The sequence below is a fragment of the Sesamum indicum genome, linkage group LG10 (genome assembly GCF_026168435.1).
Source record: "Sesamum indicum cultivar Baizhima isolate 11 linkage group LG10, ASM2616843v1, whole genome shotgun sequence".
NCBI classification, from domain to species: domain Eukaryota; kingdom Viridiplantae; phylum Streptophyta; class Magnoliopsida; order Lamiales; family Pedaliaceae; genus Sesamum; species Sesamum indicum.
In genome coordinates, this window is record NC_142666.1 from 14,746,665 (window position 1) to 14,812,970 (window position 66,306).

The 66,306-nt window shown below is 33.9% G+C and overlaps 6 protein-coding genes and 1 long non-coding RNA gene across 9 annotated transcripts; 4 read left to right on the top strand and 3 right to left on the bottom strand.

The window, feature by feature from the left end:
- Positions 1 to 5,426: 5,426 nt before the first annotated feature.
- On the bottom strand, positions 5,427 to 20,356 carry LOC105172137 (protein transport protein SEC31 homolog B). 2 transcript variants are annotated; one of them, XM_011093478.3, is made up of 22 exons: positions 19,799 to 20,356; positions 17,711 to 17,780; positions 17,484 to 17,606; positions 15,212 to 15,308; positions 15,094 to 15,130; positions 14,878 to 14,983; positions 14,718 to 14,775; positions 13,304 to 13,401; positions 13,068 to 13,187; positions 12,515 to 12,557; positions 11,632 to 11,741; positions 11,435 to 11,562; positions 10,797 to 11,343; positions 10,585 to 10,677; positions 9,618 to 9,803; positions 9,318 to 9,531; positions 8,193 to 8,311; positions 7,924 to 8,100; positions 7,696 to 7,821; positions 7,333 to 7,615; positions 5,986 to 6,224; positions 5,427 to 5,897 (listed from the first exon to the last, which is right to left on the bottom strand). In XM_011093478.3, exons 1-22 carry the CDS (start codon positions 20,116 to 20,118, stop codon positions 5,808 to 5,810), a joined length of 3,384 nt encoding a protein of 1,127 aa, XP_011091780.3. In that variant the 5' UTR covers positions 20,119 to 20,356; the 3' UTR covers positions 5,427 to 5,807. The 2 variants fall into 2 exon arrangements, with proteins under 2 accessions (XP_011091780.3, XP_088741987.1); XM_088885861.1 differs by lacking the exon at positions 19,799 to 20,356 and adding an exon at positions 16,041 to 16,108.
- A 2,083-nt stretch (positions 20,357 to 22,439) lies between these two features.
- Positions 22,440 to 23,639, top strand: LOC105172136 (uncharacterized). The gene has a single exon (XM_011093476.3). The coding sequence runs from the start codon at positions 22,523 to 22,525 to the stop codon at positions 23,429 to 23,431; it is 909 nt and encodes a 302-aa protein (XP_011091778.3). The 5' UTR covers positions 22,440 to 22,522; the 3' UTR covers positions 23,432 to 23,639.
- A 12,057-nt stretch (positions 23,640 to 35,696) lies between these two features.
- On the bottom strand, positions 35,697 to 36,584 carry GLYI8 (Lactoylglutathione lyase / glyoxalase I family protein). Its single transcript, XM_011093475.3, has 2 exons — positions 36,236 to 36,584; positions 35,697 to 36,127 (listed from the first exon to the last, which is right to left on the bottom strand). The coding sequence occupies exons 1-2, from the start codon at positions 36,518 to 36,520 to the stop codon at positions 35,855 to 35,857; spliced, it is 558 nt and encodes a 185-aa protein (XP_011091777.1). The 5' UTR covers positions 36,521 to 36,584; the 3' UTR covers positions 35,697 to 35,854.
- LOC148786711 (uncharacterized) lies at positions 36,582 to 40,283 on the top strand. The gene is made up of 3 exons (XM_088886117.1): positions 36,582 to 36,723; positions 37,577 to 37,687; positions 38,431 to 40,283. Exon 3 carries the CDS (start codon positions 38,690 to 38,692, stop codon positions 39,488 to 39,490), a length of 801 nt encoding a protein of 266 aa, XP_088742243.1. The 5' UTR covers positions 36,582 to 36,723; positions 37,577 to 37,687; positions 38,431 to 38,689; the 3' UTR covers positions 39,491 to 40,283.
- Positions 40,284 to 40,784: 501 nt separating this feature from the next.
- LOC148786712 (uncharacterized) lies at positions 40,785 to 41,765 on the bottom strand. Its single transcript, XR_016067955.1, has 2 exons — positions 41,508 to 41,765; positions 40,785 to 41,416 (listed from the first exon to the last, which is right to left on the bottom strand). It is a non-coding gene; the product is annotated as an uncharacterized LOC148786712 (long non-coding RNA).
- A 2,569-nt stretch (positions 41,766 to 44,334) lies between these two features.
- Positions 44,335 to 50,372, top strand: LOC105172133 (S-adenosyl-L-methionine-dependent methyltransferases superfamily protein). 2 transcript variants are annotated; one of them, XM_011093474.3, is made up of 9 exons: positions 44,335 to 44,777; positions 45,699 to 45,746; positions 45,967 to 46,035; positions 46,151 to 46,170; positions 46,273 to 46,325; positions 46,457 to 46,487; positions 46,576 to 46,657; positions 49,666 to 49,897; positions 49,992 to 50,372. In XM_011093474.3, the coding sequence occupies exons 1-8, from the start codon at positions 44,588 to 44,590 to the stop codon at positions 49,875 to 49,877; spliced, it is 705 nt and encodes a 234-aa protein (XP_011091776.1). In that variant the 5' UTR covers positions 44,335 to 44,587; the 3' UTR covers positions 49,878 to 49,897; positions 49,992 to 50,372. The 2 variants fall into 2 exon arrangements, with proteins under 2 accessions (XP_011091776.1, XP_011091775.1); XM_011093473.3 differs by having other exon boundaries at positions 44,352 to 44,777; positions 45,633 to 45,746.
- A 2,590-nt stretch (positions 50,373 to 52,962) lies between these two features.
- On the top strand, positions 52,963 to 56,906 carry AGL15 (AGAMOUS-like 15). The gene is made up of 8 exons (XM_011093472.3): positions 52,963 to 53,534; positions 55,089 to 55,164; positions 55,479 to 55,543; positions 55,629 to 55,728; positions 55,872 to 55,913; positions 56,091 to 56,132; positions 56,219 to 56,394; positions 56,573 to 56,906. Exons 1-8 carry the CDS (start codon positions 53,353 to 53,355, stop codon positions 56,637 to 56,639), a joined length of 750 nt encoding a protein of 249 aa, XP_011091774.1. The 5' UTR covers positions 52,963 to 53,352; the 3' UTR covers positions 56,640 to 56,906.
- Positions 56,907 to 66,306: the final 9,400 nt, after the last annotated feature.

Sequence of the window (66,306 nt, forward strand, 5' to 3'; positions counted from 1 at the left end):
ATCTAATATAAAAATATTAGGTACAGATAGGGGTCATAACTATCAAAATAGGTTTGGATCTGGGTCCAGATATTACGCACTAATTGACAGGCCTAATATGTTGGACATAAAGTTAGGTCAAAGGGTGAAATAGAGTTATTACAAAGAAAGACAAAAAAAAAAAATTAAAAATTACCTCATTAACTCCCGAATTACCTCACTTGACATTTGGATCCAAAACAATAGGCTCGACGATTACTTGCAATATTTTGTCTTTAAAATTATATTTAGTGTAATGCACAAATACAAGTTTATAAAATTATTTTAATTTAAAAGTATTAATATTGATCTTATCAATATGTGACTAATCCAATATTAATTCGATGGATTGTTTGATCTTAAAAGAGATCTTCTATATTTCCGCACGTGAGTCTCACTCATCTGGAGTCACTGCAAGATAGGCTAACGCTCATGTTATTAACATCATAAATGAATAAAAAATTGAAGTCAAATTGATTAATATATTTAACTATAGAAGGCACTAAGTGAATATAGCATATTATTAATAGTCAATGGCATTTTTGTCCTTTTTCATTTAATTTAAAGGATTATCACAAAGGTAGGAGGGTAATTGAAGGTTTCTTTAATTTAGGGGGTAATTGATGAAGGTAGTATACTTTAGGGATGCACAATATATATAATCATATATTATATAATCTTAACTATTATTTTTTATAGTTATGATTTTTCTGTGATTTAATTTATTATTTATTTTATTTCATAATACAACCATAAGTTTAAGTAATTGTTCAAAAGAAAACCTCTATTGCATAAAAAATAAAAAGAAAATAGATATATTCAGGCCTATTCGGGCATCAATTGAGCAGGTTCATGAATTGGGCATGAGTTTATAAATGGACCAAATTGGAGCTCATTTAAAGCCACAGGACCACATCAGGACCCGTCATGAACAGTAGTGGGCTGGTATTGGGTCGGGCTTCCTTGGGCTGGTCCGTGCTAGTCTTGAGCCAACCCGATCTGGCCCATTGTGCACCTTGAGCCCTACATATGGGCATCTGAGTTGCAATTAGTTTGTATCCAAGTTCGAGAGTTGAGATGTCTTCCACATTACTCGAATAATGTATGGATCCTGAGAAAAGAAAATTCGTTAGACTTCTTGGGGGGTCCTTAACTAAAATTTTTCAATATTTAAGTTCTATGATCCATGTACACGGATACAGAGACATGATACGACAACACAAAAAATATAAAAGAATTAGGACACGACAAGGATATTTTTTTTTATTATATATATTCTGAACTTTTCATAAAATTAAAATATGCAATATGAAAAATATTTAAGATAAAATATAAAATAAGCATGCCGTACATCTAAATTTTTAACCAAATGTGGCTTAAAAAATATACATAATTAGTTTATTTTAAAAATTACGCAATGAGAAATTTCTAATAATTCAAATTAGTTAGATCATCATGACTGATGTGCACAAAAATAAGCTAGTCCAAAGAGGCCAAAGCGATCCAAAAAGAAGAAAGGGACAAGAGACCGTAACATCCTAGGAGGCCCAAGAACACTAGATAGACGGCCTTGCAGGGGGGGTCCCCAAAAAAAAGATTGGCAAAGGTAGGAGGCTGAAGGCATCCCCTTGCTCGGACCATGATCAAAGTTCGACAAATATTCGGCCCAAAAGACCCACTCACGTGGCAGTCCACTATCCCACGTGACATCTCATCAACCTCGAGGTCAGCATCCACATTGGACCACATCAGCCCTAGGAGGCCCCCCCTAACAACTAGAATAGCCCAAGAGAAGGGAGACGCCCCCAAGACCCAGGACTCTTAAACCTAGAAAGGACTTCTCATAAAATAGGAGTCCTCACATGAAAGGAGTCATCCCCCAAGCAAAGACATGTTGTTGTTAGCTAATCAATTGAAGATAAGATTAAACCTGGTTATCCCCACATATTTCGCCCTCTTTTTCGAGGATAAAGGTAGTATGCACAGTCCTAGTAGAGGGGGACGTCCCCTCTATATATACAGGTCCAATCCCTCAATGGGAACACCCTTCACAATCTGGAAAACCACTCTTTATTCTTACTTTAGCATTCGAATTGCATTCTAATCACCATTTTTCCTACTAATTTCTTCTCGATTTCTCATCATGATTTATATTTATGATTACTTATTCTTAAATTTGAGACTAACTTGGGTGTCGGAGTACTAATGCCTCTTTTATAGGTCCCTCCTTCAGGATTTGCATTCGCTTCGACCCAAACTTTGAGCATAGTCCGTATCAATTGGACCCGTGCGTCTTTTAACGCATCATTGCCACCATCTGTGGGAACACAGAGTTGAAAACGTGAGTAACAACGGACATTCCTAGCAACTCCGCAAACAAGCAAAAGGTTGTAGAGGCACCTGGCAATGCTCAGGTTTTGCAAGTTGCTGCAGAAACATCCTTAAGTCTCGTTAGAAGGGCGGCCACCGCCAGTGGGGCGATGGTCCCAAGACCCCCCAGATCTGTTGATCCGCTGACTGAGCCTCCACACCATACTCCCTCCTTAGACACCTCCTCGGGGGGCTCCCCCAAGAACTCCTGTGGACCATACAACAGATGACCACGACGGCTATACGGGAGCAAATGGTGACACTAGTCCCAGGCCACGCAGTAGCTCGATTCGACGTGGATGCCCCTAAGGAAGAGAGTCAAAAGGTATCCCCTGCCCCTGCACCGCCGATTGCAAGAGACCAAGGACCCCCTTCGCAAGTTCAGCAGGACGTCCCTCCTCAGTGGCTCACACGTCTAGAATGCCTGTAAAAAGGCCTCCAAGACGTCCAGTACCAAATTGTGGGGATGCCCTCAGAGAAGCAACAGGGTATCCTCTTCAGTGTGGAAATCATGGCAGAAGAACTCCCCTAACTGAAAGGAGCTCGGCCTGCCGGAATACGATGGAACCACGGATCTATAGGAACACCTCTCATGCTTTGAGAATATTGCCCTTCTCCATCGTTACACTACCAAGGTCAAGTGCCGTGTGTTCGTAACCACCTTCACACGGTCGGTCCGTAACATCCTAGGTGGCCAAAGTCATGAGAGGCCCAAGAACACTTAATAGGCAGCCTTAGGAGGACCCCTCTAGCAACTAGGACAGCCCAGGAGAAGGGAGGCGCCCCCAAAACCCAAGATTCTTAAACCTAGAAAGGACTCCCCGCGAAATAGGAGTCCTCCCCAGGCAAAGACGTGTTGCTGTGAGCTAATCAGTTGAAAATAAGATCGAATCCTGTCTTATTGCCACATATCTCGCCCTTTTTTTTCGAGGATAAAGGTAATGTCAGAGTCCCAGCAGAGGGGGATGCCCCCTCTATATATACAAGTTCAGTCCCTCAATGGGGACACCCTCTACAATCTGGAAAACCATTCTCTATTCTTGTTTTTGCATTCGAATTGCACTCTGATTATAATTTCTCCTACGAATTTCATCTTGATTTCTCATCATAATTTGTATTTACATTATTTATTTCTAAATTCGAGATTGACTTGAGCGTCAGAGTGCTAATGCCTTTTTTGCAGGTCTCCCCTTCAGGATTTGCATTCGTTTTAGCCCAAACTTTGAGCATAGTCCATATCCGTTGAACTCGTGTATTTTTTGAACGCATCAATGACGTTCTCTCGAATTTTTAGCAATTTCATCATTAAACTTTTAGTTCAAGTGGAGCAAATTAATTCTTTTCTTAAACACAAAACTCGTTTTTTCCCCCTAAAAATCCACCTAAAACCTTTTGAAATTATATATATATATATATATATATATAAACTAAACATGTCGGGCACGCCAATAGGTGTGGTCGTGGAGTGGTCGATGCCATGTTCTTTTCTTTATATTTTTGAACACACTATGTCGTGTTTGACATGTGTCTGGCACAACATCGAATAATTTTTTGGAGTGTTTGTGCATTATAATTTTAGATAGCTTGAGATTGAGATAGAATAATTCAAATTGGAATATTTAATGTCAGTGAACTATAGTAAATGTTCCTTATAATAAGTGAAGTAACATAAATTTATTTTTAAGGCCAAATCATCTATTTGCTATTTACCTAGACCACGTGGCACAATTTGAGGATAGAAGTTACTAGGAGATCTACAACTCATACACCCAAAGGTGAAAGGCATGAATCCTTAGGTGCGTTCAGGATTTTTCTCATTTTTTAAGGACAAATTCGTCCTTTAGAGTTAGTATGGTTGTGTTTTCCCTATCAGTAACTATCTAAAATAATAAGCAAGATTATCATTCTATATGGGTTAAATTACTTTGAAGTGAGCATCCAGCTTTTTTTTCTTTCTTTTTGGTTTTGGATGATTAAATTGATCATATATCTTTTTTATAATTTGAACAAGCTTATACCCTCTCTCTCCCCAAAAAAAAAAAAAAAAAAAAAAAAGCTTATACGTACAGTTGTTATTTATAAAGAGGGCCGTATCTCAATAGTGCATGTTCTGTACACTACTCTTGTTTCCAGTGCACCAATGAGATCCTTACATTACAGGGAAAAAACAAATCATATACATTCCTATAATTTTGCGTGAACAAACATTAATAAACTGAATTTCTTCAAACGCCTTTAATAATAAGAATAAATGCTAATGATTTAATTTATTTGTTAGTATATCCTCTGGGCCTTTGGAATTGCAGGTCGAGCCTTGTTATTCGTTAGTGTTTATATGAAGGGCCTAATAAGTAGAGCTTTTGAGTGTGTAATGTATACGAAATAAAAATATTATTGATAATAAGTGGGCTTGCGTAAAAGACGACTAGCATTAAACTAATTAAATCCTCAAAACAGTTGAAGATCCATATGGAATCATTGCAGATGCATTACGGTATTTTCCATTTGAGAGAATAGTCTCTAGACATGTTTACATGTCATTAGATGTCAAATGCCAATTCCTTTTGGGTTTCAGTGTTGCATTCTTGAGACTTTCTGAAATGTTAAGAGGTTTGCTGTGATTAATCTCGAAAGCATGAACAGAGTGTACCCTTAGTTTTGTGCTGCCTGTAAGTCAGAGGAAAGGGGCAGAAATTAAAAGGGAACAACAACAAACGGAAATTCCAAAATGCAATGCCCTCAGATTTAGCAGCATCAAAAGTATTTACAACCAACAGATTTTACAAAGATCATGTCATCGACTCACACTTTAAAGGGGTCTGCGACGGACATTTCCGTAGTGAAAGGTTCTTGATCCTGAAAGAACAGTTTAAGTTTCAACCATAGACCTATTCAACAAGCATAGAAGGCAACAACTCTAGCGAATGTAACTATACCAGGTTATACACAGTCTAATAGAAGACAGAACCACAATCCAACTATCGGACACCATGTGTAACTTCGGATATTACAATGTTGTTGTAGCAAAATCACCAAGATAAACATAAAAGAAGGGAAGTTTTTATTGATCTAATCAACAGTACAATCTAACGGCCTCACTCAAATTGATACGTGAAGTTCTGAAAGCCGGACTTTTGGGAGACATTACAACAGTGCATGCTAAAGATAAAGATGTATACATATCTTAACCCAACCATCACATGACTGTCCTCGCTACTACCTTTCTCAAACTGCTCTCAAGAAATTGGATGAAGTTAAAGCATGGGGTAAAAGAGAAGGATAAAGGTAAAACCAAAACCTGCATGCCCTATGGGAATGGCTGTCAGTTCTTGTGTACAAATGTTTGGTTAAACATGATTCCGCAACTAAAAGTTGGCGCTAACGAGAAGTTTTGCAAGTTGAGGAGTTGATCTAATAATTTATCTTAAATTCTGTCTGGTCTTGATCATTCTTTTGAGTGTTGCCAACCAAAAATTGCATTCATCCCAATCACTTGTCGTGAGAAGCACCTATACCACATCATAACACAAAGTTTCATATCAATCAATTGATCGTATATGAAAAAGGTAGAACTATTGGGCATTTCTTGGCTGCTACCTGAATTTGAAGGGCAGTACCGAAATCACCATTGTCTAGTGCCTGACAGAGTTGTACAAGCTTTTCTGCTGCATTTTTAGATATGTCTCCACTATTGAGTTTCGCAAACAAGGCACCTAGCTTCTTTGAGTTGTCCTCTATTTCCCGCTTCTTAGCTGGATTTGCTCGTGATCCTCCTAATGCCTCACTTGTCTCGTTAAATAGTCTTGTTAAAGTTGCAATTACAGGCTTCTGTTGTGCTGTAGCAGATTTAAAAAATAAATAATATTCATCAGGAATTTTCGACACTGTCATTCCAGAGAGAAAATGATGTATACAAATTTTCGTGCTGCTGTTGAGCCAAGCAAATAGAATATTTTGTGCCTCAACTTAAAGATAAAGCATATGTGTCTTCCAATGAGCATAAGAAAATCTAATTACAGAAACCTGTTTGGCAAGAGAAAGCATAATCTGGGAACAAATATATAAACATGAGGGAGGTAATTAAGCATAATGAAAGACGAAAGATAATAAAGTTTTGCTTAATCTGGCTCTCTTCAACAGGTTGTTGTATGAAATAAGCTGTCTCAATCCTCAAGACCAGAGAACCAGAATAGACTTGAGTCACTTGACTGACCTAATTGGCATGACCAACCTAGGTAAGAAACCATCCAAGTAAATCAAGTCAATTTAGAAAGAATACACCAAACCAACCATAGCTCAAGGCACACATGAAACGAGTAGTATGATGTTTCATAATTCTTAAATTGGACTCTAGAAAGTTATGGGACTTGGTCTCGTTACAAATCATAGTTCAGTCGTGGTTCCTTATCTATCCTTTGGGATGGACATCAATTGGAAATGGATCAAAGATTGCGGACCCAAATGCTAATACTGGGACCTGTAAAGAGCAAGCAAGGGATGCTCGCTGTAGTATAGCATTCTTCCTGTGAATTTATCTCAACCCCAGACACGTAGTTGTCATTTTCTCCATGAAGAAACACTGTCAGGTTTTTCTAAATCCTTTACCAAGTGGGGATCTAAACGTTGTCTATTGGCCAACATTTGGTCATGCCTTATTAAGTAGTCTGCAGCAGTGAGCAACATAGTGGTCATCCAACATGAAACAGAAAGAGGAATAAAATTCCCAAATTGAATAATTCTGCTCTCCCCATTTCTAACCCAAAGACAAAAAGAATTAAGAGAGAACTGCCAATCATCTTCAAACTGTTGTTTGCTTTTTCTAGAAATAGACCTCTTCTACCAAAATAACAAAAACGATGCAAAGCACGCTACTGCAGAAATTCCGTAAGGAAGTAATCCCTAACACAGATCAAATGGAGGAGCATCTGAGAAAAGAATTGGTACCAGGTACTTTTGAAGTATCAACTGTCTGCACAGTTGGTGGGGGAGCAGCAGGAGTAAAAGGTGGTTGCACTGGAGCAGGCTGAGTAGGACTAGGAGGTTGCATTGGGTTCATCCCTGGTCTTTGAACCCCTGAACTATTGACTGGCATGAAACCTCTTGGTGTTGGAGTAGGAGCCAAGACCTGGGGCATCATTTGCCTGGGAGTTGGACCAACTTGAGATGAGGTAGCACCGTATGCAGCAACCCCCGGAGGACCAGCTTGATAGTTAGAGTTAGCAGCACCCTGTGTAATTCACACGAGGCAAGCTCAGGATGATGGTCAAATGTACAAGACGAAACCAAGTAATAGGTGCAGCAGCATACTGGATATAACTGAGAACCCAAAGATGATGGCTGCTGATATTGCTCCAAGTTCTTCAACATAGGAGGGTTTGCAGGAACAAATTTCGCAGGAGGCTGGGAATGAACAGGAGGTGGAGGAAAGTTTCCCTGTAAAGTACACATACATATCCATTCAAAAACAACCGAACTAGTCCGAGCAAACACTTGGAATCAACTTCATTCACAAAATAAATCAAATCAGACTATCACCATTGGAGGTGGAACTGCCGGAGAAGGAACAAATAGGGAAGGCTGTGTACTAGCTTGTGGAAATGTGGGAGGAGCATTGTAACCCCTGCCAAACGGAACAGCAGATGGCTGCTGATAATTTTCAGTATAGGGACTGCTTGGGACAGTCGGTTGTGTCTGGGATGGTGGTGCCGCATCCTGACGGCGACGAAATGAAAGCAATGTTTCAAAGTAAGAATCAGAAATCGACCAGAAAAGCATTTCGGACATTGAGAAGCAGGAAGACATACTGGATAATAACCACGCTGAGAGGCATCAGTAACACCATAACCTGATTGATCAGCACTATATGGAGATCCACTTCGTAGGTGAGTATTGTCATAAGCAATAGTCTTCTCAATCTCTTTATCTGCAGAACATTTTTAAACAGCAGCGCTTGGATACATTAAGCCTAGCAGATAGAGGTTTAAAGCTATACCATTTAAACCATTGTAGCAGAGGCATTCACAAGATGCTGTTACTTATAGTCATAGACAGAGCTAAATGAGATGCACATTTGTTTCAGTAAACCAACAATGACATCAAATAAATAAGAAGTCTGATAGTGATGCGTTGATAAGACAGCATCACATATTCATAATCCCATATAGAGACACACATTGTTTATATTGATTGCAGTAAAAACAAAAAACAATATCAAACAAATAAAAGACCAAGTTAGTATTTGGTAGCAATATTTGTATTTGTTGGTAATTTGAAAGTACAAAAGAGTAATAAAGATTGACCATTTCATGCTAATTGAAGCCAGAAAGTAAGTTCAGCAAAATGTTCCCTACCTGTCCTACTAGGATTTTGAGGGAAATTTATAAACAAAGTTGAGACAAGAATAAAAAATATGGACGAAAAATATGTGCAAGTATTCAGGAGGGAAAGTATACAAGTAAGACTCAGTAACGACCTAATACTCGAGCAAAAATGCCCTTTCCACCACATCCATTTCTGTATTGCTAGAGACAGGAAATACCTCTATGCTCAAGTTATTTTAACTTTTATTTTAAAAAATCAAACCAAAGAAACAACTCTGAGATAGTTCTATTAGAACTTTAATGATGCGTGTATGATGCTGAAGTATTTGACCCTCCTGCTCCACACGTGGGGAAAGATAAACATTCTTTCATCCCGTAAATGAGGATTGAAGCCTGTTAGCTGCAGCTGAAAAGAAAATGTATATGTTCAATATGCCTACATGATTCTTTCAGATGGCCATACTGAATTATGAAAGCCACGTGATAACTCTCTGGCAGCACAATCTGGTTTGAGGTGGTTTGTTTTTGTGGGGAACTTTTCACCAGAAAACAAAAGTTGCAAACACTAATAAGGAGAATAGTAGAGCAAAAGAGAGCATACACACACACCTGCCTGAGTTGAAAGAGCTATACGATCACGTAAGATCATAAGTTCAGTAGACAATTCTTCGGTTCCCAGAAGATTTAAGTACTCCATCGCTGTAGTTAAAAGCCCTTGACTTGCTAATATTTCAGCATATTTCTCAACTAACTTACATAATGAAGTGCTAAATCGCTTCTGCCCAGTAGCCAAAGCAAAGACAATAGTCTTCTCCATTAAATCCTTCAAAATAGATTTATAGCGTACAAGTCATATACACTGTCTGCCATAAAGTGTCATCTAATGACGTTTAACCAATGTATTCTTACCTGGAGGCGGTCTACATAGGGTTTTCTGTCATGCTCTGTTGTAAGATTCTTTGACCACATTTCCACTGCTTTATCAATATTTCCAGCACATATATAACACAGTGTTGCCGCAGCCGTATCATTAGCGGCCATGAGTCTTGTAGCAAGAGTGTCACATAATAGAGTCCACTCATCTGACTGTGCAAACTGAATGACCGAATGTGCAAAACAACGTTAAAGAGAAAATCATCAGGCGCTAAAGCTTGTGCCAAATACACAGAGATACAGAATCACATGTTCAGGTTCTATCTATACTACAACTCTGCTCCAGTAAGACATGCGAACTCAGAAGAGATACATTTAAAAATATGATAATACAATTTATACCATGGAAGGCCAATTCGCTCTTTTCCAACATTAAAAGCCAAGTCTATTGTAACCACAAAATGGCGTATCAGGAAAGTAGGATAGTACTTCAGTCACTATAAATGTGATAGCTGACATGGCATCCAAAGATGTAAGCTGTAAATTTATTCCCATACATTTGATATTGTTTCAGTTTCAGTTCATGACACACTGACCACAATTTTAGCTTGTGCTTGACTAGAAAATTGTTCATCAGATGCACAAATACATATACTTATCCATCTATTTCCTACATGCCTATCCATCTGCATTTCTTTATTGATATCTCTGACAACACACTTTATTAGTTTTATTGACATTGAAGAAAATGCTCAAAGCTGACAAGTTGGATTTCTTAAAAAAGAAATGAGTAGAATATGGATTTAAGTGATGGGATGATATGGCACATGCCAAATTGACTCATAAAATATATATAGAGGTCATTACAGGGCCAGAAACTAAAAATAGTTAGTATTTTCACCATTAGAATATGAAGTTTCACTGATCAAAGTTTGCATAGGATGCAACTAGACTTAGAAGCATCATATGCACAGCTTGCATTGCTAGGAGCAAAAAGACTTACAGTGCAAAAGAGAGCAAGTGTTTCCTTCCATGATTTTAGGGGCCTTGTGTTCGCTAAACTCATGAGGTCATTGTTTACCATGGCAGAAACAACCTGAGGTACAACATATTAGATAAAGCCATATAAACAACCAGCAAAAAGATATGAACCCACAATTACAAACACAGAAAGAATTTCAGCGAATTGACATCCAAGCAGCACTATTTTACCACCTTTAGGTATGGAGAATGACTTGTCTTGAGGAACTGATCACGTGTGCGCTCCCACAAGGCAGCACTACCAACATGGGCAATGACCAGAGCATCTGCCCATCTATTTGCTGAAATGCATTGTGCAACTGTGCCCTTGTAGTCCCCAACAACCAAAGCACGTTGTACAGCATCATCAAATGAAGGATCAGAAGCCTCCTCTTGGTCATTTATTTCTTGTTTGGACTCCTTTACCGAGTCGGGAACAGTAAATTCATTCTTGGAAGTTGAAGAGGGGGTATCTGCCCTGGGACTGGGAAGGTTGTTGAAGAAATCTTCTCCATTGTCAGTTGCATATAAGGTAGATTCTTTGTTTCCAGAAGATCCTTCTTTATCAGTCAGTCTCTCATCAAGACCAAGAGCATTCAATTGCTCCGAGACTTCTTTATTTATGCCATTTTCTTCAGCAGGCAGAACGAAACCAAGATGAGAGAGAAGCTTGGACCTTGCAGTCCCATCCTCGGTAAACATAACTTTCATGAAGCCCCATGTTTCCCTCTCCTCATCAGATCTGATTAGGATAATAAGTTTTAGGGGGAAAGAAAAGATATTGCCAAACTCACACCTAATAATAGCCTAAGCCCGGGAAAAAGAAGACGTACTCAGATTCTTGAGATTTCCTTTCACACAAAAGTTTTAGCGCCAATTTGTCACCATTTTTTAGTGCAGCTTCAAATTCAGAAGATCGACTTGCCAAACCATGTTCCGCAGCTAAGTTGTGCACATAGACCTGAAAAGGAGTTCTTGTTACTGTAAAGTATGTGGAGAGAAATTAACAATTTAAAACTCCTCGGCGTACCTCCGAAGATCCAGCTCGAGATTCAGTAGAGTGAAAAGAAACAAGTTTGCCTCCGAAACCAAATGTTACTCCGGCTTTACAACTGTACCACTTTGGGGCCCTGAATGATGCTGCATAGACATAAAATGTATAATAATAACAACCTAAATTTAACACATTGAAAGGAGAAAATAATACCACATGACACAATAGCTAATTAGAAATTGAACTACAGGAAGAATAACAGAAAAAAGTAAATATTAGAACAAGACATGATGATCTAAAGGAACTACTGATTAGTAAATGCCCAACTTGGCCATGCATAACTAGACAACTTTACTATGACAATCATCTCATCACTATGATGTGAAAATAGTGAAACAATAAAGGAAAAACTCTCCAGAAATATCACACCTATTAAGTTTTTCAGTAAAAATGGATAACCAGAGAAATCATCCTCACTATTACTACTCTCCCCAAGTGGACATCAAACTCCACTTTGCTGATATTGTTGCAAGAACATGCAAAATGACATCACTTTAACCAACAGCAAACTAGATAATATACAAAAAATAATTCATAGAGAAACTAGGCAATTAAGGAACAAATTTGGAAGGATTTAAAAATAACTTAATGCTGTTGCTTCTTAAAACTTAAAGTGAGCGATACCATGTTATTAAAATGTTCTTAAAGCTGGGAACATCAAGTATCTCCTGCCACAAGTCTTAGGGGCAAAAGCTGAAAGTTTTGGTGGAATACTATACATGGAGAAAATATTCATGACCTAATTAATGCATTTCGTGGATGCTAGGAGCTTTTTGCTGGAACAATAACTCATTCTCACATTTCTCCATGTAGATGGGGCAGCCAACACAAACTTTCTACAGTCTAAGAAATGTGATACCTGAACCAAATTGACTCTCTCCAAGACCATAACGACCACAACCCTGCATTTTGAAAAGGTATCACAGTCACAAGGAAGAAAGAAAATTCATAAATGTTGGAAAAATGAATAAGCAAGTCCAAGAAAAGTAAATAGAGAAGATATTCTGGTACTCTGAATTATTGTCATAACTAGTTCATGCTCTATTTATCACAGAACATAAGCACAAATTCAATCAAGCAGGTAATCAAATTTTGATTCTTGCCTGCCTTATGTGAAAAGATAACTTCCATCTTGGAGAGGCCAAAAAAGCCAAAAAATGCCTGTAGTTAACTAGTCAGGTCTCTCTAAGACTACTTCTATTCTGATGCATAATAAGAAAGATATAATGAAATTATAATGAAAAAGATACTTGTTCCATCTGTTATTAAATGCTAACCCAAGAGGCTACCTAAAAAGATCTGTAAGATTAATCAAAGTCCACCTTTCTGTCATTCACTGCATCATCTAAACCAACAATCTATATGAAAGATCAGACGACATATCGAACGAGTTGCAGGGGATAGGAAATAACCTCTACATTATAAATGCCAATTTTCCCATCAAATGAAGATGCTGATATGACTCCGGGAACTTTAGAATACCAATGCACATCGAAATTCCAGTTCGTTCCAGCAGGTAATTCAGCAACAATCTACAGAAAACATCATATAGAACCGCCACGTGGCAACGGCAGCTCAAAGAATGAAGAAAAACGAAATTACGATAAAATGTACAAGCATAAGAAACTTAGGCAATAAAAAAGTTCACCTCTCCAGATGATGTGTCCCAGCAAATAGTACGGTTATCTTTGGCACAGGTAAGCAGATAAGAGCTGTCAATAGGGCACCATGACATCGCAATGACACCTGAATGCAAGAGATGCATAAATATAAACCAAAATGAATGCCTACACAGGTATAACTTAACGAATTATTAATGAATCAAAGGCATGGTCATCAGAATAACAAAGATGTGATTAAGAGCTAAAAGTAACTTAAGCAAATAAAGGGAAAAAAAAAAAAAGGTAACAGATGCTGGCAGCAACAAGAACCTCGCCCTATCAGTTACCCCAAGTATGCAGTGAAAATAATATAAGAAAGTAGGGAGAGAGAGGATGGCAGTAAAAACAACATTTCTACATTAATCCAGGATATGTAATGTTGTAACAAGTTACTAATGGCAGGTAGTAATCACACTCTTAAAATCAACATTTGATTTCCAACAAGTGGCCCACAAATACAAGAAATTACATGTCCCTATTTCCAGAAATGCATTAGGATACAAATTTGCTACAGTATCTCATGTGTTTATAGGATCATGCTGATATGAAATGGTCCTGCCATTACCAATTCTCTGGTAGTAAACGAACTTAAGAGTGTTCAACTACGCTAGCACGGATCAGCCAGCATAAAAATTTTGTCAAGCCTCAGTCAATGTAACGCAACGACACATTTCAATTGCAGTGACTAATCTCAAGTTCATTGTGAGTTTCCTCCACTTAACAGAAGTTTCACAAAGAATTATGGCGAGCAGTGGTCTCTCCTTTATGTGATCGGTAACAGAAGGGTATTTGGCAGAACTTGCACTAGACAACACCATACACCAAACGATGTAAATGATAACCTATTTATATAGTCAAGCCTAGATCTTATGAGTCAATGGGTGTGCTCCTATTAAGCTCGACTGTTTTGACAGGAGCAGATGAAATTTAGTTGGGATAAAAATCTGTTTCCAACATAATGTGACTTTAGGAAAACTTTAGTGCTATTACTCCCACTTCCATGATCAGTAAGAAGAAACAATAAAATTATGTTATCAATTGAAGAGAAACCGATTTACATCGATGCTAGATTTTCCATGTTTGCTTTTCTGTAGAAGATCTATATGACAGTTAAACAACTTAGCTCCAAAATATTTATGGTTCTTGCATAGCTATCTTTCCAAAAGAAGGAACTTGAGTAGTAGAGATGAATGACCAAAGAGTGGAAGGATGAGAATATAAGAATAAATAATCAACAAAGTGAACTGCAAACAATAAAAACTTGACCACTTCCACCTTCAAACCATGAAGCCATAAAAAGATACAATCTACTTGAGAAATCAGAAATAAATGATCAACAAACAATAGTGAATTCAGAACTTTCTAAAATGTTGGAAGTGAAACTCCAGAGAGATGCCATACCTTTGGTGTGCCCTACAAACTCTTTCACTGGAGACATTATATTCCGCATATCCCACAGCTGAATATGACATCAGTCAATTGCAATGATAGTAAGTTTAAGCAGAATCGATATATAGCATTTATACCAAGAAGCTCAACTAAGAGCTAATGCATTCATTACCCTGAGAGAAGGTGAATTGTCTTCATCTGAAGCAACAATGAGTTGAGTAGCAACATCTGGGTTCCACTGCAAAACAGAGCATCTCCTTCTAACTGAATCAGAGAAACTGCAATGTGGCCATATCAAAGATCAGAACATGGGGATGGAACCCCGTACATATCAATGGTTGAAATATTAACAACCCAGCATCTACATTTCATAGGAAGTTATTTTTACCTTATTACTGGCTTTTGCTTCTTCAGATCCCACACCACTGAAATTACAGATATGCCTATTATTCAAATGCAATGCAAGAGTCAAGGGCATAATTCATACTGAACAGCATCCTTCTTACCAGTTGTCCCATTATATGAAGTGGAGGCCAGTATATGCTGAACCTTGCTATTCCACGACAAAAAGGAAATTTCACCTTGTGTTGCAGAACCAGTAGCCTGTGGAACAGTTAAATAAGTCTGAGTTGCCATTAAAGAGTCTTGGATATGAAATGACGGACAAATAGACCTAAAATTTAGGGATATTAGATTGAAATTCAGGAGCAAGAAGATGAGGGGAAAAAATGAGCTAAAGCACTTCAGGGTTCTAAATGAATAGTTTAAAGAATTTATTTGGCTTTTTGAAATTAATGAGATGTTTAATGGCCAGAATGCTGCAATGGTACCATTCCATTAAATATGCCACTTGGAAATTATATTGTCCAATTTCTTTCAAGAATTTCTATTCCTTCTCTTTAGAGAGTGAGTCTCCCTCTGGTCAAAAAGAAAAGGAAAAAATAAGGAAGAAAAGGGAAGGAAAAGAAAATTTCTTTCCCTGCCACCCTGCTGGTTTCCTCTTTCTTTCTTCTATTTCTGTTCTTGTTGTTGCCTTTAACATATCTTCAACTGTCCATTTAATCCAACAACTATATCCAGTTCAGAACTTACAATTTGTTAGATTTATTTTAAATCATTGTCATAATCTTAGCCATTTTCTGAAAATGTTTACCAAAGCCAAAGCTCAAAATATGTTTTCCTCATGGAATTAGTTCTCCTGCTCCGAATGAACGATTATAGGGGTGTTGCAAAATTCTCCAGCCTTCATGTGATGGATTTCACATACTATTTCATAGTAGATATGCTCTACCAAATACTCCAACTAGATAGGTCCAGCAAATTTCAGAAACATACGCTAAAGTTTGAGGTCCAGTGACGTTGAAAGAGGACCACAGAAGCTGCTGAAGCTGTAATCCTATTGCCTGGAACAAGTGGTTCCAAAGGAATAATAAAGGAAAGATCGAAGATCTTGTAAGCACAGGAAAATCAGTTCCTTTAAGAACTCTTTAGAATGGAGAAGGCAACCCATTGTATTCTTAGATTCATATCTTTACTGCAAGTACATAAAACTCCTTTGTATTTTCCCATGTATAGCTTGCTATGGGTTATTCCTTTTCTTTAAATTGGAGTGGGAACTTCAGTAGGAGACACAAATGCAAGGTTATTATGCTAAAATGTTTGATCAGGCAAAATTCAAGCCCACAATGCCATAAAATATTTGACATGAGAAAGAACATATTAAGATACTAAAGTTTGGCCAGCTATTTAATTTAAACATAATATCTTTCATCCATAATGAACTAAAACCTTAAAAAGGCACATGCTTTTGTACTGTGCTCAATCTATCAAGTCTATGGGTACGGTTGGATGGATGGTTGGAGAACGAATTGGAGGAGCTCAGGGTTTCGGGGAAGATCAGATATTTGACTTTCTGTTTGGTAAGAAGAAAGAGGAGGGGAGGATGATGAGTATAGGTTAGGCAAACTCAACTAATATGGACTGGAGGAAATATTGCATTTGAAGTACAAATAGGTTTCCTCTCTTTCTTATCCAATATCCAATACAAAATCAAAACAATGTAGATGTTAGGAATATATATTAGTCAAAACACAATTTGTAACATCACAGACACATAAATAAGACGGGGAAAAAATTCCGAGGAAAAGTTTTAAGGGGTAAAGTTTGACTTTGAAGGCAAGAACATCATGGTTCCTTTGCCAAATATATCATATAAAAGTCCTCCTCAGACAACTAAAAATACTTTCCAGGGAACGCTAACAAGAAAAGGAACCTAACTGCGTTCCAAGGTGGGTGGAAAGACCTTCATCTCCTTAAGGAATAAATAAAATCAAAACTATGTCAATTTCAGGAACATATATTAGCGACAAGACATCACAGACACAACAACAAGACGGTTCAAGATATCTGGAGAAACTTTTTAGGAGGCAAATGACTCCTTGCTCCATATATCATATAGAAATCCTCCTCATACCAGTAAGAAAGCTCTCAGGAATACTGACTGAGAAATGAACCCAGAGTACCAAGGTAGGTTTAAGAGACCTCCATCCTTTGAGCTTTCAAATCCTCTAAGCTAGGAATTTTCACTCCTATAGCCATAACAAAAATTCACCTCTCAAACTGACCAGAGTCACCTCTAAATTCAGTTATATATATTCCCGGCATCTGTTTCTAAGAAATATATGGAAACTGGCAAACAAAGTTCCTGCTTAATAGTTCTATGCAAAGTTAACTTTGAAAGTCTTAAGATAAATCCAGAGAAATTAATCAATTGCACACCTTGAGCGGCGGAAAATGACTTGGCTCTGATGGTTTGGATACATCCCATATACAAATATCACCTTCATCAGCCCCAGAGGCAAGAAGATTTGGAGAAAGAGAATTGAACTCTAAGCCACGAACCTGAGCAGTGTATTATAAACCGACTCAGCAACAATAACTCATCAAATACACAAGTAAAGGCGAAAATGCAAAGGAAATAAGGAATAAAAAGAGCACAAACTTACAGGCCCTCTGTGTCTAGAAAGACTCGCAACAAAAGCATTCTCACTTGTATCAGAACCCTTATTATGTGGGCTGGGATTGGAAACAGAAAAAACATCATAAAACTAATAGTCAATATATGGATCAGAAAAAAATTAAGACAGCAGCAATACTAAGCTGCAACAAGACTGAGGTATCTGAACTCAAATAAAAAATTGAAGAGAATCATTTGTGAGTAACAATCTACTCTCTAATCCAAATTTATAGTTTTGGTTCCTCTTTGCAGCCTTCACAGAATAAGGCTACAATTTCCCAAAATGGAAAGTCTCGCCAAGAAACTTTCTCCAATGTAAAGCTATGATGTGCACCACCAATTCTCGGCACTAGCTTTTCAAGGTAATAGTGTAAAGACACACCAAATTTTTATTTTTCCAACTTTCATCTAAAACTCTATATCATGTCAAATTCAACCCAGAATACTAGGACAAGGGGGTATTATCTTGATCCAGATAAATATCAAACATAACACTAGATAACCAACCAAGCATGATTTCTGACGAAAAAGAATTAAAAGCATGCTATTTGGTAGGTGATAGTGGACCACTGAAGATGACATGAATCGCATTACGAAATACATTGACACAAATCAAGCACTAAATCATACTCAGAGTAAAGCCACTGCATGCAAACTAACAATTGGATGAAAGTGGCTATAAAGAATTAGTGCTTATACAGATTAGCATCACTAGACTAGTTTCTGCTTAGATGTTGTTTCGAGTGTGACAAGCACTTCACTGTGTCCTTGTTCATTATTGGACTATGTTTCTCTTCATATATGTATGCGTTCCCATAGTAGCACAAACCGTAAATTCTAGAACCAAATATTTACTCCTCAAGCATTATTTGCAGAATACTAGTGATTCTTCTAAATTAGATTTGCATCAGGACACCCCAGATGCTTTTAAATGTTTTATACAATATTTCACCAGACAAATATCTAATACTCCACCTAACTCTAACCCAAACTATTCTCCCATTTGATTCTTAGTATGTTCCAAATAAGATACCATTCCCTAAAGTGGAAGTTATTTCCAAAGGAGGGCAAAAACATAAAAATCAGAGCAATCTTATACTATTCTAACTCTCTTCTAAAACTCTGTGCTAGTTCAATTATCCCCAAAGTTTTGCAGAGGAGGGAATAGAAATTAATTAATTAAGAATTCTTTATGTAGTAACAGCCATATTAGAAATGTCCATCATAGTCGAGGAAGTTGGGCATTTATGTGACCATGAAAAACTAATTTTAAGTAAGCCACTTGAACTGAAATATGTAAAATCAATATCACTTCATTTTGAACCCAAGTAGCCAGAGTTACAAAACTCTAAGCAATTTTCCTCAGAGTTTTGGCCATAGAAGTCCTTAACTACACTAGTGATGACAGAAAATAGGACGCAAGTCACAGAACCCTAAATAAGAAGAATTTATCCATATTAATTGTGGCCATGCAGCATTTTCCCCATCGCATGAGGCTGGAAAAATAATATGGCATCCGAAGGAGAAAAAACAACAATAAGCAAGCACAAGAAAAATCTTAAGAACAGACTGAAGAGCAGAAAAATCACAGACTTCCTTTCTTCATATGTAACCAACAAAAACAAGACATGCATATAGAGTCATGACTCAAAAACAAATTCATCAGAAGTACTTCAAATCTTCATCACTTGGAAAATGTCCACCAAAGGTAGCAATAATCAAATGAAACCACAATTGTATGAGTCAGTAACTCTACATGAAAAATAAGACGTCCACTAGAATAAAAAGAATCAGTCAACAGAATTCTAACTCCTGCATTCGGTTACATTGAAGGAAATTAACAAGAGAAAGAAGAGAAGTTACAAACAGAGACGCAGGTTAGTTGCGTATGCACATTTTCACAAAATTAAGCAATCGCAAATCTCACATTATCCAATTCGGATGTCCTAACTCATAACCACAACGCTAATCATACTTCCATCAAACGCATGGATGGACACCCGAACACATTCAACAGAACAAAAATAACTCTATCACCCGGAAACAACAGCAAAGAATCTAGAAGGTTTGAACTCACGAGATCAGAGGCTTAGGATTCCAGAGACCAATATTTCCATCAACGAGGCCACCAGCAATGAGGCCAAGCGAATACTCCTCAGAATTCGCGGGCGCCTTGGACCAGGAAATTCGATTGAACCGCTCAGAACTCGGGGCAGAGCCTGCCAAGATCAGCTGCCGATCATCCGACACAAAATCGAGCTCGAATATATCCAAATTAGCGGAGGAGCTAAACTGCAGATCCACCGCCCCCGCCATAGTCCCCGCCGCCATGTACACACCGTCCGGCGAGAACGCCGACGACGCCGATCTATTCACACTCTTTATACACCACGCCATCACCAAAAAACTGTAAATCAATCAATCTAGATATATCTATGTATCAGACGAAGTATTTCACAAACATCAGAATCCGAGAATCGGAAGTAGATTGAGAGAGAATTCTCTCTCTCTCTCTCTCTCTCTCTCTCTCTCTCTCTGGTTTCTACAAAATTGTTTGCTGAAATTTTTGGCTCCTGATTTTCTTCTCGCTCTGTTCTGTTACTTTACACTTCGATTTTTCATTTGTGAGCGAAGAGGAGGAGTGAGGTTCCAATACGAGGATGGGGCTAAAAAGGGAAATTTAGGTACTCCTACGTGATTTTGTCAGGCAACCAATAGGATCGTCCCACCTCGGACCAAAAAGTGTCTGCATATGCAAGGACGAATTTGCCCTTTCACAACTATCTTGATGTGGTTAGTCTTACCTCGAATCTTTGACGTAAGGACACGAACACTATACGATTTAGATAATGACAATACGAAATATTTTTAAAAAAATTTAAATACGATATGGTACTGATATGATCATATATAATATATTTTTTATTATATATATTCAATTTTTTTTATAAAATAAAAATAATATTCAAATTAAATATATAACAAGCATGTCTTATTTACATCTAAATTCTTAATTATAATGTGGCTTAAAGAATATATATAATCTATTTATTTTAAAAATACGTAACAAAAATTTTCTAATCATCCAAATTAGTTAAATAATTAAAACCATTTCTTGAATTTTTAATAATTTTAATATTGAATGTTTCAGAAAGTATGAAACTAATATTACAAATCATTCTATATTTTTTAAATCAAAATTACAATTTTTCTCAACCCAGTGTTGCCATCGCTAGTACTAACGGAGTGTTTGGAAAAACTTTTATTTTTAGAAAAGTGATTTTTTATAGAAAAAGTTAAAAGTTGGAAAAGAATAAAAAATAGGTATTGCTTGTAAAAACGAGTAAAAAGCAGATTGATTAAAGATTATTTCGTCACCATTGTTAAGATACTACTTTTGCTTATATCTGCATTTTTTTATTTATCAATAAATAATTTTTTTATAAAAAATAATAAATTTTATTTCGATTAGTCTATTTCATATTTAAACTTTTTTTTTTAAATATTAATAGAAAAGTGAATGTTTAATTTAATAATGCTCTCACTGAGTAATATAATTATTGATTCATACACAATAATTAAATTTATGAGAATGCAAAAAGAAAATCATTTTATTAATTAATCATAGCTATTTAGTTAATACTTTTCATGATAAAAGAAATAATATAATTAGATAATATAGCAAATAAAATATTTAATATGTAAAAGTGTAAATTTAATTATTTTTAAATTATTCAAATTATTTTAAATTTTCAATATCAACTTTAAATATAAAATTTTAAAAATAAACTAAAATTATTTATTTACAATAAGAGTAAAGTAGTAAAAAATAAAGTTGAATTTATTTACAAAAAGTCAAAATAATTTTTGGTATTTCTTAACACTTTCAGAAGAAGAAAATGGCATCTCAAATAATTCAAAAATACTTTTTGAATTAAGAAGTGAAAAACACACTTCTTTAAAACTCGCACAAAACTCTCTAAACTTGGTCTCCTTATCCTCTAATAAATATGCATTTTCAATTTCTTCTCCACTCAAAGTAGAATAAACATATACGTTAATACGAACAACAATAGTAGTTTCAACAGTAAGGAGAAATTGTATTTTTCGTCCATAAATTCGGTACATTTTTAGTCCCATTATATATAAATTTTTCGAAAATAGTCTCATAATTGCAAAATAAATTATATTTTTTGTCTCGTAACTTAGTTTTTATATGCTTTTAGTCCTATTACTTATAGAATTTTCAAAAAAAAAAATTCTCATAACTTGCAAGAAGTTTCATTTCAATTTTCTTGCGAGCTTCAGTATGAGATTTGACTTTTGTTGGGAAAAAACGACCGTGTAACTTGCATGTGGTATTTTTCATCAATTTCTTAACGGAAATTGGTAAATAAATTAAACATAATAATTTTTAAATTTACGAGAATAATTTTTCCTTGAGCAATGAATCTGAAAATATATTAATCTAAATTACGGGACGAGAAATACAATTACAACCATCTTCAAACGTGTCTTGGTGAGACACGTTACAAAAGTCACAATGATGCGCAACTCTTCCTTAAAGCAGAATTTCCTTTGTCAGCAAGTCCCTTTTAACTGCTTCATTTTTCAGTATAAGGCAAGATGATGATCATACAAAGTGTAAACTCCTCATTGGTCTCATCCAACAACCTTATACTTCTATACATGTATTTGTACACTATATATATATATATACACACACCCCACCCCACCCCCAACCCCTCTATTTATCTCTACCAAAAAGCATCACAAACAAGCAGGGCTGCATTGTCAAAATATGGGGGCAACATCAGGGCATGTAGTACTAGGACTTGCATTCTTGATCATAGGCCTTTGGCATATGTTCAACTGCATCAAACACCATTCTCTGAACCCAAAATCCTACCGCACACACCCATGGTACCCTCTCTCAACAAGATCACTCAGATACCTAGAGCCCATGGCAATCATGCTAGTCACATTCCTCTTCATATCAGTGGAGCTCTTCGTCAGACGGAAACCGTTATCGCCCGACGGAACCATCCCCTCCAAGAACCTCCGCCACATCGAGCACTCCATCATGGCCCTCTCCTTCTTCGTCTACGCCCTTTTCGCCACCCTTTTCGACATAATCTCCCCACCGGCCCGAGACGGGCTCCTCCATTTCCTCCAGGCCGTTGCGTTTTCGCAGCAGCTCCTCATTCTCCACCTCCATTCAACTGATCATATGGGAGTTGAAGGACAGTACCACTGGCTGCTCCAAATACTCACATTTGTGTCTCTTACCACTACTCTTCTATCCATTGCCTACCCCAAGAGCTTCTTGGTCTCATTTGTCAAGGCCTTTAGTGTGGTTTTCCAAGGTGTTTGGCTGATTGTCACCGGCATCATGCTGTGGACGCCGCAATGGATACCGAAAGGGTGTTTCTTGAAGACGGTATCCGGCCGTGACGCTGTATTCTGCCACGGTGATCGGGTCCTCGACCGGGCTAAGGCACTTGTGAACATTGAATTCGGAATGTACTTGATCTTGTTGACCGTGCTCTCAATAGTTTTCTACCTGGTCATGATCAAATTATACCCTCGTGAAAAAGTCAAATATCAATCATTGACTACGAGGTGTTATATTGAGGAGGAGGACGAGGACGTTGATCATGAGAGTGAAAAGGAACTCAAACTTGGCATGTCAAGAAATACTCTTCCATAGGTGTGAAGTTTAACACACATTTGTTCTATCAGAAACGGAAAAAGATTAAGACAAGTTGTTGTTGTGGTAGCGGTGTTGTTACATTGTTATTTCTTACAACTAGGGAAGTGCTATTGATCGTAACTTATTCCGTGGTACTGTGCATTTTCTTTTTCATGTACAGCGCATTGAATTTTTTTAATAAAATACATGATATCATTTTTCGACACATTGCATCTATATATCAATTAAAATATAAGGTGTAATAAGATTTGAAAAAAAAAAATACAGTCCATGTGAATTGTTTATGAATAATTTGACATATTTAAATTTGAAATTTCAATATCAAAATAGATATTTTAATTTATACGGACTCAAATTTTCAAATTTTGAGAATCCCATGTGTTTTACGTATAAAATTTCATGTTATAACGAAAGAAGATAATAACCCACAATTTTTTTTTAAATTTTTTCCCCTTTCTTTTCTGTGTTTGGTTAATTGAAAGAAACGTAGCCGTCATAGAATACTCATTTCTCCAAAATTCATTGAAATATTGATAACACAACCCCACGAACATATTAGTAAATAAAACATAAAGTTTACCGGAGCAAATATCATGACCGACCACTCTGGTTCAAAATGCTCACATCACACGTTTCGCATTTTGAATGAGGTTTGAACTCACGAGATTTAAGCGATATGACTGTAGTTAGCAGAAAGCGTTAGAATATGTACGTAAGTTTCTCCCAACAAACCACCTTCCTTGCCTTAAACTCCACCACCATATATGATGAATGAATGGACATTCTTGCAAGTCATCTTGCTTTTCTATCATCATAGTTAGTTTTTTGGATTTTGTCGACATAGATTGTTGGTTGTTGTGTCGTGAAAGGGTAGATGTCCGATCCCACACCCTTTGCCCCAATGATTCCTTTAAACTCTTTTTAGTTCGTTTAAAATCATAATTTTATTGTTGGATTTTCACTATATAGTGATGAGCCCAAAATTATCATCGAAGATAAACTATTATGATAATTGTGGATCTTACAACACATATAAGATACAAGCTGATTTATAATAGATATCACGAAATAAAGTGGAGTAATGTAAGAACAGAGATACAAACGGTAAAAGGCTCAGGGCGTCGCATCCGATGGGGAAGCCCACAGCCACAAATGCCGACAACCCAACCACCGGTGCTCAAAACCACCAAGGCTAACCCACGGCACCAAGGCACAGACACGGCCATTAAGGCACCATCAAACCACTCATGTTTACCTATTTCTTTTATTTTTTGCCTCACTTGTTTCTCTCCTCTTTTTCTTCCCAAAGGAAGTGAATAAATAAAGAGAAGGCATTGATGATGGCGCAAAAATCGAGAAGTGGGGAGAAGACTAGGATTGTGAATAAATTCGGTCAAGGAAAAAAAATAAGAAGGCCAATGGTTTCAATCATCTAAAAATGAGAATCGGGTCGGGTAATGGATGGATCCAGTCGATGGATTGGGTCAACTCTTCTAGGTGATGGGTTGGAGTTGTGGGCTTGGACCTATCGAATTTGGTCCTAAATTAATTTTCCAATATATTCCTCCTTGGACAATTGGAATGGATCCAACAAACATCATCGCCAAAATGTACCTTCAAAATAGAGATGTTAGCAACCAATGTAAATTGATATAAACAAGAGTAAAATAACAATAGATAATATTTGCACACAACAATATTTACAGATTTTAAAAATAAGCTTTAATCACCAATCACATAAATCGCACAAAGCGGAAAGGAACGATGTCACCGGCAACAGAAGAAAATAACCCGAAGGCTCTGATACCACTGTTAAGTTTTCACCCCATAGTGATGAACCCAAAATTGCTACCGAAGACAAACTATTACAATAATCGTGGGTTTTACAGCCCATAGAAAATACAAACCAATGTATAATAGATATTGCAAAATAAAGCGGAATAATGAAAGAACAGAGATACAAACGGTAAAAGGCTCAAGGAGTCGGATCCGATGGGAAAACCCACAGCCACAAAGGCCGGCAACCTAACCACCGATTGCTCAAACCTATCAAGGAACGACAACCACCAAAGTTAACCCACACCACCAAGGCATACGCACGGCCACCAAGGCACAATCAAACCACTCAGGTTTACCTATCTTTTTTATTTTTTCTTCACTTGTTTCTTTCCTCTTTTTCTTTTCGAGGGAAGTGAATAGATAGAAAGAAGGCATTGATGATGGATCTATAAACATTATTGTCTGAAAGCAATTATAGTACGTTGCATTTATTGCTTATTCGACTATATTAAACCTTCTAGATCTTTTTTGACCTCATATTATACTAATTTAAGCATCAAAGGGTCTTAGTTGGGGACTTCTCAGCAAGCCTAACAACCTTCTTTGTTCTCAGAATCCACATCTCCAGGTGGTTTAGGATCTCTTTCGACCTACATTTTGGAAGACGCAGTGCACGACCTAACCTTACTTAAACGACCTGGATGATCAGTCGTTGTCTCAATTGTTGCTTAATACTTCAAATTCAACGATATTGTAGCCTAAAACGCCGTTTATGAAGTGTTAATATTAACTATCAATTGTGGGGTGAATAAGTGTACCAAATGCTCAACAAGTACCATCATACGTATATTAGTATGTTATTTATACTAATGTAAAACGAAAAGATAATATTTAGTCATAAATAACGAACTGCGACACCATTACATCAATTTTTAATTGTCACTAATCACAAAGGAAAGTACCACTTAAATTGATTTTCTATTCCTTCTTCTGTCTTTCTTAATTTTTTTCTTTGTTTTTGAGATATGATGTGCTGGTTTGTATATTATATTTTTATTTATAATATATTTTAAAATATAAAAAATTATTTATTATATGTATTCAAGAATAACAGCATGCATGCCACGACAGATGGTGAATATTAAAATTATATCTTTGAAATTTTAACTTAAAATAAACTATTTAAAAAAAAATCTAAGAATTAAATTTCCACTTCTAAACCACAAAAAAATAAAAAGAAAAACAAAATATACTATAGTAGAAAACAATAAACACAAAATGGTATATTAAAATTTTATATAAGGTACATCTATACTGTTATAAAAAAAAATAACAAGTTTTAAATATTCAAATTTATCTTTAATTCATCCCATTCAATTAATATTGAATAAAATTTGATCATAATAGCATTTTTAATATTTTTTTAATAAATTTATTAAAATATTCCTCAAACTTGCATACACCTTAACTTTTTTTTATTTTATTTTAGCCACTATCTCATAAACAATACTAAAACCATCAATAATTAAAAAATGAATTATTTATAATTTTAATATTTTTTCACACACATCGAGTGTGTATACCTCTCTATTATATATAGTAAGTTGTTAATGTAATTATTAATAACCACATGTAGTTATCCATTAAATTAATACTATAACTAAATATTAATTACTCACACACACACACATATATATATATATATATTATAATGATAACAATAAAAATTCTATTTGACTTGTATTGTAATTGCTTAAAATAATTACGTATCAATTTATTATTGAAAATATTATTATTTCACAACTCGTATTTTTGAATTATTTTAATTAAATTTATTTTAAGTCAAAAGTTATACGCAGCTACCTCCCTATTAATTTCTGTAACTTATAGCTAACACTATGAATATTAAGTTGTTTTCATACGCAATGTTCAACTTTTACTATCATCTTTTACGATTATTTAATCTACAACTTTCTTTACAGCTTATTTTACTGTAAAAATAAAAATTATTGTAAATACCTCTTAGACTTTGACAAATTGCAGTTTCTTGACTTTCGATTCGTGTAAAAATGCAGTACTAACTAGGGTCTACGTCAAGCCATCTATTCTACATGTGAATCACCTCCTACGGTCTATTTCAAACCCATCCAGATACAGATCGACTTTAGCTGTAAATATAAACTTAAAAACAATACAAATATTTATTTTCTTGTATATAAATAATTTCCTACCATTTCATGTGAAATATTTCTATCCTGATTATCAAAAATAACAATTTTTTTTATTAATATTATCATTATCATTATTAAAACAAATTGTAGTAATATATAGATTAAACACAATTATAGTTGATAATAATATCTAATATTATGACTTAATAAATATTCTCTTATTTTATACATAAGAAAAAGGAAAAAAGAAATTTTAGGATTGATTGATTCAAAACTAGAAATATCAAATTCATGACAATAAACAAATTTCTTTATACTTATTCAAATAAGGGAAGAGTGCAACTTTAGTCTTCTAATTAATTAATTACCGGGTGGTATTTTTCATTTTGAACGAATTAATTTTCATAATTTAGTCATATAATTTTAAAATTTTGAAAATTTTAGTTCTTATCAAGCCAAGTTGATTGGAAAATTACTTGTTATTTGCACATAATCCAATTAAAATAAAAATTTTTGACGAAAAAGAATTAAAATTATCAAAATTTTAAAATTACAGTCTAAATTATAAAAATCAATTTTGTACGGGCTAAAATTTTCCACTAATGAGTAGTATTTTATGATAATTGCACTTGATTTTACACTAGTTTTACAAAAAATTTGAAAGATCTATCTATTCATATTCAGTAACCATGGTATTATGGCGAATGCAAATTAATGAAACTTAGACTTTTTTGAAAAAAAAAAAATTAATACACTAAAAAAAAAGATGGAATTTGGCACGGATCAGCCGACTGTTCCAAAGCCTGTTTCATATTGAAATGGGTATTGAAACAAAATAGGAACGGACATTTGTAGATGACATCATGATTCCTATTTTTTATGGGTTATTTTTTTGGAACGGCCAAGTCGTGCCAAAACGTGCCTCAAAATAACAGTTACAATGTCCGCTCCCATGATCGTTCCAACATAGTAACGGTAAATGGTTGAAACCCTTTAGGAACGTGTTATTAGAATTACGGATGGTCTTGAGTTACTGATGGGAACTCATTACAAATATAAACAAATGGATCGTTCCTAATATCATCGCTAAAACAGTTCTAAATACGTGTTCCTAAATAATATTGATCGTTCCTAATACCATTGCTAAAATAATTTTAAATAAGTGTTTTTAAATAAGGATGACCGTTCCTAATACCATTACTAGTACAGTTTAAATGCATGTTCCTAAATAAGATTGATCATTCCTAATATCATTGGCAAAATAATTTTAAATACGTGTTTCTAAATAAGATTGACTGTTCCTAAAATAATTACAGGAGACTGTTCCAAACAAAAATTTGGCCATGCCTAATAATATTGCAAAGATTGACAAACAAACCATTGACCGTTCCTAAATATATCATAATACAAATAAATACAGTTTCAAAATTAGGCATGAGTATTACAAAAACCGTTCCAAAAGTAACCCAAAATAAATAATATAACCGTACCAAATGTCATCCAATCCGTTTCAATTAAAAAAAAAGAAATTTTTTTACACATTCAATATTAGGAACGATCACTAACAACATATTATAGTGACCATACCAAATTGGAACGGTCCTTTATTAAACGATTCTAAATATTTGTAACGCTATCTATAAGGACGGAAGGTGACAGTTTCAAAATCGTAATTCAAGGACGGAAGGTGACTGTCAATTCCAAACCGTTCTAAAAGGAAAAAAAGTCATTTCTAAACACACCCCAAATCCAATTTTTTTTTGTAGTGATAATATAATTTACTTAATATATTATTAAGTATAAAACGAATATTCCCCTTTTACTTTTTCTAATGAATTTTTCTTTTCACTGCAACTTTAAGAGGGTGTTTGGCTAATTTTTTTTTTAAACATCTTATAAGCTTTTACGTTTTATAAAATATTTTAGGGGCTTATAAGATATTGGATTTTATTTTAAAATAAGCTCCTAAAGTTTGGATAAAATAAGATGTACGTGAAAACATCTTATAAGATGGTAGGGTATTTGATATAATAAAGTTTTTAATTGGTAAAATGACTAAAATAGACATGATACCATTAGATTCAAATAAGTTGTTTATTTCTTAAAATTTTGTTTAAAAAACTTTAAAATGCTTTTTAAATAGCTAGTACACATTAATTTAATTTTAAATAAAAATTTAATAGAATCTTTTTACCAATAACAAAAAAAAAGATGAATTATTACCTAAATTTTGCATAAAAATAATATATATGTATATTTATGCTAATCTAATATTAATATAGAAATATAGTTGATATTTTCTTTACTAATGCAATGATTAATATAATTTATAATTTCTTGAATTATGTTTTTCAATAAATAAAATGTCAATATCAATATTATTTTTATTTAACTATATAATCCATTATTAATAATAAAGTATTTTCTCTTTTTTGAATGTTAAAAAAATTAAATAAGTGTTTTTAAATCCTAGAGTGTGTGTGTTAGAGAGAGAGAGAGAGTGAGAGAAATAGAGAGAGGAGAGTGTGTGTGTGAGAGAGAGAGAGTGTGTCGAGGATGTGTTTGGGTGAGAGAGAGTGTGTGAATGTATGAATAGGTTTACTATTTTAGGAATAATTGCACTCTTCTCTCATAAGGTTCGGCGTAGTTACATGTAAATTTTATGTAGTTTGCAAAATTAAATCTAATACTTTTCGGGTTTGCTTTCATATAACAAATCCTCTCATTGGTTAAAATTCATTGAATTTGTTGATATTTACAAAAAATAAATAAATAAAAATCGATATTTACCCTCGATTGATTTATTACTAACTTATTGCAGGTCAAATAATTTCTTTCGAACTAAACTACCCTTTAACAACGAAGATTTACCTCCACAGATGTATTAACGCATAAAGACGTATGAGGGTATGATCATAAAAAAATTTATTTCATATGCAATAAGTAATTAGTCAATTGGTGGTAAATATTTTTGTTAATATCACCAAATTCGATGAATTTTTGACTAACGGATGAACTTATTTGTAAACGGAAGCAAACTCAAGGGTGCTAGACGTAATATTCAAATCAGAAGTGGATCTACGTGTAATTACACCTAACCTTAGGAGAGGGAGTATAATTATCCCTTAATTTTATGGCTTATAAGATATTATTAAAAATTTTTAAAAATTAATTTTTTTAAAAAGAGCTTATAAGATCGCAAAATAAAAATTAAGTTCTTTTAATAAAAATAACCAAACAAATATTTAAAGTTTATATACTCTTAAATATCTTACAAAATATTTTGAGTAGCTTCTAAATTTAGCCAAACACCTTCTAAATTTAAGAATAATATTTTATTAAATTTTATTCTAAGTTTAGTGTAATATAAACTAATAACTCATGATAATTTAAAACAAAAATCCCATGAATAAATTTGATCAGATTCAACTAAAAATCTAAAGACATTTTATCTCTAAGTTTATTGTATTTATTCATTTATTTTATTTTATATAATTTTATTTTATGATTTATTTCATTATTTTTAATTAATAAATGAATTGATAGTAGCAAATCATTACCTAATTAATTGAATAAATGTATTATTTAATTTATTAATATAATTATCATATAATTACGCACTTTAAAAAAAATTAAGAAATATACTAAGAAATGAAAAAAATAGAATATACTCATAAATGAAAAAAATTACTAGTCCTATAACTCAAGGAATACGTACCAACATCTTTACGAATCAATTTTCGCAAGTTTAATTTTATATCTTAAAATTTTTTACAATTTTAATTTTTTCATATCAAAATCGCCCAATAATTTATTTAAATTATATACGAATCATATATACAATTTTACCAAAAAATAAATTGCCAAACTTTTAATTCGTCTTGTAAAAAGAAATGTCAATACATAAAATTGCACTTTCCCCTTGAACTAATTTCACACAACCACCAATTTAAGCTCCCATCCTAAAAGCTAAGGGAATTTTTTTTTTTGGTACATTAATTTTGTCCGCAATTAATTTTAGTACATTAACTTTCGTTGTTATTGTATTTTGACCAATAATTTACATAAATGAGTCAATTAAGCACGGCGGCGAATGAAATTGGATTTTTTGCTGGAAAATAGTGCACATGCTCTTTAATTTGGGGATTTTTAGTCCCATGTGGCACTATAGTGTTACATGACACTTGAGGTGGTAATTTCTTGAGGGAAAAATGTTAGTTTTCCCTCCCAAAGCCAATTACCAACTAATAAAAAGAGAAAAATACCATTTCTTCCCCATTTTGCTTCCATCCTCATCACATCTTCAAAATATGTCTACCATCTCAAGATCAATTCTGTGCTACTGTGGAAAGGGAGCTATGGTTAGGACTTCATGAACTAATGAGAACTCAGGTAGAAGGTTTCATTCTTGTGAAGATTACAAGGTTATTCTCTCATTTTTCTCCTTGAAATTTTTATTTTTTTTCTCAATATTTCTGCATTTTTGAACTGGTTTTCCTCGATTTTTTCTGTAATTTTTTTGCCCATTTTTCTCAGTTAAAGGTTCTCATTTTTCTACAAATTTTTGCCCATTTTTCTTAGTTAAATGCTCTCATTTTTCTGTAAATTTTTGCCCATTTTTCTTAGTTAAATGTTCTCATTTTTATGCAATTTTTTGCCAATTTCTCTTAGTTATTTTTTTGCAAATTTTTCCTCATTTCTTGTGTAGACCGAAGGATGTGGATTTTTTTATTGAAAAGATCCACCAATGTGTGCTCTGGCAAAGATTGTAATCCCTGAATTGCTAGCAAAATATTCCGGATACGAAGCTAAGATTGAATAAATGAAGAAGATTGAGGAGGATTTTGCAAAGTTGAAAAGAAAATGTAGAAAATGGAAATTAATTTCTGTAATTGTCCTTCTTATTTTTTGCTTTAGGTTCTACTTTGTGTAGGATGTGTGTAATTTATGTTTATTTTAGTAGGGTGTATGTAATTAAGTGTATTTAAGTAGGATTTGGTGTCAAATGCTTTTGGTGAATGTATCTATGAATTGTTTACCAATCTATACTTTTTTAAGTTTGGTGTTGATTAAGGGATGGGAATGGAATTGTAATTGCATTTTCAATTCCTGCCAATTGCATTTTCAAATTCTGCACACATACACAAGTTTCTGCAATTGGAACATCAAATTGACACATCAAATTTCTGCATACATACAATTGTGATATGAAATTTCTGCACACGTATAGTTGGAACATGAAATTTCTGCACAATTTCAATATCAAATTTCTGCACATCACATCAAATTTCTTCACAATTGGAACATGAAATTTCTGCACAATTTCAATATGAAATTTTTGCACATCACATGAAATTTCTGCACATCTACATTTCCAGTTTCATAACAGTTTCCAAACTATACAGTTTCAGTACATTTTTGCCAATACATTTCTGCCAAAAAGAATACAAGTCTCTCCCAAAAGATTATTGGTTTTTTGCCAATGCATTACAAGTTTTAGGCCTTTTTCTTGCCTTTTTGCAGTTCACTTATGGCATTACTAAGATTAGATAGAGTGACAATTTTTTCCCCCTTTGACAATAGATGGGGTTGATCCTGAACTCCCTTGCTCATCCACTGAATATTTACCCACTTCAGCATCAACAAAAGAAGTTGCATGATTGCCTTACCCTTTCTTCTAACCTATAAATTTTTATAGAAAATTATAAAAAAAAAGTTGAAAAAATGACAGAAAATATGCCAAAATAAAACAATTACAGAATTATGTACCTGCATTTTCTTTGGTTGTCTAGTTGGAGGGACTTGGCTAGAAGCATCAGGGATACACTCATTTGATGCAGTTTTGGTAGCACAACCTCTAGCATTATGTCCTTGGCCGGCACATTTTCCACACTTAATAGTGGTTTCCACCCTTATTAGAGTTTAATTCGTCGCCGCTCCATATCAAATTCTCCTCACCTGACAGGTTACCTAAATCCTCATCTTCCATGACCATTCCTGCATCTATGTCCTCCATCCTTGCTTCATTCATAATCACATTATCTACTAGTTCCTCCTTATCCTCCTGAACTGGACAATCATCATTTTTAGCTGCCACATCTTCCTCTTCATCCTGATCTTCTTTCATTTTATATTCATACTCACTGTCGCTATCATCAAACTCCTCACCCCCTGAAGAAAACTCATTGTCATCTAAGCCACCCACAACTTCATACCCCTCAGACTCATCACCCTCCTGAGCAACTATCTGCCCATTTATATAGATATTTAGCTCCCTCAAATGCTAAAATTTAACAAATATATCATTCAAGGCTGAAGTTGAAGTTATTTGTTTCAACGCTTTTCCTTCTTTTATAAAATAAGTCTTGTCCTCTCTAATTGCCATATAGTTGCCTAACTCATTCAATGTACCAAGGCCCATAAATGTGCTCGACATTGTCAAATTTATAGGTTTCCACTCCCATATATCCTGTTTTTGTCATACTCCCCCCATAATGAATACTCATTGTAATGAGCCCACTATTGTTGGCTGGAAAAAAGAAAAACAAAGGAAAAAATAACATTGTCAAAAAAAGAACAACAGTAAAAATAATACAAAAAATCATAGAAGAAAACACAAACGTGGAGGGACCAACATGCATGCCAGCACACAACTTTTAATAATAGAAGAAACCACACAATAATTCAACTAGAGATAGCTACTGCATAACCCTAGTTTTAATAGAATAACATCTTCAACCATCTTGCAGTCCTAGCCTCGAGTGAGTTTATTTGAAGGGCAATAGAAATTCCAACACGAAAGAATGAGCAGAAGAAGTTGCAATTTTGCACTTATAAAGAACTAAAAGTCAAAGACACATATGTGGGCCTAAAAAAGAAAGAGGATTTAGAGTTCTAAAAAGTGCATGTGGCTGGAGGTGAGGTCCGAGTCATGAATAAATTCCATAAAAAATATAAGAGAAAATTTACAAGATGATTGGAATCTACGCAAATAACAAATAGAACAACGCCAAAAAATCTAGATAACCTGGTTCTAGCATCCATTACATATGAATTTAAAAGAATTCCTACTCAAGAATGTGAATTCTTTCATATCCACAATGACCACAGCATTCAAACTGCTTTTATAATTTGCAGGACAAGCAAATGATTATATTAATAAATGTATCTTTCCAACATGTACCAGGACACAAATTTTAATATAAAGGGACCACAATCTGCCAACATGAAACCACAATCTGCCGACATGCTTGTCGAACAAAAAATAAATTAAAACGTACAAAATAAATTAAAAAAATAGTATTCACATGTGAAAAGACAACACCTGTAACACTAAAAACAAACATCATTCAACACAATTTTTAGTCATGTGTGGTTGACAAAGACAATACACAAAATCTATTTATAATCGAGTCAAAAAATACGGTACTTAAGAATGAAAACTAACCGTAATCTGGGGAAGGATCTCTATTGAGGGATGCGTCTCTCATCACCACCATTTTAGTAGTAAAAAATTTTAAATTTCACACAATAATAGAGTGAAATCGTAAAAGAGGGGAGAGAACTAAGGCTAAAAATTTTGGGGAGTTCTGCTTCTGAAAAATTTGACTGAAAAGAATTACGTACTTTACACGTGACTTATAATTTAACAAGTTGTACACATCATTGTCTACGTAAAAATACATATAGCCATATTGGCTGCTTTTTCACCATTGCCTTGCTAAGTCGGCAATTTCCGATGGAAATATTTAAATTAGCCAAAAAAATTAGCATTATAATCTTAATTTATATTTAATTGACTCATTTCTATAAATTATTAATTAAAATGAGATAACAATAAAAATTAATATACTAAAATTAATTGCGGACAAAGTTAATAGACCAAAAATATTTTTTCCCTAAAAGCTAATAAAGCTACTTTTCCCTTGCATACGTCCTGAAAACTCTAGTCCGAACGTAATAATTACCACTAGACCTATTCGACCTTACCTAAACCATTCAATTCCTCCGAACCTAATTCGCCCCAATTTGAACCAATAAGTACAATACTCTCACCACCATACAATTTATGTATGGTTTACAAAAATTGATCAATCAAATAAAAAGTACAAATTCTAGCACGATGCTACCTCAACCAACAATATGAATTGTATGATACACTTAACAGGTGATTAGAGTACAATTAAAAAAAAATACCCAATCAACTCTATGATCGATTCGTTCCGTCCAAATCTAATGATTCTAATCAGACTTAAATTTCCCCTGCGTACTACGCATGAAAAGTGTAATTGATCTGTTATGAACTCAAAATCTTTCCTAAAAGTAAAAGGGTTAATTCCATCCAAATGTCTCCACATATATAAAACAGAACTTGTCGCAAACATTGGATCAACATCTCCAAAACCACACTCTTCTCACAAACGAACGTCCACATTCCATCCGCAACATTTGAATTTCTAGGCGGGCCTAGCTAGCCGGCCGCATTAGCAGCAGCAGCATCATCTCCGTGGTCGCCCAAGTCGAGTGGCGGGTGGTGCTTACCGGAAGGGAGCTTAATCTTGCCGATGGAGCGCTGAGGCACCAGCTTCAAGTTTTCGCAGTTGCAGATCTCCACCATAAACCCATCCGGATCGTTGAAGAACAGCTGGTCGATGGGCGCCCCCTCCTCTTCTCCCACTGTTCTCTTCATGTACTTCACGTCCAAGTCCTTCAGCTTCTTCTCCATCTCCTCCATGCTCTCGCACTAACAAACAAACACATATGTTCATAATCGAAACGAGATTAGGAAATTGGAATTTGGTGTTTTTGCAATTTGAATTCACACACTCGTGGAGTGTGTATCAGAAATTACCTGAAAGGAAATGTGATTGTCCATGGGGTCCAAACTGTCCTTATCGCGAGGCAGCTTCTCCTCGTCCTTGCACTGCACTAAGTGAATACCCACGCCGTAGTTGAACAGCCACGCGCCGTCGAAGTCGAAGGACTCCGGCCGCTCAATCAGCACGAAACCCAGCACCTTGGTGTAAAACTCCACCGATTTCTCCACGGATCTGCACACCCTCGACACATGGTTCAGCGCCATCAGAGGGGGGGTTTCCTTCTCTTCTCCATGTCTCCTTTCTTCTCCGATCTGCATTTCCGAATTTCTTCTGCAAAGCCGCCCGGCTGTGGAGGTTTAATTGCAGAAACCCTAGGCTGCTCGGGATTGTATTTATGAGGGTGGCGGCAGTCGGTGACGCGTGGTGTTGGTGGGCTACGTGTGAGGCGTGTGGAAGGGAGGGAAGCGGTAACCATTGCATGCATGCTTCCACTTGGCTCAAACGCTCAACTGTGACTCAGGTTTCCACTATTTTACCGATAGCTCTACATGTTATTATATTTTGTTAGTTTTAACTGTAAATTACTTCGATAGATTTAATTATATAAATCTTTCTTATAGTTTTATAATTGAGTTTAATATAATTTATTTTGTAATATTACGAATAAATAAATTACTCTTTTTATAAAAAAAAATAGGATTTATTATCTTGTAGTTTATAAAATGAAGTAATTTACCCTTTGTTTAGGGAGGTAAATTGCTTAATTTTAAAAAATACAACGGGGAAGTAAATTGCTTAATTTTAAAAAATATAGAGGATAAATTACTGCATTTTAAAAAAATATAGAAGGTAAATTGCTAATTTTTTTCGTAGAGTGTAATTTGCATCACAGGGGACTAAATTACATTTTTCCCTTTTATAAATCTACAAGTACACTTTGGCTAAATTGTATTTACTGCCCCGTATATTAGGGGGGGTAGCATTTCAGGGACTGTAGTTAAGGGTGTAGCAAATAGAATCCCAAAATTAGTTTTTTTTTTGCGATTAAAGGACTCTGGCAATCGGATTTTGCAAATTCGCCGGAAATTGCCTACCTGGACATAAATTAGGGTTCCAATTTGGAGCTTTTGCTGATGTGACGGGGGGGTAAAAAATTATTGACAACTAAGCTGCCAACTAAGCTATGGTGTAGGATATTTAAGACAAGTTACTCGATGATGTGGAAAATAACATAAAACAAAAAGAAAAACAAAACAAAAACAAAAGAGAAAAGCAAAGAATGAAAAACGCGTATGTTCTCACTTTCTCTCCCAAAACGACAGACCAAAAGAGCCTAATCCCCAACAATCCCCAACCCTAATCTTTGATCACAGCACCTGAAGAAGAAGATTAAGCAACAAAACGGCGAATAGCGAGTACGGAAGGCGAGAAAATGGTGGTTATACGGAGTAAATGGCACCTAAACCTTCCACCGCCTTTATACCGTAAGTTTTCCGCCTTTATGCTGGTCTGTGGTCCCCCATTTTCACTTTCCCCCTCCTAATATTATACGCATTTTGTCTGTGGTCCTCCATTTTCGCTTTCCCCCTCCTAATATTATATGCATTTGGTCTGTGGCCCCATTTTCGCTTTTTGTCTGTAGCTTTCTCAACAATACAACTCCAGTTAGTGTAAGTCTGACTTATTTGGTTGTGTTCCATCAATAATTTTCTACCTGCTTGTTCTTCTAAAATGAATGTCTATACGGAATCACAATTTTCTGCTGTATTTTTTTCCTTTGTAATGTTGAGACAATTGGAAACCATCTGTTATTTTGCTTTTGGTGATGGTATTTGATTAATAGTGGAGCACTTGTCGATTGCTTGTATTTCAGCAATAATGCAATTGAGTAAAGCAATTTGAAGACTTGAAGTCAACTTAGAAACATTAAGTGAATCTTTTTCTGCTATATTAGTGTTCTAGATCAAAAGCTATTATCCCAATGACATCGAGTTGATTTCTGTTGAATTAGTTTAGCTTGTTAATTAATCATTGGAGCATCCATAGTTGTAGTGTGAAATTTTGGTCTCCTATGAGCCATGTTGGATTATTTGGCCCCGTTTTGGCTTCATTTTTCTACTGTTATTAATGGTTCTGCCACTTGTGTGATGGTGATATATTTCTGATTGTTGGTGATGGTGATATATTTCTGATTTAGTATTATGTTTTTTTTCTTTTTTATTTACAGATCCAGACAGTAGTTCAACTACTGTCACATATTATTATGGGGGAAAATTTAGCCCAAGTAATTGATTGTACCTTATTATATTGGTGGTGAGATTGCTAAGTTTGACTATGTAGAGTCAAGTCACCTATGTTTTGCAAACCTCAACTTGTTCTGTGAAAAATTAGGGTTGGTTGGTGATAAGAGATACTATAAGAAAGTAAAAACTGGTTTTCAGCTCCTAACTACAGATTCACAGTGTCTAGAGTTGGGGAGGGAGTACATGCATGCTAGGGATGTTCCTGTATATGTTGAGATGTTTGGTGCTGATGTAGATGAAGATAGTGACAGGGTTAGAAGGGAGGAGGCTGTTCATGTAGATGAGGAGAGGGGTAGAACAAATGATGTTAATGATGTGGATGAGGATGAAGACTTATTTGATTCTGATTATGATTTATCAACAAAGATAGATGATGATGACATATTATTTGATGATTATGTGGATGATAAAACAACATCATATTTACCCATTGATGATGAAAACAACTCTGAAGGTCTAAGTGGGTCTAGTGATGATGGTAAAACAGATATTATGGGTGATGAAATTGATCTAATTGAAAATAAAGTGAGTGATGATGAGCAAAGTGAATCTAGCTACCCTATTTTTAATCATGTTGAAAACTTTGATCCAACATTTACATTGGGGATGATGTTTAGTACAAAGGGTGAGCTTAGAAAGGCTATTCAGTCTCATGCAATTAAGACAAGAAGACATGTAATTTGCACAAAAAGTGACCCAAACAGATACTATGCTAAATGTGATACCGATTGTGATTGGAGGTTACATGCTCGTAAAGTAAAAGATGAATGCACTTTTCAAATTAGGGATTACAACCCTAAACACAAGTGTGCCAAGACTTTCAATCTTAAAAATGCAAAGTCTAGTTGGCTCTGTGATAAATATCTTGATAAATTCAAATCTGATCCCAAGAGGTCTGTGAAGGGTTTTAGAGTGGATGCTATAAATGAGATTAGATGTCATATCTCTAACATCAAGCTTATAGAGCCAAAAGGAAAGCATTGAAAAAACTTGAGGAAAGTCCTGAGTACCAATACACAAGACTTTGGGATTATGCAGATGAGATTCGAAGAACCAATCCAGGTAGCACTGTCATTGTGGGGACTGAAAATGTGGATGGGGAAAACAGATTCAGTAAGTTTTATGTTTGTTTTTCAGCAATGAAATATGGTTTCAAAGAGGGTTGTAGGAAGATAATTGGTGTTGATGGGTGCCACTTAAAAGGGCCTCATGGGGGAATTCTTTTAACTGCAGTAGGGGTGGACCCAAACAACAATCTTTACCCAATTGCATATGCGGTTGTAAACACTGAATCAAGGGAAACTTGGGAGTGGTTTCTGATTTTGTTGAAAACTGATTTGGGTATTGAAAATCAAAGTGAATATGTCTTTATGTCTGACAAACAAAAGGGATTAATTCAAGCTTTTCAAGAAGTGTTACCTGAAGGGCCTCCAGAGTGAATATGTCTTTTCAGAGTGAATATGTCTTTATGTCTTTATGTCTGACAAACAAATCAGAGCCCCACCTCCTATGCTTGGTAGTCAATACAGTGTGACACAGCATCCAGTCCAAGAATATTTTTCAGTTATCATGCAAGGGGGAAAGAAGTTCATCACATTGTCAAACTTGCAGAGCTTAAGCTCAAAAGGGCCTCCAGGAAGCAGTAGCAAGAACTCTGTAGGAAAATAGACTTCATTTGTACTTTTCACTACATTGGCATTTTGGCTTATTTGTTTGGCATTTTGACTTGTTTGGCATGTTGGCCACAACAATGGCATTTTGACTTGTTTGGCGTCTTCTTGATGGCTCAACAATTTGTTTCCCAGATCGGAGTTATGAATGTATATGAATGGTACTGTTCATTGAGTATAATGTGTTTTGAGGAGGAAAATTCAGTATATGGTTATCTGGAATTCCTAATTTTATGGTTGTATGTTTCCTGTGTGTGTCAGTTTTGCTTCTTTTTTTATTAGCACTAAGATTAACTTATTGGACAAAAGTTGTTTGATTCACGTTAAGCAAACATGGAATGTATCATATTTTCTCCTTAAACCAAGTACAGGCGTTCTAATTCTGATTTGCCTTAGTCTTCATATTTGAGCATCTCCTCTCGTATCTCTACGTTAATTGTGGTTTGAAGAAAAAACATCACCACCTTTGGCAAATTCATATTCTCAATGGTTGAATGATGCCTTTTCAAATTGGTTAATCCTATTTATGTTCTCAATGTTTCTCTATGCAAGCCCACATCTGCAGTATTTCTCTTTTTTTTTTTAGCTACAAGAGTACTCACCATATATCAGATTCTCAAGAACCAGTTAATTTCACTATCAAAGAAATCAAAGCAAGAAACTAGCTTACCAGCTATCATAAACAATCTCTTCTTGGCTTTTCCTTGTGAACAAAAAAAAAAGAAATTGAAACATTAGAATAGCAAAGAAGAATATGAGATGGAATCAGTAGACGAGCAGAAGCGAAAATCAGTTCATCTGTGGAAAACCCATCAAAGAGCAGAAGTGAAAATCAGAAGCCTCCCTACAATCAAAATACAAATTCATAATCCTTACTAAAATATAGCAAAACACCATCAATTACATAGCCAAAAACCATGTAATTAGCAAAACATCATCAATTATATAGCAAAACACCATGTAATTAGCAAAACACCATCAATTACATAGCAAAACACCATCAACAGAGAAATCCACTTCCTTACACAAATTACTCCATTTATGCACGACTTCCTAGCATCCAAATAAAAATAAAAAAAAACCATGAAAAGGCAAGCAACTTGAAGTAAAATTTCATCTTCTTTTCCATCTTTGTCTTCTCCATTTCTAGCTGATTCATCTTCCTCACCAACCCAGGAATTACAGACCTTGCTCTTGAGCACATTGGAGGATCTTCCCACTGAAAAAATCTACACCCAATCTACATTTTTCACCAAAAAAAAAAAATCAGAGTGTATGAAAACGGAAAAATAGAAAGGAAAGACGAACTGAACGAACTGCTCTCTACATACCTTGTAGTCATGGCATGAATGGAATCGTCTACCTGGGTTTTGGTCAGTCCAAGATGTGCGAATGTAAGCTGGCTTACCACAATAACATTGTGTCCAACTGGCACGGAAGACATCTCATCAATCGGGCTCAGAGCAGGAAAAATGGTGGCGGGTTGGGGTCGATCGTCTTCTTCAGCTTCAGCGATGGGATGGCGAGTGTTGGGGGTTAGGGATTTTGGTCTTCAATTTCGATCGATTTGAGAGAGAAGATATTTCTTCTTCTTTTCTTTTGGGTTCTATTTTTTGTTTTCTCTTTTATTTTGTGTTCTTTTAGCTTAGTTGGCAGCTTAGTTGTCAATAATTTTTTACCCCCCCGCCACATCAGCAAAAGCCCCAAATTGGAACCCTAATTTATGTCCAGGTAGGCAATTTCCGGCGAATTTGCAAAATCCGATTGCTGGAGTCCTTTAATCGCAAAAAAAAAAATTAATTCTGGGATTCTATTTGCTACACCCTTAACTACAGTCCCTGAAATGTTACCCCCCCTAACATACGGGGCAGTAAATACAATTTAGCCAGTACACTTTTTTAGAGATAGTATATCTCATCTCATGAGGTATTTTTTGTCTATAGAAAAGTATATTAGTCTGGTATATATAGATGATGATTTTGGTCCTATTCAAATTAAAATTTATAATTTGGTGCAGTAATTTTAGAAAATGTGGCAATTTTGGTTTTTTTTTCCGATTAATTTGGTTGAAAATTTTCACTTCATTAGCCACGTCAACACATAAATTGGGAATTTCAATGAATTTGATGATACGGAAGTTCAACATGTTATTTTTTAGGAAATGACTTGGCAAAAACAAAACTATAATTTGAAAAAACTTGCCGTATCATCAAGTGATAATTTTCTCTTTGCCAAGTCATTTCCTTGGATAAAAAAAATATTGAACTGCCACGTCATCAAATTAATCGAAAGCTCCATTTTAGGTATTGACAAGGTTATTAACAGGGAATTTTTTCCAGCTAAATTCGTCGAAAAGGACAAAAAATTACTACAATTTTTAAAGTTACATAAACAAAGTGTAACTGATTTGAACATGACAAAAGATGTCGCGCCCCTAACTTATAGAATTAAAATCGCGTTTTTCCTTTTGCATAAAATTTCGTCTTTGAATAAGAATTCTACTCATAACTATAACTACAACTTTAGGGAGGTGTATTTTTAATTAAATGATTATATCTAATTTTTTTGAGGTGTTGATATAATTTATCCAGAAAAATAATTAATTATTTTTTTATTCAGGCCCATATTTGATTTGGATAGTATCTGAATGAATTTATAAAACGTTTGAGATCGAGCTTATAAGATTTTAAAAATTACTCGATAAATTTTATAACCAAAGAACTTATAAAATTTTTAAAAATTCTCATAAAATATTTGGATACATTTTCTGAACAGACAATTATAAATTATAAAAAGTCAGAACTTTATAAGCTTTTTTTTTTTTTTAAAAAAAAAAGAATTCTTCATTTGGTTAGATTTTTGTAGATTATCTTGACCTTTGGTGGATTATTGTAGATTTTTGAAAAATTGATGGAGAAGCTAAACAAACAAAACTCTCAAAATAACAAGTTAAATAAATTCAAGTTTTGGAACTAAAATTTTTAAAAATTTGACAGCACATTTGTTTAGGTTAATATTTAATTAAAAAAAGAGATAATTACGTTCTTCTCTCCTGAGGTTTGGGGTAATTATATATAGACCCCATGTGGTTTGAAAAAGTATATCTAACACCGTTGAAGTTTGCTTTCGTCTAATAAATAAGTCCCTCCATTAGTCAAAATTCATTGAATTTGCTGATATTTACAAAATGAACAAAATTAATATTTACTATCGATTGACTTATTGCAGATCAAATAATTTTTTTGGGCTAAAATATGCTTATAATGGTGAAGATATATACCTCATCATATGTATTAATGCATGAAGATTTATGAGGGTAATTTGATCATAAAAAAAATTATTTGACCTGCAGTAAGTCGGTAGTAAGTCAATTGGAGGTAAATATAGATTTTTTCTGATATTTTTTTATTAATATCAGCAATTCAGTGAATTTTGACAAACAGAGGTACTTGTTTATTAGATGGAAGCAAACCTTATAGGTGTTTAATGTAATTTTCCAAACTACTGAATTTATGTGTAATTATACCAAATCTCAAAAAAAAAAAAAAAAAACTCTCCCATGCGACATGTCAAACCCAACCAGGTGGCATCGTAGAATCAGAGGCCAGGCCAGCTTTTTGGCAACTTTTCCATTTACGGTGAGTTAGGCCGAACCATTGGAGCTCAAACAATTATTTTTCAAACTCAATAATGGTAACATGGGCGTCGTACAACATAGCTATATCTAGAATTAATACTTTCCATCAATTTCGATATAAATTACTTTTTAGCCAAATATATAATAAAATCAATTATTATAAAAGTCACTTAAATGAAAAATAATTCTTTTATAGTCGACTGTTAACATGTTAGGCCAAACTCCAACAAGTACTTATAACGCGACATTACATATGAATTGAAAGATTTATATTTTAAGAAAGACTTTTTTTATATATAATACAAGTGGAAATCGCATGTGCATTAGCCGAAAGGAGCAATTAGGAATGGGCGTTCGTTGGGTTTGAGTTTTTTGATCTGAGTATTGGATAATGTCGTAATCCTTGACACAAAGTCGAGTATTGACCATTACGAAGGTAATTAATTATATGTCGAAAATAAACATCCACTTCTAATAATGCTCATAGACGTTCAAGAACCAAACACCCGATCCGACCCGGACCGGCCGGGAAGAGTAACCAGTAACTGTCAACGTTCACGAGAGTTGAAAGTTGGGACTCTTACCAGACAGTAGTACGTTTCGCTTCAGGCATTGTACCTTCTGGTATACCTCAGCAATCCATCTATCCAGAAACAAGACAAAGCGTAGACTTCACTTGTACTCCTCTCCTCTCGAACAATTCCTCAACTGAAACCAAAACCCACCAACGAGAAACCGCAAAACCACCATCCTCTCCTACCCCCACCCGCCACCATGTTTAGGGACGTATCGGCGTGCAACACCTACAACTACGGCGACGCCCTCTACTGGGACGCCCGTTACATTCAAGAAGCGAACTGTGGTTCCTTCGATTGGTACCAACGCTATTCAGCTCTCCGCCCCTTTATCCGAAAATACATCTCCCCAAGCTCGCGGGTTCTCATGGTTGGTTGCGGGAATGCCGGTAAATTTTCCTGTTGGATTTCCAGTTTCAGTTTTGTTGTGAAACTCAGTTTGTGTTTTAGCTGTGTGAAAGTATTGCAGTATTTTTGTGATATATTTGTATTATGGCTGTTGTAAAGTGTTGGGATTTAGCATGTAAAACTGCCGTTATGCGCAACAGTGATAATTGTCTTAGAGAAATTCCCCTGAAATGAATTCCCATTGTTTATTTACTCTCTATTAATAGTTTGTTTTGTTTTTTTATTGATGAGGTTTATAATTTCTCTGGGGATTCAAGAAAGAAGTTTTCAAAACTGAAATTTGAAACAGTTTGTGGCAGTTCTGTGGTGGGGTTGGGGGTGGGGAAGGTTGAGACTGCTCTTTAGTTGTTGACTAGGATGCTATTTCTGTCGTTTTGGGTTTTGGATTTCATTTTTCGTTGGAAGGGAGAAAAGAGAACATAGAGGTCCTTGTTGCCTTTGCCGGGGTTTGGTATGTATCATGGTTCGACTTTGAATGGCTTATTGTCCTGTGTAAGATAGTGACTCTTGATGTCTCTCTCGTTTTTTGTTTCTCCTTAACCCTTTTCTTGTCCTTCGTTGGAGCAGGTAGTATGCATGTCTGTCTGGATGTAAATTTAAATGTCGTACCTCTTGTGAAATTTTTAAACTATCCAGTAAAAACTGTTCTCAATGGTATAATGGTACCAATATTTTCTTACATGTCATATAATTGTCGTCCTTCTACTTATTGACTGTTCTCAGTGGTATAGCTCCAAGTCTGTTATATGAATTTTCTGTTGTATGCATACATATGTGAGTGTGACATAGGTTTTTATTTGTGCCGCTAAACATAAAATATGTTACTTGCTTTTTAGTTATCTCGGAGGACATGGTTAAAGATGGTTTTGAAGATATAATGAACATTGACATATCATCTGTAGCTATTGAGATGATGAGAAAGAAGTATGAGGACGTGCCCCAATTGAAGTGTATCCTTGCGGAGATGACTACTGAAGTTTTTCATAGTTAAAAATTGCAAAGGGATTATTATGAGCTCTTTGTTAGGAAACATCAAATGCTTTTTCTTTTATTTTTCCATACAAACAAATTGAACCGTGTAAGTTAGTCATGTAAATATGATTATTTCCCTTCTGCGGTTGAAGAAGTATCAGAACATTTCTCCCTAGATGTCCTTACAAAGTTTCCCAGACATGCAAATGGATGTAAGAGATATGAGTTTCTTTCCTGATGATTCATTTGATAGCGTCATTGATAAAGGTAAATGGATCTCCTGTTCCTATATGGCATATGCATTAATTTTCTCATGTGCTGTAATCGATATATTTGATTCTGGCCTTATATTTTTTGCATGACCTGCTGATCTGCATGATAGGCACTCTTGACTCGTTGATGGTGAGTTGTATATTTGCCTTCTTTTCTTTCTATCTTTCTTTATTTTGTTTCCTGACTTATTTTCTTCTTCTCTCTGTTCCTTGTGGGATCACGAATCTGAAGTGTGGTACTGATGCTCCAATTAGTGCTTCTCAAATGTTGGGGGAAGTGAGCAGGTTCTAGGATTTATAGACTTTCCAGTGCCACTTATAAGTTTAAAAATCGTATATCATGTTGATTTTGGATTCCATCTTTACATCAATTTGCTTGCGTATTCCAATGACATATTATTGTTTTCCACTTGTAGGCTTCTTAAACCTGGAGGACTTTATATGTTGGTAAATTTACACCTGAAGATGTTCTATCTTGCCACGTTTACATCACGTCGTGATCCAAAGTAGATTTTCCTACCTTGGCTATTTGCAGATAACATATGGTGATCCTACTGTGCGGATGCCTCATATACATCAGCCAGTTTACAATTGGAAAATTGAATTGTACATCATACGTAAGTGACTCTTTATCTGACAATCAAGTTCCTTTGGTTGTGTTTTAGATTTTCAAGATACTCTATACAATTTTTAGCCCATTAAAGACATCCCATACTTTCTTGGTTGAGTCACTGTTGTGCCTTTTTTGTCATTCTGTTTCAAACTCTTTAAGCCTTCATTGATGTAGGTCGAAACTGATCGCAATGATGGTTTGATATATTTCTTTGTATCTTGTCTTGATCATGTTAAGTTTATGTTAGACTGTTTGCCAAACTGTCACAGTGATTGCAAGTAATGTTTTTCTATTGGTTCCTCAAACTTTCAGAAAAATATATGCTGCCCTAAGCACATTATTGAACTTATCTTTCATTAAATAATGTTAGGTTTAGTCCAAGTCGACCTTAAAGCAAGGTCCAATTAACTTTATACCTTCCTTGTAATAATGTTGACTCGCACTTCAACATGGTTTCATTATCAGGGGCAATATAAGCTAGTCCTTCTGGATCTGAAGTACAAGTGTGTTTTATAACATTGAACTGCAAAAAAATATACAAGTAATAAGTGTTACAACTTATGATATTGTTAGCTATTTCATGATAACTTTTGCCTTCCTCTACATTCCTCACAGGTGTAATCTATTGTTTCAAAACTTTTTTCTTTTGCTATACTTATTATCTTACGAATAATCATCTTCCTTCTTAATTATGGAAAATATGTAAGTCAGCACCTTTAAATCTTTGCAATGCATGAACTGAGGTGTTCGCCTTTACTCATACACATACAATTACATTTTTACTTGGAGTTCGGATGGTTTTCTGTATTCCATCTTTTTTATGAGAAATTGTATGGTGTTTGATGTCATGTATGATTTATAGTAATTATTTAAAAGAACGGAATACTGTCTAAATCCCAACCTAGAGCTGGCATTTCATGATTTCTGGGACGATACCTGCAGAGCATGAAGCAGTCTCTCTTTCACCCAATGTCTCCGTTCCTTTTTCACTTATAAAAGAGAAAATTTCAGTACTGTCTTCAAGGATAAAGAAGTGAAAGATAAGGACAAAAAATCATCAACCACTAACTGCAACTACTCATTACTCTTTAGTCTGTACAATTCCATCAACTTGACAATCACCACAACCACTTTCTCTCTAATTACTTGTATTCCTTCTGCCGCTTTGTAGCCCTTTTTTTCCATCTACTCCTATATCTAAGACACTGCACTATCATTTCCTTCAGCCCAATGCCCATCTCAATCATGACTCCCATATCGGCCGCAGTTACAAGAATTCACACCCAACATCTGTCATGATTCCAACCATTAACAAGGTTATCTGCGGTAAATATACAGACACATGTGATATAAAAAATGAAACACTGAGGTGGTTTAAACTAAGTAGGACGCAAAAAGATTCTATTGATCTGGAAGTTGGTGCCTGGGCTAATTGAAGCTTATTCTAAAGAACTTTTTATGTTATCCTTTCACATGCTACATCTTTCTGTGGAGTCTTTGTAGCTAAATATGTAAAGAAACTCTTCTAAGTTGCGGGTGCCAAAAAGATCTTCTCACCAGTATGACCAGAGTGTTGGTTCCAATGTGTGAAAATATGAAACCAACATGATGTTTCCAATATTAATGAGATCCAAAACAGGTCCTATGTGATGTCTCTATGAGACTAGAATAAATTTTATTTGGCTGTGGTTGCATCTGATCAATCACACACCTTTTAATACCTGTGTCTGCCTAATTGTTCAAGAAAGATCATGGAGGTCATCACTTGCTAGCCCTCATACCCCAGTAAGTTGCTTTAGTTATCCTCTATATACTCCTTTTCCAAGGTGCTGATATTCACTCAATTTAAAGGTTAATATTTTCAAAAGTAGTGTTTTCTCATTTTATCTTAAGCTCTATAATATATCAACAATGATCAAACTGTCACTGAAGGGACGCCAAATGGCTTGCCTTTTCAGTCTTTTTGCTTTTGTCAATTAAAAATATCAAACATATAATTAGACTAAATCCATTGTGTTATGGTCAAGGATACCTGTTATGTTATAGAGATCATTATGGAAAATAATGGCAAAAACTTCCATGTAAGTTTTGCCATCAACCAAATTCTCTCTCCCGTTAGGGTTTTCAGTGGAAAATGTTAACTTTAGCAACAAAACTTAGTGAACTTACTATATTGCCCTTGATCAACTGTCCTTGTCTTTTATTGACGAAGATATCCCTGGTAAGGTTTGAAATTTGAGGGTGTGAAGTAAAATGAAACACTATCCTAAAAGTGTTGGTATTGGATGTATAACAACAGTCATTTTGAGTTGGAAAGAAGGTTGTTTGTGCTCTCCTTTTGGCCTTTCCAAATTAAGTGATCAGAAACAGCCAAACAGGATCAATAGAACATCGTAGAATGACTGGAAGTAGGAGTAACACAATGTCCTTAAATGACCAGGATTAACAGAAGTCATCGAACGACCAAAACAAGAGTGATAAACACATAGAAACGACTGGTAGAAGTACTGGAAGGACTAACATAATTTCATAGAACGAACAAAAACGACATTGACAGAACGGTCCAGAATGGCTGAAAACAGTATTACATAGTGTCTTAGAATGATTAGGAACAGACTCAAGAGTTCTCGTACATGATTGGAATTTGAAACATGCCCAGACCATGGTAGAAATGAGGCACAAAAAGTGCATAAAAGAGCACACTTCTAATGGAATTGTTTCATATTGAAATTTTATTTTGGGAAGTACAAAAGACCCTTATAGAGGCACAAGGATAAATGGATCAATGGACCAATTACATAATAATCCACATATGGGTAATATATAAGAAATCCCTCATATCATGCTACCAACCATTAATGGCATGCAAATATGGTAATGTTACCTTAGAGAAGTTTCATTCATTTCTCTTGGTGATGAGATTGTAGTTCCGCCAAGATATTAATTTGTGGTAATTTCTTGGAATCGATACTATGCTGTGTTGTAATGTTACTAGTCCGTTTCTAATTGCAGCTAGACCTGGATTTCAACGGCCTGCTGGATCCACTGCATCGAGGTCACACTTGGAGCCTGTTCCTCTCACAGAGAAAGGTCTGCTACCTGCAGATTATGTTTTGGAAGATCCTGATTCTCATTTCATTTACGTGTGTAAAAAGATAGATGAACCGATTGATCTCAGTGACATATCTACAAATCCTTTGACTGATGGCGAAATGCAGAGATAACAATAGAGCTCGGCATGCAGGTTTCTTTGCTTCTGTGCACCAATTTTACTGTTGACCATTGCATTATGTTGAACAAACTAGTTTTTAATTCCTTATCCTGTTACCTATCCACAGGCATTTTGTAGCAGTTTAGCTCCTGATAAATTGGCGAGGGTGTCGGTTCCACTGGAGATGAGAAAAAGGGGGAAAGTTGTGTGTGGAATTTGCACAATGGAAAATCTGTTACTGGTTGGAAAATTACAAGCTCAGATTAAACTTCAACAAATTAATGTTCTATACCAAAAAGGTAATACGGGATAGGGGTTAACTCTTGATATTGCTGAATCATATCTGTTGTCAACCATGCTTTCTTTGGAAGATACCCCCCCTCTTTGCAGCCTGATGCTTCTTGTATCACATTTCCTGCAAATGATTAACTTTCTTGACATAGTGCTGAAAAATGGTGACTTGAGATTTTCCAATGTGAGATCCGCTGTTATATTGTTTTGGTTGCAAGTTTGTGTCTTTATTTTGATTACAGAGAAGTAGGAGGATAAGTAATTTGACCTTTGAGCTGTTGCAAATGTTTCTAAACAGTGAAACTTAGCAGTAGGTATTGGGTAGAAAGGGAATTTAGAGGGTGTTTGGGTGAGTTTATAAGTTTATTGAAACATTTTATATTATCTCATTAAAAATTTTTATATTCTAATAATAAAATAAATTTATGAATAAAAACATATTAACTAAAACTTAAAAAGGTACTTTATAAATAAAAAATATTACTTTACAAAGTAAATGCACACAATTAGAATTACAATATTTTTTCCATACTTTGTTTATTATGTTATATTATAAAAAATATTTTCTCTACGTCCAATATATATATATATATATATCTTTTTTAGGATAAATAAATATCAATTCATAAAAGTAAATTTGGGTCGAGATAATTATATATATACACAAGTACGATATTGTATTAATTCCATACTCTTCAAGTTTTAATTTTTATTCAATTATAAATATTAATATTTTGTTATTGCAGATATTCAACTATAATAATTGTACAACTTATTAAATATGATAATTAATTTGAAAGAATATTTATGACATTCTCAACAGATAAAGAAGTAAGAAGTATTAAAAATTTTACTATTAAATTAAGTTTAAATCTCATATTAGTTTTTTTTTATAGAAAGAAAAAATTATAAATTTAGAGACTCTTAAATAAAAAAATTATATAATAATATTTGTTTATGAAATTATTATAATAAATAAATATATTATTGCCATATCACTTCTATTTTATTGCTTTTTATTTAATGTGTATATATAAGGGTACATTTATACGTTGCTAATGACCATCTCATATTAATTTTTTATAAATTATAATAAATATAAATATGTATCTAAAATCTTTGATAGGTGAATTTATTTAGATAAAAATAGAGTAAACTTTTAATTAATCTAAAAGTTTCTAATTAATGTTTTTTTATATTTAATAGAATAAAATATAAATCTATTTAAGATAAATACAAATTAAATTAGTACCCTCATCTTAAAGATAACAGAGAAATTGTTGAAAAGATAAAGAGAAATTAATTCGAATTCTTGAGAAATACTTATCCCACTTTGCTTTTCTGTAAATCGAAAATTGAGATTACATAAAAGTAATTAACACTTTATCTCTCGAGTCACACTTGTCGGGAGGGATTTAATTCTTTTTTTCTTGTCGCAAATACTAAAAAAATTTATTACTAATTAAAATTTCATTAAATTCGGACTAACAATGTGATAAATAATTATTATTAATGTATGTCCCACACTTAAAAAATAGTTTTTATTTTTTAAACATATTTTAATTAATGAACTTAAAAATATTAAAACCAAAATACAAATAAGAAAGTTATACAAAATTTACGTCAGTAAGACGTTTAGAAAACTTAATAAATAAATAAATATTAGAAATATTTAAATTAATGACATCCTAAAAACAGTATGAGACGAAAATGGTATTCTCACTTAATAATAAAATAAAAATTAATTATAGTTATATAAATTTAAATTGTTCACCATAACTATGAGTTGTATCAATTATGTTTAATCGTACTTACAAAAATCCCGACCAACAATCATTGAGTGACTGTAATTAATGACTATTTACTATAATTATTTATTTTTAATTATGAAAATTAGCTATAATTAAATATTAAATTTCTTCTTAATATGAAATAGGATTAAGTCAAGATTAGTCAACAAACGGAATATCTTTTATTAATTCTTTTTTTTTTTCCAATTTTGTTCATTCATTTGATGATTTGTTACCATTCACTTGAGGAATTTGAATAAATTACCAATTGTTCCTCTTAGGGATTTTATTTCTCCAATGTTTAATTTGAATATTCTTTTCGTAAATTTCGATTGGTTGTTATCATTTCACAAATTTAAAATTATTAAATTCAAAACAACTGATGACTTATAATATTAATAATGTTTATTACTTTTAATTCAAAAATAAAATAGTACTAATAAAACTTAATAATCTAAGATACCACTCTCTAAATTTATATATATATATAAATGAACATAAAATGGTATATGAATAATTACATAATAAACGGTTGATGCATACTTAATGTGAACTAAAAACGATTCATTTAAGCAACATTCTGCCTGACAATTATTTATTTTTTTTAAAAAAGGAGTATTTAAATTAAAATACCGCCCATCAACGAGATTCAAATTTGAATAAATCGAGCCTTAATGGATAGCGTGTGTGTATATATATATATATATAGTAAATTTAATAAGATATATCGACTTCTTGAAGAACAAGGGCAAAAATGTCATTTAGTATCCACTCGAAACATTAGCTGATGGTCAACGTTATAGTTTGCTAAGTTCAAACGTAGTCGTGGATGTAAAAAGGGTGTGAGTGAATGTGTACCCAATTCAGACCAAAAAGTCTTCGAAGGATGGGCTGGTGAAATTACCAAAAAGGACAACCTTCCCTTTCCTTCTCTCTCTAACAGTAGACGCGTGTGTGTGTGTGTGTGTGTATATGTATGTAGATTTTGGTGAGGAGTCTTTCCAAGACTTTGCCAAATTTAGGCAGATTTTGGGATGTGATTTCTCGTATGTGAAAACCTGAAAAGAGGAAAGTGGGATCCACGGAGGCAAAAGAAAACCCAATAAAAGCAAAGTCCGAGCTTAATGTGGCAACTAGAGAGAGAAAGAGAAACAGAGTCATGCAGTGAATAGAATAGTAGGCCATGCAAAAGATTGCCGTTTCAGTGCCATTTGTGGGATTATAAATACCCTCTCTCTCTCTCTCCAACGCCTATCTGTATTCTTTCTCTTTTTTGCTTTCTTCTTGTTTGGAAACTCTGTTTTTTTGAGTTGAAAAGAAGGCCGGGTTTTCGGAGAGATCGAGGAGGAGTTGGGTTTCTTCGGGGGGTTTGATTGCAGATTCTTGGTGGGTTTAGGGAGAGGTGAAATGGGTCGGGGCAAGATCGAGATAAAGAAGATTGAGAATGCGAATAGCAGGCAGGTTACGTTCTCGAAGAGGCGGGCGGGGTTGTTTAAGAAGGCCTATGAACTGTCGGTTCTGTGCGAGGCTGATGTCGCCGTCATTATTTTCTCTAATACTGGAAAGGTCTTTGATTTCTCTAGTTCAAGGTCTGCATGCGGCTCTTTTTCTTCTCTTCTTTCAACTTTGTTTTCGGGATTTGTTTTTGGTGTGGTTTGGGGATTTCTTCATGTGGTTGCATGTGTTTCTTCTTCTTCATTGATTTAATTTCTTTTTTCCAACTTCAAGTGCAGAGGTTTTGATGAACTGTTTAAGTGGATTTCTTGGTTTTGATTTTTCGATTACTTGTCTTGATTTCTTGTTTTTGAACTTGCATGTTGCCCTTTTGATTTCTTTTCATTAAATTTGATTTTTTGGGGTGACTCAAATTTTCCTTTTTTTAAAAAAAAAAAAAAACTTTTGGTGTCTATTAATGAGAAGATAGCTTCTCATCTCAACTTTATTATATTCTCTGCCAGTTATAATCTCTAATTTTGAGTTGTTTCATCAGTTTCTACTCCTGAGGTTTTTATGCCGCAAAGGGTGCAGGATTTTGCAGTAATACTTCATAGATTTGTAACTCATGGTATCTCAATCTCTATTCCAATTTGTATACAGATCACAAGTTTATATATAATATCCGAATATGCTTGCAAAAATTAGATCATACATAGCTTTGCATGTTAGATTTGTCAAGTCCCCCAGATTTTTCTGCTATTTCTAAGAAAGATTGCTGCATAGGGATCTTAGTACTTAAAAATTGGAAAAGTCATGGTGTGGTAGATGACATTGTGCTTTCTGACTGATGGGCTGTTGGCTGTTTCCTTTTCTGTAGTTGTGCAACTTTTGTATCTTCAAATTGGGACTTGAATAATGGAAAATCTAACCATTAAAGAAATGTTTGAAAAATGAGTATTAATTCCCTTTTGAATTTCCTCTTGATTTTATGCCCTCTGTCTTTATGCCATTTTATTAGTTCAAAGGGAGTCCTACAGATTTTATGCCATTTTCTTTCTGTGTATTCAATTCAAAGTGGGGTTATTGTGCTTTTGTGTTTTCTTGTTGACTTAGAGAAATTAACCAGAGAACGAGAGTTTAGTATAATCTCCTGATCTGCAGTTAATTGTCTAATATTCGTCTTTCCCGGAATCTTTTCTTGTTGGTTTTGAGAATATTCATAAGAATGAAAATTTTATATCCATTTACTTCTTGTGATCTGAGGTTGATATTTGGTTAACCTTCATCTTCCAAGAAATCACATTTTGTGTCGAGTACATTCACCGTCTTTTCCTCAAGAATTGCTGTGTTCTTGGCATCGTTTAACTACCAAATATAAATACACCTCTGTTTGCTGAGGAGTTGTTTGTATGCATCCCGAGATTGTCCTATCCAACATGTTTTCTATTAGTATGTCTAAGCTCGAACCATGTCATTTGCCCCCATGTGTTTGTCTAATGTTTTTCCCAAAACAAGAAATTCAGTTGAAAGCAATAGTTTCGAGAGATACCAAGAGGTTAGAAAGAGGATGTAAACACTGTCTCCTTTATCATACCTGATGTTTTTGTAGTAACTTAAAGATTAGTGTATTCATCTTACCCGTATCTGTTAGTCATGTGAGACGGCATTTATAGTGAACATGATCAAATTCTGTCTGTTGTTTGCAGCATGAAGAAGATACTTACAAGATACAAGAAGTGCTTGGAATTGACACAGGGTCCTGCAGTGGAACAAAAACCAGAGGTGTGCTGATTTCTTTTTACCTGCATTTTCGCCTGTTGCTGCTCTAGTCTTATTCTCTCCAACTTTGCTGCATGTCTCTCACAACCAACAAACTTAATATTATAGTCACCTATGAACTCATGAAATTCCTACCTCTGGAAGCAGTCGTGGAATTTTGAAAAGAGCTGGATTTTCGTCTTCATTTCTGTTATAAAAATACACATCCTGACCGAGAATTTTTCTAATATTCTTGTTGACGAACTACATGTCTTGGTTACAATGGCCATAATTGAGGTATCTAAGTTGCTTTTGTATGGCATGTTCTCTTTAATCAGAAGCAGCAACCCAAGGAGGTGGACGTCCTCAAAGAGGAGATAGAAAAGCTCAAATTAAAGCAGCTGTATGATTTACTTTTATAACCTGAATATCACCATGGATTTTCCGAACATCTGTAATTTTATTCTCTCAGTGGCTATGACGTGTAGGCGATTCTTGGGTAAAGACTTCACGGGCATGAGCTTACAAGACTTGCGTGCGCTAGAACAACAACTAAATGAAGGGCTGCTGTGCATTAAGGAGAGGAAGGTTCAACACTTGTGTTCAGTTGTTTATACTATTTAATTTATTTTACTCAATTAAATTTGAGATACCGGAACCAGAAACGTATTTATGTTTTAATTATATATATATTTTTTGGTTCTGAAAAATAATTTTCTGAAAAATTTCAGGAGCAATTATTGATGCAGCAACTAGCACAATCTAGAGTTCAGGTAAGAATTTGTTTCATTTTATTGCTTAGTTTATAAAAGTGAAGTTACTTCAACCAAGAAATTTAATTAAAAGTTGAGCATCAGAATTATTTTGATATTTGAAAACTTTAGCTACAAAATTTGCACGGGAAATTTCTTTTCCTGGTCTAAGCAGTCATTGCTTTTCGATCATTGCAGGAACAACGGGCAGTGCTAGAAAACGAGACCTTACGCAAACAGGCAAAAAAAAGCTTTCAATATCTTCGCTCTCTTGGCTCTTTAGTCATGATTTATTCATGAAAAAATCGTTGGTCGGGTTAATGTAGGTTGAAGAACTTCGAACATTGTTCCCATCAACCAGTTATGCAAGTCCACTTTGTATCGAGTTCCATTCAACAGTTAAAAAGAGCAACCCAGTCTCTAAGGCAGGTTCAAGAAGCCCTGAAACGGCATGCAACGGTAGACTTGAAGATGAAGACTCAGACACCACCCTGCACTTGGGGTAATTTGTTCCCTTCACATTTCCATCATTTCGCTGTCTTTTCTCCTTTCACTACTTATTTTCCTCCACCCCTCAATAGCATCATGAGTTAATATGTCATTTATTTTCCAAAACAATTCCAAACGGCGCGAATTGCTTGTAGCATTATCTCCGGTCTGATGTAAGTTGAATTATGCAGGCCCCCATCCGGGATTAGTCGGAAAAGGAAGACGCCGGATGGTGAAACTCATTCAAGCACTTCCTAGACTCAAATTCGCCGGCAGCGGTGATCAGTTTTCTTGCTTTATGCTCCCCCTCCCTGTGCTATAGGACCAAGAAAGACTGAATCAAGGAATAGTTTGTTGAGACATCTAATGAGGCACATTTCCCTTTCACCTTTAATGACTGATGATACAATGGAGGTTCAGATTTCATCATCTTTGTTTAGCTTTTTTTCATGAGAAGATATCCTATATACACTACACTACAGCCACTGTGTTCCGATCCAGATTGTACATAGGTTTTTTCTTCTATTGCTTTTGCTTCTCTATTTCAATCTCTCAAAATCCCTACCTGTTGCATGGTTGGCTTGCAGTGGGGATTTTTTGGTCACATTCTGGTGTCAGACATTACCTGGCATGCGTATCTTTTATGAATTAAATTAAAGGGTTAGTCCTTGGAAAATGTGAAATTAATTTATATATATATATATATATGTATATAAATTAAACTTGCACCCATTGTGAGAATTTTTTATTTACATTTGTATTCTTTTCTTTGGGTGAAAAAAATGCTCATTATTAGTAAAAATAAAAAAAAAGTATTCAAATTTTTAATTTTACACCTCTTTTACTATTTTCTATGAATTACTCATGACATGGTTAGTTTTTTCATTCCTCAACATTTACTTTATATTTAATGATAATAATTCGAAATGGATGGTGTACAATTATAAATGGAGTTCTTGGATTGGAGAAAAATATAATTTTATATTTTTAGAGAAAATTTAAGTATAATTAATCTTTAAATATAATTATAAATTAAAAATTATGTGTATAAAAATAAGTAAGAGACTTAAGAAACTCAAAAAGAAAGAAATAGGAAGGCTTATGGCACTCTTCGAGGTCCAAGACATCCCACACTCATAACGCTCTCAAGATTTGAGATTCAGGACATCCCACACTTATAACGCTCCCACAAGGTCAAGGATGTTTCAGCCCATAATCTACTTCCTAAGAAGCCCAAGAAGAAGGGACGAGGTCCAGGATATCTCCCCATTCCGACTATGGTTAAAACCCTACAAAATATTCATTCTAAAAATTCCATGCATGTGGCGATCCACTCTCCCACGTGTCAACAGCCACCTCAGACCACATCAATCCTAAGAGGTTTACGTAAGCAACGAGGGACTCTTTGGCTGCTAGGACTCATTGCAGATTAGGGGTCTCCCTAGATTGAAGGAGACTCTTATTAATGCACGTCCAGCTGCGGATAAGGACGACCTACCCTTTATTCCAACCATCGCAACCAAATTCCACAAGAATCTAGACCCCCAGCAGACGAGACACTCCCCTATAAATACAGGTTTGGTCTCTTCAGGTCGAGGACACCTCTCTTACTCTCAAAACTATCCTTTAAGCTCTCTCTAAACATATTATCACGTGTTTTTGCACTTTTCACTAACTTTATTCACCATATGTCAATTTTTAATTAAATTCACTTACTTTTAACTTTATTTCACCTCGAATAAATAGGTAGTAATTAGTACGTCATAGGTAGTTTTCAAACAATTCCATACAACAAGAGTTAGTGAATAGAGGTGTTTCCAAACAATTCCATACAACAAGAGTTAGTGAACATGCCAGACACCACACAAGCAGTCAAGTCACACAACTAGTTAAATCAGACAACAAGTCAAGTCAAGACACATAGTAGCAAGCCAAGTCAAATCATACATAACAACGAGCCAAGATAAGCACATGACAAATCAAGTCCAAAGCTTAAATGCACAACTCATCGCCAAGATGAACTGAGGCTAACATCTTTACGGTATCAAATTCCCAATGCCTTGATGCGATAAGATAATCCATAATTTTCTCCCATAAGTCCTGACTCCAGGGAGGACTACGAATCCGCATTGAAAAAGAACTTTCATCCCTTGGACTATGTTTGGAGAGAAGAATTGGGGGTGTAGCTTTTAATTGCAAAGATCCTCTCCAAAGATTGTAACTCTTTGTTTTTAAATTTATAGATTAATTTGTACATATCTAAACATGTAATAAGCTTTTTGCAGAGAATATAGACTGAGAAAATTGAATGAAAATCATATTCAAATAAATTGGCAATAAATAACTAAAAATTATATTTAAATAAGTTGACAAAACTACCCCGACACATATATATTTGGACATATATACGCATGTGGAAAAGACGTGAGACTGAGAAAAATAGATGATAAATATCTAGTAAATTATCAAATTTGTTATGGACAGATTCTTATTAAATATATATATATATATAAATTAGTACCACCAAACTACTAGGATTTAAATATCGAATTTTTAGTGCAACATCCCCAATTTTAAGAAATGTGTTCCCTTTTCCAAAAAACTTAGATATGTCAAACCAAAAAAATTGTAATTCCTAACAAACAAACAGATCCTTAAATGGGTTCGAATCCATAATAGAATGTAGAGTAATATGTGTGGGCTTCTCTCCAATTGGGCCCAAATTGGTTTAACCCATTTAGTTTAGTCCAGTTCCACAGTCATGACAAGTCCAAACTGTTAGCACATTTGGGCCCTCAGGCCCAGATTGTTCAAATAGGCTTCACAATCTTCTATTCATTTATATATATATTTTTTTCTTTTGTGTTTTTCTTAATAACTTAAAATTAATTTTTTTGTTATTATTTTTTAATTTATTTAATTTTTCTTTATACGAGAATAAAAATTGATGCATAAAAGATATATGATTGAAAATAAGTAGTAGAGAAAGAAAATAAATAGCTGTGAAAAGTAATAATATAGAGAAAAATAACGACCAGCATAACAACGCTCATTAAATATAATTATAAGAACCTCTTTATTTATCTGAAATGTTTGGTTTCGATTATAGTAGAGAAATTGTATTTTTTGTCCCATATCTTAGCCTAATACATTTTCAATTCAATTACTTACGAGATTTTAAAAAATAATCTCGTAACTTGTAAAAAAGTCTCACTTTCAGTCATTTTGCCAACTTCCCTTAGATTGCGTTTGGATTGAAGGATTTCAAATTATGTGTTAAATCCTTAATAACAAATTCTTTGAATTTATTCGGGTAATTTAAAATTTAAACGATTTCAAATCTTTCATTTTTAGTTCTAAACTATATTTTCTTGAATATTGATGGATTTCATATTCCTTTAAAATTGAGTTATTTAAAATCCTTTTTCAAAATTCAAATCCGAACCCATCAATCCAAATGCTCCCTTAAAAAATTGATGGGGAAAAAAACCAAGTGTAAATCACGTGTCTGTTATTCTTTCAAAATGGAAGAAAAACGACCATGTGACTTCAACGTGATTTTTTCTGCTAATTTCCTAACAAAAATCAGTAGAAGAGCCTAAAACAATTATTTTCAAAAATCTCGAAAGTAGTTTAAGAATTATCTTTAAAGATACTGTAAGTAACGAGACTAAAAATATACAAAATCTAGTATAAAAGGAAAAAAAAACACATACAGTTTCCCCTTTCCATTAGAACTACCATAATTTCAAATATTATTTCACTTTAATCTGCCTGAAATATATTTTATTAATATATTCGTACTTATATCAAACCCTATAAAAAAAATACTATATCAGTAGTAATTAATATATTTTTCTAAAAAAGAAAAAAAAAACCATTTCTTAGAAAATGACGTGCCATTGAAATGCAGCCGTATTTTTGGAATCTTGGAATGCGCCAAAGCTCGTGAATAACATTGCGATATTTAGAGAAATATGAAAAGCTATGGAAAACGTGGATAGCAACAGCGCTTTTGGAGGGTAGTTCACTGAAGTCGCATCCCAAATGGTATAATATTGATGGGCCATCTCTCAAAGTTATAAATTAACTTCAAAGCCAAGTGAGGGACACAACTCAGAGTTTGTTTCTCACCATTTGGATTTTTGTGGTGAAAGGGACAAAGACAAATATATATATATATATATATATATATATAAAATCACACCTGCTAAAGGTAATATCTCATAAAATATTAAGCAATAATTTTAAAATTATTATTAAAAATATATATTAAGTAAAGATAATAATTTTGGTCCCGTCATAATATAATTATTAGTGTTAAAAGAATTGTACGTAAAGATATCATTATAAATAATTAATTATATATCTATAGAGACGAACATATATAATGACAATATTTATTTATTGTTATCATACGCGTGGCATTAATTATTTTCAATGACGGGTTTATGCTCGATTTTCTTATTGCTAGTTCTTACTGGTGACAAGTTTTACAAAGCAGTTGTCAGTATTAAAATTAGAGAGAGTTATATCTATACTCTCTCATTTATTATTTATGTACGCAAATCATTCCTACTTATTGAAAAATTACATAAATTATTCCCGACAGTCTTTTCCGACGAAAAATAAAAGATCTCTATTGACCTGTTCAAAGTTTAATATATTTTTCAATGTTAGAAATGTCATCGGGAGGTGTTTCTGTAATTTTTTAAAATATTGGAGTGATTGCTGTAAAAAACCAATACTTGATGGGGTGTAAATATAATTATTACAAAACTCATTATAGTGATAGAATAAGAATTTCTGTCACTTAATATGTATGATTTAGTAATTATTTTAAAATATTACACATAATTAAATAAGTTTCGAAGTCCACTGATAAAATAGGACTCGACACTTGCCCTGCCTTTAATTTGGACCTAAAATTTGCCTCACCCCAATCAGATTTGAATTGTGGATTGAAAGTGCAAAACCAAATTAAATTTTCTATTATTTTTATTTAATCAGCATAATTTTTTTTAATATTTAATAAGTTATAACTATATTAAGAATATAACTTAATTTGTAAATATATGTATTAAATGAAAATAAAAGTTTCAATAAATTAAATGTATTTCTTAATAATTATGTACGACGGTTCTGGGGCAAGACTCCAGACCCCTCATGAACTCAGTCGAGTCCACAAAATAAAAGCTCATTCCCAAACCCAAATTAAATAATTCAAACCCTAATCCGCTCAATTAGGGCCGGTCCCCGATCCATCTGCCCCGTTTATCATTTTTGTCTATCCTAAATTTATTATCTTATTTTTGAAAATCAACAAATAATTGATTAAATTGTCCATTATACCCCTCCTCTATTATATAATCAACCCCAATTGCAATTGAGTTACAAATTAACATGACCATACAACTATAGTACAATTTTGTCAACAATTCGTTTTCACAACCTAATTACACAATTTTTAAAAAGGGGAAATACATTAACTTTTTTTAATTTATAAAAAAAAAAGCAAATTAAAATAACTCATGGAATGAAGAGAGCAATAGTTAATCCATGATATGTAGAGTATTTTTTTCAGTAGTATTCTAAATTTCAATTATTAGTAAATAATATATTAATAATAAAAAATTAAACAGAATTTAGTATTACAATAAATTAACACTTATATAATAATAAATTATATTTATAATTTATAAAATTATGGAACCTCAATTTCGCGGATACTCGATTGGCCAATGTGTACTAGTTGATATTTTGAGTTTGTTAAGGAAAAAATGACAAAACTTAGTGGAAAGAATCCAAAAGAATACCAAAGAAAGAAAAACATGTAAAAAGACAACAACCTTTTTCCATCTCAATTTCCGTTTGAACAGAAGTGAGTGTACTTAATTGTCAGAAAAAGGCACCTGCCTCAGGCTCCTCTTAGTATTCTATTGGGGAGATGGAGGGACCCCCCCCCCCTCCCCACTGTTCCTGTAATAATAATTTATCATCATTAATTCCATTATTTCTTCTGCTCCTCTGTTCAACTACTCCACATCATCCTCGTCGTCTTGTTATACTTTGATTCAATTTCATGAGATTAAGTAATTCAGGGATATAAGAATTGCGGACATTTTATATTGATTGCAGACGAAAAGATTAAAAGATTTAGGATTTATTTTTCTAACAGAACGTTTTTTAAGAATAAAATTGTGAGACTTATAACAAGTCGGAGTATATAATAATAAATTAAACAATGGAATATATAGTAATCGAGTGGGAAGTCATATCAGAGCTTTTATGGTAAATTGGTCATATATATAGTGAGATATTAATTACATGATGCAAATACCTTTATTATCTTTTTATGATGTTTTTACTATTATTAAGAGTTGAAAATAAGTACGTGTAAGATAAATATTTCGATGTAAATGTATGTCAAATATTTTTAAGTAAATATACCGACGAGGTTGAAATAGATTTGGCATGTGCTTGCATATAGCGATCAGAGTCTCTGTTCAAAATATTATCTGTTCTGGTAGCTAGGAGTCGTACAATTTATTTTGAAAAGGCATGTCATAAAGGAAATATGATGAAGCCTTGGGACTAATAAATTGTACGAGCCTCTCATCTGCTGCTGATGTGGGACTGAAGCAAGCACTATCCCTTACCATTGAGTCCTAGATGAGAGGCTTGGCATGGCCTCGTTCGTACAAACAACATCAAACTGATATTATTCCTGCGCATTTTTCCTTTTCTTCTTCGTCTTTCTTCTCATGAAAATTTCTCTCCTACTTGTAAAATGAGGGATTTTTATAGAACCCCCAAATTAGTTAAGCGGTGGAATATATGTTGGAGATATTGTGTGATATATGTTTATGATTATACCTGAAAATAATTTTATATATAAAACATCAATATAATAATTAGTCATTCCCAATATTGTATATAGAGATGAAATAAATTATATAAAAATCACGCAATTAAAAATTACTGTACTGACGGAGAGTCAAGATTCTTGTTATTGTCCTTAAGCCATGATTTTCACCCAATGTGCATGTATTGAATGTCGATAACGACTTTGAAATAAAATCCCGTTATTATATAATAGTGTCCCATCTAATGTGTACAATCACGAAGAAACTAGAAAATAATCCTTAGTCACGTTGTCAAAACTTTAAAATGCTTATAAGAGGAAAAAAGTATTTTGGAACTGCCCATATGAAAACTTTTCAAATTGAAAAATGACTAATGTGCCACAATTGAAGAAGGTAGCGACCCTTCAAATAGTTTTAAGAATTCGATCATTATAAAAAACTTATTAACCTAATAAAAACTCACCAATTTTTATAATAAATTTATTGAAAAAAGTTTAAGCAATTGCAATATAGTTTCGAAATGAATCAGATAATAATAATTTTAAAACTCAATTTCTGTTTAATCCAAATATTTTTTCTGCAAAAAAATATATACGGAGACTTTCATCCTAATGCACACACCAACACTAGCGACGCACGTATGGAGCAACCCCATTTTTACTCTAAACTCCATAATATTTCAAAAACTTGTTGAACCTTAAACTCAATATAAGTAGTTTATTTATCCAATAAGCTTTCAACGTGGGACAAAAATGAGTATGAAATAATCTCTTCCCGGCATCTACTTATGTACACATCAAGGCACAACATCTTCCCATTATATTCCTATATGAGACAACATCACTTCTCCTTGGTCTACTCACTCTAATCTATGGATTTCACTACATATTAGTATTCATATTTTAGACTAACTATTATTACAAATTAGCAATATTAACATGCCAATTACAACAAAACTCAACTATAAATTCCCCACATAAACATATAAAATGTATTGACTAAATACTTATTAAATCTTATAAAATTATAATTAAATTAATATAATAATGGGTCATAAACCTTAAATAAGTATTAAATGAAATAGGGACATTATAAATTGAAATAAAATGTTAGAAATAATTTAGCAATGTAGAAAATTTTAAAACTTAGTCCTGAATCCCAACAATCCCTCCACAAAATTTCAAATTCTTGAAAACTAAATATGTCACACAATAAAATGGCAACTTATACCACGCAATCGATATTTGTACCTTTCTAGCTTGATCATACACTTAGTGTTGATAATATCCTTTTTAAGAAATAATAATTGACTCTGCCTCGAAACTTTCATTTATGTAACTCTCCAAAGATTTATGTGATCTATAGCCCGCGTTAATGTATATATATATATATATATAATTATATGAATGTAAAACAAGATGTATTTAGATATTCTTGAAAATCGCTTTGCAGGTCACGCCTAGCTCTCTAGAATGACAAATAAGACCTCAAACATGATCATTATAATATAAATAATTAACTAGATCCGTGTGCTCTACATTTTAGTCGTACCGTTCAGTGTCCGACTTGAACTAAACCTGATGACGTATAAGAAACCACCACACATGTTCGATCAAAATTAGATAAAAGGACTATAATTATGACCTTTCTGGTGTTGTTCTTACCGAACCTGTGGTTCTAGAGATTCTTGAGAGACTTGAACCCAAATCCAAACTTAATAGACTTATCATACTTGACCTATCAAATTCAAATTTCAAATAAAAAATATTAAAATAACGTAAGTTTCATATACAAATAAAATAACATATAAAATAAAACATCAATAATGACACGTCTGATCTAAAATAAATTCCCTAATGATTTTGTGGTGGGCCATAAAGTTAAGGGAAATTTCCAAGAAATAGTATATCAAAGTTTTCTATTCTTTTGTTAGACAAGCAGAATGATACCCTTCTGGAAATGGATGATTTTTAGTACAGTACAAATCCGTCCTTATGTCAATAATGCATACACATATATATATAAATAGTCTAATTCACCACAATATTTATATCAGCATCGCACATGCCAATAGTTGACTTGACACCCTAATTACAATGGACCTCTTAATTGTGATCTACATATGAATCATAAATATGCACCAATGAATATGAATCCACCACTTATCCAAATTATTTATTTTAATCCAATAAAAACCAACTTAATTATATATAATATATCCTCAACCACAAAAAATAAAAACAAGAACTTGACATTTCCATCTTGACATATATAATTTGGATTAATATATATATATGTGTGTGTTTTGTTACAAGAGAAAATGGGAAAGTACGAATGACGTCTCACAGGCCCGTCATGGAGAATTGCACATAAATCATGTATGACGGATAGGATTTCTATAACTGATCTATTATCACTAAAAATCAAAATCATGTAATTTTTAACAAAAAAATCATGACGTACGCTTAGCTCTATCAAACACATAATAAGAATTCGAACCCGTATATGTGGGTGAGTTTGGGACCAACATATATATATATATATGTATATATACAAAAGAATGTTTATTCAATTCTCCGACTAATTAAATTTTAAATTAAATCAAACTTTAAATATGAATTCCATAAATTAAAGAGTAGTGAGTTAATCTTTATAGCCTAATTTTTTTTAAATATGTTTATTAATAAGAGCAAAAATGGGGAAGTATTTTATTTTATTTTAAAAAAAGAATTTTGTAGAAGCTCATAATATGGCATTTCCATGTTGCATATTGCAGTGGTAACATGCCAAGCTATAATGTACAACATGTGGGTGCATGCACATTCACTCAAATAAATATACCCCATAAATCCACCAATCTGTCATGTTATACCATGTTCTTTTTCCAACAAAAATCTTTCAATATAAATAAACCTACACAAACATACATACAACAAAAAATGACCATTTTGCCCTTCATCCCTATGTGCCAAACCCTACAATTCTACACACAAGATGGTGTTTACCCTAAGCTTATTTAAAATATCGGGCAACATGCTTTTTTAGTCTCAAAATGAGGG

Bases quoted from the DNA above. Each gene is read 5' to 3' on its own strand.
- AGL15 (XM_011093472.3), top strand. From the start codon at position 53,353: ATGGGTCGGGGCAAGATCGAGATAAAGAAGATTGAGAATGCGAATAGC. The intron at 55,914-56,090 runs GTAAGAATTTGT...CGATCATTGCAG, and splicing joins TAGCACAATCTAGAGTTCAG to GAACAACGGGCAGTGCTAGA. The intron at 56,395-56,572 runs GTAATTTGTTCC...TGAATTATGCAG, and splicing joins GACACCACCCTGCACTTGGG to GCCCCCATCCGGGATTAGTC.
- GLYI8 (XM_011093475.3), bottom strand. From the start codon at position 36,520: ATGCAGATCGGAGAAGAAAGGAGACATGGAGAAGAGAAGGAAACCCCC. The intron at 36,128-36,235 runs GTAATTTCTGAT...TTTGTTTGTTAG, and splicing joins ACAATCACATTTCCTTTCAG to TGCGAGAGCATGGAGGAGAT.
- LOC105172136 (XM_011093476.3), top strand. From the start codon at position 22,523: ATGGGGGCAACATCAGGGCATGTAGTACTAGGACTTGCATTCTTGATC.
- LOC148786711 (XM_088886117.1), top strand. From the start codon at position 38,690: ATGCATGCTAGGGATGTTCCTGTATATGTTGAGATGTTTGGTGCTGAT.
- LOC105172133 (XM_011093473.3), top strand. From the start codon at position 44,588: ATGTTTAGGGACGTATCGGCGTGCAACACCTACAACTACGGCGACGCC. The intron at 45,747-45,966 runs GTATCCTTGCGG...AAAGTTTCCCAG, and splicing joins GGACGTGCCCCAATTGAAGT to ACATGCAAATGGATGTAAGA. The intron at 46,036-46,150 runs GTAAATGGATCT...TCTGCATGATAG, and splicing joins TGATAGCGTCATTGATAAAG to GCACTCTTGACTCGTTGATG.
- LOC105172137 (XM_011093478.3), bottom strand. From the start codon at position 20,118: ATGGCGTGGTGTATAAAGAGTGTGAATAGATCGGCGTCGTCGGCGTTC. The intron at 15,309-17,483 runs GTGTGCAATTGA...ACTGTTCCACAG, and splicing joins GTCATTTTCCGCCGCTCAAG to GCTACTGGTTCTGCAACACA. The intron at 9,804-10,584 runs GTAAGTCTTTTT...TCGGTCATTCAG, and splicing joins CACTTGCTCTCTTTTGCACT to TTTGCACAGTCAGATGAGTG.